The 72,089-nt window shown below is 34.8% G+C and overlaps 2 protein-coding genes across 3 annotated transcripts; both read left to right on the top strand.

Moving 5' to 3' along the window:
• Nucleotides 1-11,078: 11,078 nt before the first annotated feature.
• On the top strand, nucleotides 11,079-44,143 carry Smp_014780.1 (putative alpha-actinin; the record flags this gene model as incomplete). Of its 2 annotated transcripts, none has more annotated exons than XM_018795730.1 (19): nucleotides 11,079-11,432; nucleotides 11,479-11,515; nucleotides 11,548-11,634; nucleotides 11,672-11,759; nucleotides 11,797-11,875; nucleotides 11,911-11,992; nucleotides 12,028-12,113; nucleotides 12,290-12,421; nucleotides 13,060-13,302; nucleotides 13,996-14,243; nucleotides 18,329-18,437; nucleotides 18,798-18,860; nucleotides 21,827-21,904; nucleotides 22,156-22,314; nucleotides 23,499-23,783; nucleotides 25,508-25,792; nucleotides 27,447-27,488; nucleotides 41,322-41,480; nucleotides 43,432-44,143. In XM_018795730.1, the coding sequence occupies exons 3-19, from the start codon at nucleotides 11,571-11,573 to the stop codon at nucleotides 43,588-43,590; spliced, it is 2,361 nt and encodes a 786-aa protein (XP_018650013.1). In that variant the 5' UTR covers nucleotides 11,079-11,432; nucleotides 11,479-11,515; nucleotides 11,548-11,570. The 2 variants fall into 2 exon arrangements, with proteins under 2 accessions (XP_018650013.1, XP_018650012.1); XM_018795729.1 differs by having other exon boundaries at nucleotides 11,079-11,240; nucleotides 11,281-11,515; nucleotides 43,432-43,590.
• An 8,743-nt stretch (nucleotides 44,144-52,886) lies between these two features.
• Smp_130210 (putative chl1 helicase homolog) lies at nucleotides 52,887-71,312 on the top strand (the record flags this gene model as incomplete). Its single annotated transcript, XM_018795731.1, has 4 exons — nucleotides 52,887-54,802; nucleotides 56,129-56,396; nucleotides 59,416-59,642; nucleotides 71,220-71,312. The coding sequence occupies exons 1-4, from the start codon at nucleotides 52,898-52,900 to the stop codon at nucleotides 71,310-71,312; spliced, it is 2,493 nt and encodes an 830-aa protein (XP_018650014.1). The 5' UTR covers nucleotides 52,887-52,897.
• Nucleotides 71,313-72,089: the final 777 nt, after the last annotated feature.

The following is a 72,089-nucleotide window of genomic DNA, read 5'->3' on the forward strand; positions in this document are numbered from 1 at the left end:
GCGTACAACCAGTACATAATGAGTGTACTTTCGACTAGGGTGGTTGTGTTTTAAACTAATAATCTTTATTTGTACCAGTCTTGACATCCTTACTTTGTGTTGCATGAATCGCAGTTGCTCCTCGTTTTTTGAATTTTTAATAATAAATGACACGAACGTAAAAAAGTGCCTTTCCGGCTACTTTGAATTAGTTTCAGTAGCGTTGTTTCTATCTTCCCTTGCAGTGGTATAATGGGTATATTTCCTACATCAAATCTTAAAAACACAATGACATCAGAGTCGGATTATTCTCTAGTAAGGTTATCCAAAGTATGAGCAAAACTTCCCTACTGCATGCGCGTCGTGGATGAAAACAATTATATAGGCGACTATAAACTATAGTTGTGCATATTATCCTTTTTGCTGAGTCTATGATATATTTATTTTAATAAGACTTAAACTCGATTTATTTATAACCATTTCTTTTTATCTGGTACTATATAGCTTTTGCCCTGGAAGTCTAAAATTGAAACTGTGTCACGAAAATTGTCACTATAATTATTGTCTACACTGACAGTTTTCAAGTTGAGAATAAAGTTTGGATGTTCGGTTCTTTGCATTTTGATTTTCTCTTCATTTGTTTGAATTTTGCTAGTGTATCAGTCATTAACGTAAACCAAAAACACCGTTTCTGGTTTCATCATATACTAAACTAGACACAACATTTTCGTTAGTATTCACACAATATTCATAATATTACTTACAGGTTCTGTATAACATAAAAGGATATCAAGAGTATATCTTTTTGTAACTATCGTTTTGAAAAAGAATAGGAATAGACAGTATCATATGTACGGTACACAGAATTTAATGCAAATCACAACTGTACAGTAAATGGGCGGAAATAAGTGTTGGTCACGAAAAGGGGAAGTTACGTTTTCTTAAATCCAGAAGGTAAATAGAAAACGTTATTATTAGCGATAGTCGGACGAGCAATGACTGATCACTGTCTCATGACTAAACCATTAAAACAGCCTGGTGACAGGATGAATTTCAGTGTTCAGACGGAAAATTCAGACTATATAGCGAAGTTGGTTTAGCCAGCAAAAGTTAAAAATGAGGGTTTAAAAGATTTGGTTGAAAACAGAGAATTTAAAGTGACCGAAAAGTGTGATAGAGCAGCTTTTTTCTATCTGTTGTAGGACCAGTGAAGTGTCACTGAGCCATAGCCAAATAATCCGGCAATTGAGCCACCGAATATCGAATAGGTTATCGATCCCTGTCAAGGACAAGTACAATCAACGTGCATCAGTCAATCTCTTCAGAGCATCTATAGCCCCTTGATGTGTCGATGGGGCAATCCACGTAAGATGCTGACCGCGAAGTGTGACTTCGACGTAAGTTGGTTCATCACACCATTTCCGTCTAAATCTGGTAGGCCCTCATTCATTCGTAATAGGTCATACTCGTTGATGATCTACACTATCGTAACCTTGCTTTCTTTCACATACCGAATACATTTATAACCGACTGTTAATTGTGATGTATTAATAAAGTAGGCCATTATGTTAGAAGCGTAAAAATTATGTGAACATGGGTTTGCATATCCGGTTCATAAATTTAGCATAAACATATGTGTAGCATTTGTACTAACTGATGATTTCTAGGTACTCGATCACATGCTGGTCACGAACTCCATATATTATGAGCTGAGTTGTGTTCATTTGGTTCCACCTGCCTTAAATTACACTATTTCTAGAATACTTTGTCAGTACATTATTTCGAATACTTCTATTTATCTTATAGGCGTCGCATCGAAATCAAATCTTGGACAGTTCAAGTGACGATGACTTTGAAGACTACATGGAACAGTTCAAAATATGTTGCATGACTGGAAAAAATGGTAAAAATGATAGACTAGCAGCTTATTTCTTGATGTTCACCGGCAAAGATGCGTATAGCCTACTGAAATCTTGCTTTTCAAGAGAGACAAACTTCATTGTCATATGAAACTCTCAAAGAGTCACTACCAAGTCATGTGCAGTGTGCTGGCTTTCAATGCAGAGAGAGATCGAAGTTTCATAAAATTATCCGACAAAGTACTCAGAACGTTAAAGACTTCATGCTTGAACTACAGAAACAGGCCTCGAAGTGCAATGTTAAAGATCAATTGGAAAGTAAACTTCGTGATCGGTTGACTGTCGGTATAAATATCGTGAATTTCTAAAAAGAATTATTTCGGAAGCCCAAAAGTTCATTCTGAGAAGTTAGAACAGCATGTAATAACCGTGAGGCAGTGAACGAGTTTGATTTTCAGTCAGTGAAAATTTTCAATACCCTGTTTAGCCGTCGCGATGAACTACAATCTCAAACTCGCGTGTGTTTAATAATGACTCCCACTCTCGTGGAAATATGAAAAGTGACCCAACAAAGAATCGCGAAGCAGGTTATGGGATGAGCTTATGTCTGGTAAGTATTATCCTGTGGTTAATTTCACCTACGTAATTCACATGTCTTCCCTTATGTTAGGTGCTATAAGTGTGATAAAGTAGGACATATCAAGTTGGTCTGTAGAGCCACTGTTCACTTTGCCACTGGTGATGATAAACCCTGTAGTTCTGAATTTATTAAACTGGGTGTTTCTAGTGATTGTTTCTCTTTATCCACGATTTTGAAAGGTAATTTCAATATTCAGAAGCGATTATATACCTTCCTTGGTTCATTCCATGACTTCGTTGTTGACACAGGAAGTATTAAGTCCTTTATTTCGTTCAAGAACTTGAAATTTTTAGGTTTCGATGTTATAGTACGACTCATAGAAATCTCAGTGTCGAGGATAACTGGACGCAGTTTGCCCATACGAGAATGCTGTAAACTTATAATTAGAGATGATAGTTCTGTATGTATGCCTTGTGAGTTTTTAGTGAATGAAATAGGACCTTCAACACTGGGTTTGAAAATTTTCAAAAGGCCTAAATTGTAGTTTCCCTTATTAATTTTCAAAGAAGATTCTGATGATTCACTTAAATATTTGATAACTGCATGTTCCAAGTGCAGCCGTGGGACTAAAATTCAGCTTGTAAAACTTCGATTACAGTGTTGTCTGGTCTTTCTTGAAAGACGAATAATTCCTTATGGTCTTCAAGAAACGGTACTTCAGACATTAAGTGATTTGTGTGAGAGACAAAACTGAACCGATTCAGTCTTCAGACGGGGTTCCCCCATTGTTACGCCCTTGAAGTCTGATAGAGCGACCTCGGGCAAATGTTCACGACGGTGGAAAATGAAGATATTCATGATTGACTCCATGGTTCCAAAGTGCTCTCTAAAGTTAACTGAAAAGATGTGTACCCCCGAATCCCCTTAAACAAATCTTCATTTATTTCGACAACAATTAACATATTTCGGTCTGTCCAAATGCAACTGTCTTCTATTTGGTCTAAGTTGTTCTCCAGCCAGATTTCAGGAAGTGGTGGATAATGTAGTCAGTGATATTAGAGGTGCTGAAGATTATCAAGATAATCTTATTATTCATGGTTATGATGATGTAGCTCACGAACAGAGAATTATTGCTTTATTTTATTGTCTAATTGAGAAGAATGTCAAGGCGGAACCTAGTGAGTGTACTTTTTGTGTATCCAGCTTTGAAGCTATTGAATACCTAGTTGGTGGTAACGGTTTTAAATCAGATATGAAGTGACTAGCCCCACTAACAAATACACCATCTCCGAAAAATCTTGCGAAAGTACTTTCACCAGTGGGTGTTCTTCGTTATTATCTCCATCTTATTCCCAATTTTCTTGCCGTACTAATTTTTTTATTTCAAATCTTGACATTCAGTTCATTTAAGTGGGGTGACGAATAGGAGTTATACTTATGACATATACTAAATTTTCTTTAAAATGATTCTGCTCCTCAAAATTCTTTAATGCACATTCGGTACCGATTACTAATACATCATCTGTGGTCACCGGCGCAGTTTGGGAGCAGGAGGGTAGACCAATAATCAATGTTTCACGCAAACCTTCTGTAAATGAACAAGGTGGGACACGAACACAGAGATAAGCAATAGCTGTATGTTGGGCTGCTAAACAATATCTAGTTAGAAAGAAATTCACTATTGCTATAGATCATGAAGCTCTGAACTTCGTTTATCATCCTGGGAGATCCTTAGCACATTCCTCAGTTGCTGTGGTCCAACGACAGAGTATTCACTAAACCATTCAGCACAGAAGTGCCAAACAGATTCAACATGTTGACTACGCATATCGACAGTCATTACATGATAGACCTGTTAACGCTGAAGACTGTTTGTTAGTGCAATGTGTTGCCAGTGAGACGTCTAACTCTCATAAAAGAAACCCGTAGATATTTTGGATGTATACTCAGTGCCAAAGGAAAACGTTGGGATTCTAATCTAAAACGCAGATTTCCTGTCTACTTTTCAAAAAGATAAGTGTTATCCACTACTCCTGGTGGTATTTTGTGCCTAAGTGGCCGTGTTGTTTTTCCTCCTTCATATGTAAATTTATCCCTGAAGATATTCATAGTGGTCACTCGAGTGCAGAGAAAATGAAATCCTTGACATGGCTCACATGTTGGTGACTGGAGATGTACGCAGATATGTGTCATACATTCATCGACGATCGAAATACACAGAGCCGACTTGCTGTTCAACTACAATTCCAGGAACTAGCTGGGCTTGTTCCAACTTCCGCTGTTAATTCTGATACTAGTTTGTACATTCTAGGTCATACCGAGTCTTTACTCAAAGTATAATGGATTACAGAAATTTGTATTACTATTGAAGCTGTGGCGGTTGTGGTATTTGTGCTAACTGATGATTGCTTGGTACTCAATTACACGCTGGTCACGAACTCCATATATAATGCGCTAATTTGTGCTCTTTTGGTTCCACCTGCCTTAAATTACACCATTTCTAGAATTATTGGTCAACACATTAACTCCTGTTCTTCTTATTGTCATCATGTGGTATTTGTACAAACTGATAGCTTGATTGCATGTTTATTACGCGTACTATACATAATACACTCAGTTGTCCTCATCATCTTCCACCTGCCTTAAACGGCAGTTTTCCTGGAGTCTTTAGAAAGCAAATAAATTCAAATACTTTTAGCTATCATACTATACTTTGAAGGCAAAAATCTATTATTAGTTGAGACGAGTTAATTGTCGATATTTATATCTCATTCACATTGGTTGAGGCCCCATTCAGAGTCATCACTAGATAATTTCTGTGCAGTTTTCTGTCTTATTTGAGACATAGGCTACCTATAACGAGTTTATAGACAATCTTCTCTAGTGTTCTTCATTCCAGATACTACTAAGTACTATCCATTGTCTTGTAAAGAACGTAATGCATTTTTACAACCGCCTTGTAATGTCAGTGGAATGTCACCGAATCCTAGCCAAACCACCCGTCAATCGGGAAATTGAATATCGAACAGTTCACCGATGCTCGTCAAGTTCAAAGACAACCAGAATTCCTCAGCCAACTGCACTCAATGAACTTGCTCATGCAGCAGTGGTTGGACTCTGCATCTTTTATCTTCTCTTGCCAATGTATTTTATTATTATTATTCACAAAGATCTTATGGGTGTATAAGTGTTGTAAAGAAACCGTCTTGGGTTTCTTCAAAAACGTAATAATACACAAGTTTCAATAACGCTAGCGTTATATTTGCCATATTTGAAAAAGGGAAAAGAAGTAACAAAAAAAGAAAATAATAATAAAAAATCAGGTTCTGTGTAATTGAGAAGAATATTAAATTAGTTTTAAAGAAGAAAAGGAAGAAAATAAGGAAATAGAAATAAAGGACTCGCGAAATGCGTAAGTAGTTAAATAAGAGTGTTTGTGAACACAGGACAAGAATAAACGACTGTGTTTGTATTACCAAATGAGTAATAAAAATAAAATAAAACAAAATAAATTGATAAGTAAATGACTAGTTATTGCGGTAAGATATGACGTTAGAATAAGTGTTTGTGCAGTCACAGCTTGAAGTGATGCTATGAAAGTCTCAATTAAGTGCAAAGAATAATCAATATGTATGAGTCGTATATGCATAGTGAAGATAAAACGTCGTTCTTTAAAAGAATGGCTATCCAATCAATTTCATCAAAAAATACCAGTCGCACACACCATCAGAAACGAAATCAAGTATAAAAATCAACAAAAGGATCACCCTACCATACATAAAGGGCATATCGGAAACGACAACAAGGCTGCTGAAAACCTTCGGAATAGGTGTAGCCCACAAACCAACAAAGTCCCTTCACTCAATCTTATGCAAACCAAAAGATGAAATGGCAAAAGAGGACAAAACAAACATCATCTACAAGATAAATTGTACCAACTGCAACAAACACTATATTGGACAAAGCGGACGCCCCCTGCATCTTCACCTACATGAACACCAATTAGCAGTCAGACGCCACGACATTTCTTCACTCATATCAATACACTTGGACAACTACGGACATACATTTGACTGGGGAAATGTGCAGATTTTGGACAGAGGCAATTCCAAAAATACCAGAGAATTTTTAGAAGCTTGGCACTCAGGTCAATCAGCAATAAACAAACATTGAAATCAATCCAATCTATCAACCAATCAAGAAAATTATGCAGGAACATAGGAACAAAAATCAAACCAATAGGAGATACAACCAAAACAAAGAAATAAACAATGACAGATTTAAGGTCAATAAGAACCAATCAACATTGAGGTGCAGAGGACAAGCTGTGAATCACATGTGGAGAAATTCAAACACTTCACTTCTACACGAAGTTTGTGCTGACGATGTCGTTCAGAAGGACGATGAAAGCTCCACGACCAAACCATCCAGCTCAGAGAACAAACCAACACCAAAAACGTCGTTTGTGTTGTACAGTCATCAAAGTAGCCATAGTGACTGGATACGATGAGAAGCTAGTTTATACCAACTACCAACTGTGGAGTGTGACTTTGATGTTAGCTGGTTGGTCATTACATCTCTGTTTAACTCGATTAGGCCTCCAGTCATGCAACACCGATCATCTACGTTAGTGATTTATAACCCCTCGACCTATTTCAGTGCCCCAGCAGATATGCTGCCTAGTCATTCTGATTTACCATTCTCGACTTATCTGATAGTGTTATTAATTTCTTCCGCTTTTGGTAGGGTAATATCTGTGGACAGGTTCGTGTTCTGCTTCAAAGTCCGGCTGATTCGTTGGGGGTGATCTACCTAAGAACTCGCCGAGGAGCTCACATCCCTGTGTCTCTCTGCTGTTGAACTTTTGTTACTGGTTATTCTGTTCTGGTATATTTTTCTGCTGGCTCTTTTGCTGTTTCATGTAGCTTAATTATAGTTTTCTTTACCGAACCTATTTTTGTTGTTCTCACCAGGTCTTCCACATATATCCGCTTGTATGCTTTAATTCTTGTCTTCACTCGTTCGTTCGTTTCTGTTTATTAAACTTATGTTCTAGTTTCTTCTACTTTGGTCCGGCTAGTGTTGACTTCTGTCTTACTGATCTTCCTTTCTTGGGTCTTATACAGAGCACTTATTGTAGTCCACGCTTGCAGCCTACCATCTATGATGCTGAAGTTATTGATTCTTTGATTTTTCCAGTTATTATCCACAATGATTTCTTTTTCTGCTAGCAATTCTTGTATAGCTTCGAATTCGTTTGTGAGGGTTATCTCGAATCCATATAGTTCGTTAGGTTTTAGAAGGAAGGCTGGGTCAAACTTGTCCGTTTGTCCAATGTCTCTTGGCTTACGTTACAGCTTGGCCACTGACAACTGGTGATCTGAAGTTGCATCAGCCCTTCTTTTTATTATTATGTCTTCTGTGAACTGTTTGGGTTTTGTTTTAATGCAGATGCAATCCACCTGGTTCTTCGTGTTGTGGTCTTGTGAAACCTACGTGATTATGTGTAGCCGTTCGTGGGGGCCAATCGCACTATCTATAATTATGTTATTTTGAGCACATAGATTTTTTATTCCCCAACCATCCTCGTTTTTTCTCACAATCCATGTCGCACCATGATATTCTGTTGTCAGATGTAACGAGAAAAATACTATGAAAATCCCTCCAAAGTGTTTTATTTAATAACATTGTCATTTCTTTATTCTGTTCTACTGTCATGCATCTGAACTTACTTCAATCTCTTACGACAATGTTTATTGCTCTACAGTATTCTCTGTCTGACTTTGGTTAAAGATTTAACTTAATTACCCAATGTTACCGCTGCACGTTACCAGAAAGCAGGCAATATGGCCGTGTTCGGCTCAGCATTATGTCATGGTTCGGTTGATAATTGCTAACATTTCCCTACTTGAAGCAGTTCGTTGAATCCTTTCGTATAGATATTCCATCACATCTTGCTGAGAATACTTTTTTTGATTTTCAGGAACCGAACACAACGTGTTAACTATCCCCTCCGCTTTTTTCTGCTAGAGAAACCCTATTCTACATAGCACAGGTTGTACCGTTCGAGGTACTTTGTACTTTTTATATGATTTGTTTTTCAAAAAATTAGAACCATTAGAACGGTAACAACTCATCAACACAGTATAAGCTAATTTCTAAAGATTTTTCAGCACCATTGTACATCATCATTAGGGCTTGACAGTCGCATAATGACTGATGAGATTTATGAAACCGACATTTGTCACAACTGGCTTCTTATACGCCAAATCTACTTGATAATCCAAATTCCGAAAACATCTCACTAGATCTACTATGTCTTAGAAACTTCGTAAAATGTATATATTTTCACTTTGACTTGTCATATTAACATCACTCCTCAACCCGTTTTTCGACACGAGGTTTATTTAATAGCTGTTATTGAATTAAGTACATCTGTGATTATACCGAAAAGAAAATTATACCGATTAAAAATACCGACTATATTTGTGACTTTATAGTACGTAATCATGTTGAGATTTTACTTAAACCAGTAAATATCATAGTGAATTGGATCGGTGTCATCTTCCATTATTAATGAAAGAGAGAAGTCAGTGGCTGGAGTAATTTACAACACTAATCAAATCATATTTTTATTTTATAAGGTTAGATACACAAGAAATATTTACAACATGAAAGACCGAGGTCTTCAGGACAAGCTGTGAGTCATTTGTGGGGAAATCCGAACACCACTTCTGCCTGAATTTCGTGATGTTCAGAAGAATGATAAAAGCTACACGAATGAACCATCCAGCTCAGAGAACATAACTATACCGAAGTCTTATGAAAAGTGAATGTTAGTTTCGTCTTGCTCCCAACTGTAGTTCCATAAATCATGCCTCAACTTTTAAATTTTGTTATTTTACGTTTTACATTCCACATCAACTCACTCCTTGACCTAGCCTACAAATACGTTATATTATATTATTTTGGTGCCACAATTGCTTGAACCGCTAATAACATTGCTCTGGGGATACACGTGACGACTATTGGCTGGTATTAATCCCTTTGACTTTCGTTTAATCAAATGTCAACTAACGTCAAATAAGTATTACATGAACCCGGCCTCCAAGTAGTGCCACCGGCAGAAGGGAAATCTAAAAGTCTTTTACATTAAATCACTAGTGAAAATAGCTGAATTTATGTTTCATGTAGCCCTAGTACTTGCTCCAAGTCGCTACTATTCGATGTTGCTCAATGTTGGACGAACTCAGTTGATAGGGCGAAACAAATTCCTTCAGTACGGAAATAAAATAAAACTTGACAGTCTCCATAAATAAAATTTTCCATGATGAATATATGCAGTCTGTTAGATATTCAATGAATTCGTAAATAGACTGTAGACTAACTTGCAAAGAATATTTTTGTAAATCACTGGTGTGAGTAAACTATTTAGATATTCGGGATTTAATCGGGTAGAACGTGAATGGTATGACTTCTTAGCTTACATCAAATGTACACCTCATACCTAATACTTAGTATATATCGTCCTATTTGATAACCAGACGGATCGACTGCCTTAATGCCTGGATAGAAAAACTCGTATTACCTCTAAAACGGGATGCACTAGTAAGAACAAGTTAGTGGAATACAGGGAAAGACCACTTTCGCATGTGCCTGTCCATGAGATTCGACCGATTGATCCACCTCAGTCATCTTTGGCATTGATTATGTCCGATAAGCCATCCAACGTTCAATTATATATCATGTAATTCTAAAGAGACTGAGTTTGATGACCGTTTGGTAGCGCTTCAGTGGCATTTCACTGACACTATATCTTCTTACTGCCTTGAAATAGTGATCAAAAGCAGACGAATATCCTGGTTCCAGAGTTCTAACGTTGTTCAAATCTTACGAAGGGGTTAAATGAAGTTAATCAATCTCCACCCTTAGCAGTGGTACGTTAGCTCATGTTGCTGAGGGTTGCTTTCTTCAGAAATCCATACTGCTCGTTGATCGATAGCAAATTAGTGTTGAAGATATTCTCTTCGTGATCGGCAGTTGTTCCACCTCAAAGTGATTCACCTCCCTGAAATGTATTCTCACTTGTGGCCATAGTGGGCTCGTATTGACCCAGACTTTATTACTTGAGGCCATTCGGAGGTCGTTGCAAATAGTCAGCTTTATTCCTATCATTCCTTATATTCGTCAAGGAAAGTTTCCTACCCTGTGTGCTCACGCATTTTAGGACATTTGGTGACGACCACAATCTATTCATCAAACCAATCTGCCACTGGTTTGTTAGATTCGAGGTTTGAAAAGAAGCTGTTGAAGTTTCGAGAAACAGCCACTTCTTATGTGTCTAGGTCGAAGTCACTTGATAGAGCCGGTAGCCATATCTAGTGTCATTTGGTTGGAAAAACTGTACTGGACATAGATTCGTTAATAATAAACTTATGTTGGATGAACCGAAAAATACTTCCGCTGCATTGTTTCTGTGCAACGATGCTTACCACTATACGTTTTACTAAAACATTCCTCTCAGTGTTAGTAACTACTGAAAATCGCTTTATGATATGATATACTTCCGGTAATTTAAAAGAAGTTATCTCAACTGCTTAAGCATATAAGATTCATGTCAACTTTTTAAATAAGGTAAAATAACATTTTCACTATTCACACTACTCAGTTCTCTGGGTCACGCACGTTTTTGATTTGTGTACCAGGGCTCTCTGTTTAACATGGCTATATATGATTACGAGGGGCCCGTAGATGATGATGATGATGTCGAATCAAATAAAGATGTCCCCATAGATCCAGCATGGGAGCTGCAACAAAAGAAGGTACAGTAACATTTTTATTTTATGATAAATTTGACTGTAGACTTTTACCGCATGGTGCAATTCTCACTTAAGAAATGTTAATAAACAAATCAACGTAATAGAAAATGACTTTCGCGACGGAGTAATGTTAATCAAACTACTCGAAGTTATTTCTGGTGAATCATTACCGAGTCCTGAGAGGGGCATGATGAGGTTTCACAAAATTGCTAATGTAAACAAAGCTCTCGATTTTATCCAGAGCAAGGGCGTCAAACTGGTATCTATCGGCGCTGAGGGTAATATTTTTGAGTCGTCTATCAGTTTCTAGAAATTGTCGACGGTAATCCAAAAATGACTCTTGGCATGATATGGACAATCATTCTTCGCTTCGCTATCCAGGATATCCAGATTGAAGGTAATACGTCATAATCCCTCACATTGTTCTGGTTTAGATTCATCTGCAAAAGAGGGTTTGCTGCTTTGGTGTCAAAGGCAGACTGCACCGTACAAAAATGTGTGCGTCGAGAATTTCCACACTAGGTTTGTTAATGTACATAAAACTAAAGATTTTCCAAAGTTTTAAGGATGGACTGGCGTTTTGTGCCATAATACATAGAAATCGACCTCACCTAATTGATTACTCTCAACTCAAGAAGGTGTGCAATATCTTTATCTCTTACCACTTTTTTAGGGTGATCACGTCAAAAATCTAAATCTTGCTTTTGAAATAGCTGAAAAACACCTTGACATTCCAAAAATGCTCGATCCAGAAGGTAAAGTAAATGTGTCTAATGTTTGTGATTCTAAGATATGGCAAGCCGCAAGAACTGTGATGAGCAATCTGTGATGGCTTACCTGTCTTCATATTATCATGTGTTCTCAGGATCTCACAAGGTAGTTTTCTTAGATTTATATATGTAAACTTGCCTTTTTCTTTGTATGCAACTAGTTAGTTTTGGGGGTTTCAGTTTTTTAGTTTATCATAATTAAGTGTATTCGCCTTTAGTATTCTGTATTTCTTGTCTAGTTTGTGCTACTTAGTTTACCTACTGTATTAATCATTTTTTCAGACTGACATCGCAGCTACTCGTATCGCTAATAATCTTCGAATGATTCGGGAAAATCAAAATCTAGAGGAATGCTACGAAACAAATTCCACAACACTTTTGAGCTGGATAAATATGAAGCTACGGGAATTCGGAGTAAGTCACATTAACTTATTTTCTGACCCTGACTTGTGGTTCAGGCTACTTTAATTTTTCGTATTCGACAATATAGTCAAATTTCTTTACCATAAAGCTCTTCAATCAGCAGACAAACTGGGTTTCGATCAGCACTTTAACCGTAACTTAATGTTGAGGTAGTTTTATAACTACTACTCACCCATCCATATAGATTTGCCATGTAATTGTTTTGAAATCATTCCACATTTCCACTGAGTTGGATGTGGGTTGTATAGAGTTGCAATGTTCTTATTTCAGTGTATTCATTCCTCTCAACTGTCCAGTCGATATTTTCAGACTTACCATATATTTCGTTTTGCTACTTCACAGGAAAACGCAAAATTTGTGTCCGATGGTGGTCTGTTAGTGTAGGTGTGAAAGAAACCTCACTGACCTGCTGTCTAAACGTTTAAAGGTTGTATCTTCCCCAAGTCTTCGAAATCCTTGAATTTGTTTGCTCCATTGTAATCTGCAGTGGTCAGTTGTCACTTTCTAAAAATCCTCCTTTATTACACTATTCATGATTCATAAAGAAATTCCAGTTTGTAATTCGGTTGACTATATGTTTATTACTATTTCATGCTCTAATTTTCTTCCACTTGTTTATCGTTTTTCAGCAACGTGATCCCCAAACGTCCGTTTCTGCTGTTGAAGGATTACAGCAGAAGTTTAGATTATATTACCGCCAAGAAAAACCATCTAAGTTACAGGAGAAAGCTCGCTTAGAGACAACCTACAATACGCTCCAGACTCGTCTGCGATTAAACAATAAGTCTCCTTATGTACCAGCCAATGGACACTTGATAACGGATGTTGCTAAGAATTGGAGTTCTTTAGAACAGGCCGATAAAATCTATGAGGTTAGTCTTTGGGGTTCCTCTCAAGTTTTTCTATGTAGAATCATTTGTCATTGGATAACATCTCTCAATATACATCACATCTTGATCATTGCTACTCCATGATTTATGAAATCGTGTTATGCTTCTGGCCAATTGTTACACGTAAAGTAGTGGTAATTAACTAGGCGAACTGTGGTGCCGTTGTAAGACTTGGCTTAACATAGTTAAGATAAGTACGTTTCTTTGTATTTATCCATAATTATGGTCACTAACACATTAGTTGTATTTCTCTGTTTGAATGGCATTGTGCTACGGGCATTCTTGTATCCACAGCGAGTTACTTGATAAACATAGTACCTCATTTTCTTAAATTTTATTCCGAATCTCTTTGGATGCTAGTCTTGGGTATTTATCACTGAAAAGGCTTCGAGAGTCAAGTCGTTCATATCCTAACAAATAAATTTAACTGACGATTCTGTCTGAGTTGTCCATCTACTTCTCGATATTTTAAGTGGAGTAATATGCCCTACTGCTCACCTGTCCTTTTTAAATGATATTTGTTATGCCTAGTGTCCCAATGCCACTAATATTATCTTCAGTCCCTTAAATTTTGTTTTGTTAATTTCCTCTTTATGTGGGCAAGCACACATTTGTCATTCTACGTTGTTTGTTTCTACTGTTCAAAACAACCTATATATTTCTTCCTAACTCTAGGAATGGCTGTTGGAAGAACTACAAAGGTTAGAGCGTCTTGAGTATCTGGCTAAGAAATTCGAGGTGAAATGCTCCACTCATGAGGCATGGACCAATGGGAAACCAGAAGCGCTTGCTTCAAATGACTTCCGCTCAGCAATGCTATCGGAGATGAGGGCATTCCAAAAGAAACACGAGGCTTTCCAATCGGATATGACTGCTCATCATGCTCGCATAGAGCATATTCAGGCGCTTACCGAAGAACTTAAGTAAGCGTTTCTTTACTATTGTTTCTTGGACGAAAATACTAAATTCCTCATTAAAATTTATTTATGGCGCTTTGAAATTTCGCTCCCAGGAATATATCGCACAAATGAAGCGATATTGTAAGGAGAAAGGAGTGTCGTGCAACCAATAAATAGGAGCTAGTAAAAATAAAGTTCAATCAAAAATATAGTCAGGAAAGACTTTTCAGTTAAGGGAGTTCGACATGCTGTGAGCTTAACGTTCTATAGATTTCTTTCTGAGTTTTACTCGAGTTAATAGTTAATTGTGGTTTTGTCTCACCTTACTATTCGGTCTTAATAATTCTCCACTTCGAGGCTAGTTTCAGCATGTCCTAACTTTTCGTACCACCAGTTTTATCCGTTTCACCCGTTTCAAGTGTATCACTTTTCGTTTCACTGTCGTAAAGGTTTGCCAGGATCTATCTAACTCACACTTCATCATGGTCATGAAGAATCCATGTAAGCAATCTGGATTCCATTTTACTATCATCTGTGATATGAATACAGGGATCTTGAGTTCTGTTGGAGGTATGAGGGCGGTTATCACTTCCCGAGTGCCCACACCGTGGAAAGGTTCTTCTAGAGGTGACAGAAAAGGAAATCGGGCTAGAGATGGTCTTAGTGACCTAAGAGCATAGCCGCAGTTTCCAAGAGATAACTGCTTGAGGTCGGTCACACACGACGTTTTTATGAGTAGTTTTCGTGCTAGCTCTGTACTTGTTGAGACGTTATCGCCGGAGACGGAAATCCGTGGGATAAGGCGAGGTGTTCATTTTCAGGGTAGACCTTTTCTAACCCCATCCTTCGTTGTGGGAAGGCAGCATCACTGTTATGCTGGTTGTCTGAAGGAAACATCTTACTGCCGTCACACCTCTGTACAGTCAGTAGTACGACTTTGCCCTCGGACTTTGGGTTTGCTGCTTTTAATCTCACCGCTCTTCAGCCGACCTGTCTGGCATGGTAGGACCTTGAGGAACGATTGTTCCAGCCAGTATAGCTCAATTGGTTCATCACTGTAAGCAAGACCGACCACCGCGCCAAGGTAGCAGTAACCGTCGGGAAAATAGGGACAATAACGGGGCTGATGTGTATGCATATAGCATACAATTCTCCTTGAACTCGGCGGTACCGTTATGCACTGTCCTATAGCCCTTGGGAGGTCAGGCAACCCGCAAGTCACAAGAACACCGTCAGGGAATATGACAGGCTAGGCACCCTCTTTTGGTAGCACTGAGCAACAATGCCAGGATGTTTTGGATGAGTTTATCCCCTTCTAAATACAAATTGTTGCTTCAGGATTGGCCTGTGTCAACACCTGACTTAAAGATAGGGAGTGAAGTAGTCGACAACTTCACTTTTCTTGGAAGTCTGATCAGACCTAATAGGTTGGTGTCTGACGAAATCTCTTAACGGATTCAGAAGTCCGGTTTAGCTTTTGCCAACTCATGTCACCTATGGCGAAGACGAGATATCCGTCTATCAATTAACGGACGAGTATACTGTGCAGCAGTTCGTTCTGTCCTACTTTACGGCTGCAAAACGTGGCCATTAAGAGTAGAATATACTCGTAAGTTACCAGTATTTGATCACAGATGTCTCAGGAATATTGCTCGCATCTGCTGGGATCACCGGGTAATTAATAATGAAGCCAAAAGCAGGGTATTCGGGAATCATGATAAGTCAGTTGATGAGGTCGTAAATCTTCATCGACTGAGATAGTTGCGTCACGTGTTACGTATGCCTGAACACCGAATACCACGCCTCGCAATGCTGACTAGTGTTGGGGATAGTTGGAAGAAAGTAAGGTGAGGCCAAACCAAAAAGAGGCATCAGTCTTCGAAGTCTCTAACTTCTAGTTTGAGCTATGTTGGCAGATGCACACTACTTGGTTGGGGTCAGTGCGACTATAGTAACCAATGGTTGGAGACTCTGGGTGACATGTCTCAGAATCGATCACAATGGCCTGGGTGTATACACTCTTTTTCTGCTCTCAAACTATGAGATTAAAATAGCTTTATACCTTTGTTTCTACGAACTCATTGTTTCTTCCTGTATCATATCCTTATACACAATTTTTCTTTCATATTTTACCATTGACGTAACTGCTTCTATGAATTTGGTGTTCATCTTATTGTGCTAATGAGATGTAACAACTTGGACCGATGCATATATGTGCCTGGTCCTATGTTGTAGCTGAGTGATATCTGTGGTATGCAGTGTGACAAATGCAAAGGTTGGTTTCAAGAAGTATGTACTGATCTTACAGTAACTGCTTACAACAAACTTAGTAAGTCAGATCGCAGGTGAGTATGTAGCACGTGCAACATGAATGCGAAAACTTCAGCAACCCTGAAAAAAGGCAGTCCTGAAACGAATAAACAAAGACGCTCAGTAAAGTAAAGAAGAGGGTCTTCGACAATATTAGTATCGATGGGATACGGATCGACACTAATGAGGATATGCCAGATCTCAGCACCTCCATAATATCGACTGTGTTAAACTCCATCAGTAAGCTTGTATCCCCAGCACAGGCCCATAATGCAACTGTTGTCTCCGAAAATTCTGTAGACCACTAAACCCCGTCAACAGAGTTAAAAAGGATCGAGTATCACCGTCAAAAATGCTGAACAGCCCAAGTCTTGCCGGAACATCAGCTTGTGAATTGGCTGTGCAATCTACCCCTAAGATTGTCTAATCAATCAGCAGAGAGCACTAGAATCCGAAATTCAATTTCCAAACAAAAGGACCCCAACCTCATCATGCCCGAGAACCTGGGGAAACGATCACGGTTCAAGATGATTTTCTCATAATCATGAACCCTAAAGACAGCTCTGACCTTCCCCTCAGTCTGCAGAACAAAAATGACATGATTCTCTGGGATGAGTTAAACAGGAAGCCCGAATTCCCGAAATCGGAATATAAACGAACTAGTGACAGCAGCATATATAAGCAATCCAAACAAGCAAGAAACCAGTACACAAAAGCAATAAGAGAATACAGGCTTCAGTATCAGATAAAGCTAATCAACAAATCTGTCTCCACTCTGAAAACCTTATTCCGTCGTGCAGCCTCTCTTCGACAAACCAAAACCGGAGTTTTCCAATTTCTATGTCCGTATGGTCAAACCAACACCGACAGTGACGCCGCCAACCTTCTAGTAAAACAGTACTTTCAGACCTTCCAACCGTCCCATACTAACTATATAGACAAGTTTCACGCGCGACTCAAAAGGACTCTCAGAAGCGGACCTAGGCGAAGACTTGGTGTAACAGGAACTACAGCACCTAAACAACGACACTTCACCTAGCCGGGATATGCTCCATTTTTAACTACTCGTTATCTTAGAATATTGCTCATGTGTACTGAACTTTTTCCCTGCTATAGCTTTTAAACTCATTAAAGTACAATTAAATTTTTTCTACATTCACAATAGTATACAAAGTAAAGACAGCTAATAGACCGTCAGTTTTTCAACGAATATCACTTAACAGTACACAATATTACATTGTTGTGATATCAAATCTATAATAAGTCTCTTAATCGGTAACTTGCAAATTATTTCAAATAAAAGTCATCTAATTTCACTTTAAAGTTACCAGAGAAATAATTATATATATTTTAGCCACCTTATTCATATCTAGTACAATCCATTCACACCTGTTCATGATTGTTTGTGTTCACACACTAGTCTATTCTCAACTATCAGGGTACGCTTTCGTCAGATCCGAAATATTTGATTCGTTAATTACAAAGAGTGTTAGATATTCTATCATCTTTAGATCCATTGATTCGTCTTTTATTGAATGCTCTGTCTTAATCTACTATGTAGTTTATTTTTTTGGCCTTTTGAGAACATTTGTTCCCATTGTTTTATCGGTTCAGATAGCTATAAAATTAACTATTAATTGTAATCATTCATTTTCTACAATGCTTTACCAAACATCTACTGATTGCTCAAATTTGGTTTATAGCATGTTATATGTTATTGTCACTAGTTTCACCAAGTTGTTCATCATTTATATGTTGAAAGTTTTTACGTTTTGTGCTAATAATATTTTACCTTTCAGTAAACTGAATCATTTTAACATAAATGCTTTTAATCAACGTTGCGATACCATTATAACCACATGGGATGAAATGAGAAAGTTGTCCTCTCAAAGAGAACGAGAAATATCTGTGAGTTAGATGTATATTGCTTTGATATTTTAAAGATATCATTTCAAATGATTCTTTCATATTTCTCTCTATCGAATACACCTGTCATTCTTATACTGAGACAGTTGTAATTTTTAAACTTGAATGTTTATTAGTTAGTTTACTGTGTAAGGGATCCAAATCAGATCACATAGTTGTTTCATTCAATAGAGAAAGTGCTTTTACGAATTGATTGTAAACTCATTTTGCTTTTAAAACTCACAATCTAGATGGCCATTTACTAACCTCGTATTCCATTTATAATCAATTGTATAAATCAACTGTTTTTAGTTTTACATGTCACTTCCGATCATATTTGTGTTTGTCATTTTTGTTTAACAGAAAGCTTTGACAGCTCTGGAAGAAATTGACCAGCTTCACCTCGATTTCGCGAAACGAGCTGCAGTAAGTAAAAATTTCACTTTGAAATTAGTTGACAGTTATTTTGAGTTCCATATGTTCTTCAATTGTAGAAATGCTGCCCTTGCTTTGCCAATCCTCGCCTTTACATCTGCGTCGGATCCTCCTTGTTCATCAATGATGCTTCTCAGATACGTGAATGTTTCCACCTGTTCCAGAGTTTCGCCATCAAATGTGATTGGCTTGGCGTTCTCCGTGTTGTATTTGAGGATCTTGCTTTTTCCTTTGTGTATGTTGAGACCTATTGATGCAGAGGCTGTTGCTACATTGTTTGTCTTGATCTGCATTTGTTTGTGTGCATGAGATAAAAGCGCAGGTTATCTGCGCAGTCCAATTCGCCTAGTTAATTCTGAGATGTCCATTATATTCCGTGCATCCCCTCAGATGTCGAAGTTTTCATAATCTAGTTAATCACCAGAAGAAAAAGGAAGGAAGGGAGTAGACAGCTTTGTCTGACTCCGGTCCCTACTTTTCCTGGAACTGACAACAGTGTGATGCCTCTGTAATTTTCACATATGCTCAGATCTCCTGTCTTTGGTATTTTGATGAGGTATCCTTCTTTCCAGTCCGTTGGCATTTGTTCTTCCTCCCAAATCTTCTTGAATAGAAGGTGAAGCATGTTTGCAGTTACTTCAATGTTTGACCTCAGTGCTTCAGCTGGTATATTGCCAGGTTACGCTGCCTTACCACTCTTGATTTGTCTGATGGTCATCTTGATTTTACTCGGTCGTTGGTGGAGTGACAGATATAGGAAGGCTTGTGTGTGCTGTTTCGATATCCGGTGGATTCAATGGGGCTAGTCTATTCAGCAGTTCGTCGAAGTATTCTATCCATCTGTTCCTCTGTTCCTCAATCTCCGTGATTGTCTTTCCTTCTTCGTCCTTGACTGGTCTTTCCGGTTTATTATATCTCCATGCTAGTTTCTTCGTTGTATCATACAGTTGTTTCATATTCCCTTCTCTTGCAGCTTTTTCCGCCCTTGTTGCTAGTTCTCCCATGTATTTCTACTTGTCGGCTCTAATGCTCTTCTTCACTTTCCTGTTTGCTTCTGCGTAGTCTGCTTGTGCCTTGACTTTCTCTGCTCATGTTCGACTGTTGTCAATTGCTATTTTCCTGTTATTCCTTTCTTGAATCTTGTCCAGGGTCCCCATAGAGATCCATTCCTTATGATGATTCTTCTTGCGACCCAGAACCTCCTGACACGTTGAAGTTAGTGCTTCTTTTATCCCTTTCCAGTTGTCCTCTATCGTAGTTTCTTCTTTCAGTAGATCCTGTAGAGCTTGGAACCTGTTGTTGAAAGTTATCTTAAATTGGTTGAGTTTGTTAGTATCGCAAAGGAAGGCTGTATTAAACCTTTGTAATGCTGTTTCCCTAGTTGTCCAATGTTTCTTTAGCTTCAGTTTCATTTTGGCCACAACCAGGTGGTGATTTGAAGTTATGTCAGTTCTTCTTCTGGTTCTCACATCTTCCATTGTCCTTCGGAATTTTTCGTTGATACAAATATGATCTATCTGGTCCTCCGGTGAGATCCATGTAGCTTTGTGTATGCGTTTGTGTGGAAATATTGTGCCGCCTATAACCAATTTATTGAATGCACATATATTTGCAAATCTCTCCCCATTTTCATTTCTCTCTCCCAGTCCATGTCGTCCCATTATATCTTCATATTCGGTGTTGTCCACTCCGACTTTCGCGTTTAGATCTCCCATTAGGATGGTGAGGTCCTTTCTTGTGCACATAGCTATGATTGATTGCAGCTTCGAGTAGAACTGACCTTTATTGTCGTTGTTGCTATCATTGGTGGGTGCATAACATTGGATAACATACATTGTGATCCTCTCCTTCTTTGTTCTGAATGATGCTTTGATAATTCTGGATCCATGGGATTCCCATCCTACAAGTGCATTTCGTGCTTCTCTGGACAGCACTAGAGCAATTTTCTGAGTGTCTGGAGCATTTTCCTTTTCGTGACCGGAGTAAACAGCATCTCTCCCTTATCTAGCCTTTGCTATCCAGCTTGGATCCAATGGGTTTCGCTGATTCCAAGTACTGCCAATTTGTATCTCCCCATTTCCATTGCTATTTGACTGGTCTTCTCGGTCTCCCACATTATCCGGACGTTCCATATACCCATAAAAATTGTTGTTCTGGTTGTTAGTAGGGCTATCATCCTCATGACTTCTGAAAAATCTCGGCTTTCATCTTGAGGCGTCATAATTTTTCCTTCAATTTCCAGGGCAGAGTCTAAATGGTTTGAATTACGTTTTCTGGTTAGAGTTTTTTTAACGGGTTAGTTTTCTACGGGATGTGTTCGCTAACCCCATGCCCAACCCTCCCCCTTTACCCGAGCTTGGGACCTGCAGTAACTCTAGAAGAGCTACAGGTGGAGTTAATTATAACACTACTTGTAGCAATAAAGCATAAACGTTGATTTCTCACAAATAGTGAGTTGGATTGAAAAAAAGAGTTAGCTGATATAATTCCAATGTGGGATACCAACAGCAATAAGAGTAGTAAGATTGATAGCTAAAATGGTAATAAGGTAAATGCAGGTTTTGAACTTCTAAATTGGGTCATTACACATCTGTAGCTGTGTATCACTTATATGTTTAAAGGTAAAGTGCTTACTTTACAAACTGTTGGTGTTTAAAACGATGTATGTTTATCAACTAGCATTTTGGAAAGTAGGAATTTAGTTTGGCAATCTCGGAAACAAAGTTGGTCTACAAAATTATATAAATTCCTGTTTTATACCTATGATCTCAATGTGTTTTTATAGTTAAGTTCTTCCATACACTACTCAAAGATTACGTAAACTAAAATATTTATTAATCGATCTAGTAACTCAGTTTACTGAATTGTTGCTCATATTTGTAACATTTTACGGACAAATCCTCTACAATTCCTAAAATTTCTTATTGGCTGCTACAATTGTTTATCGTTTATTTTAGCCATTTAACAATTGGATGGAACAAACAGAAGAGGATTTACGAGATACATTCATTGTTCATACGATGCCTGAAGTTGAGGTAAAATTATTGTAACTTATTCACATTGAGGAGGAAGAATGTAAAAAGTTTTTCCATGTAACCATAATTACCAATCTTGTGTGTAATATTAATTCAGTAAAGTTTTAATCAATTGGTTTAGGCATTCAAATTCTAATCAAATTCACTTGACTGTCATTGATCAATAGCATTTACTACAAGTTTTATCGCGTGCTTACTTGTTGTTTTGTTACTCTCAACACTTTTTACTGTTTTTTTCTGAAATCCTGCAGAGATTAATTACAGCTCATCAAGCGTTTGAAAATACTTTAGATGAAGCTGAGAACGAAAGTCGTCAACTCCAGTTGTGTGCACAAAAGGTTGAAGAAATAGCTAGTGAATATAAGCTGGTGAATGCAACTCAAAATCCTTATACAAATATTAAGCCTCATGTGAGTTTCTTAATTTGAAATTTATTGTAAGTTGCAAATAGATTTAAATTGTCGAGCTAAACGACTGGAAAACGCGGGGTTTCTTTTCATCGGAATTCGAAACTTCCTTTTGAGATACAGCCGTTATATTTTTAGTTACAGCTGGAAATTTCTTTTCTTAAGAATCCCATAGCTTGTACAACCATAGTTTTTTTTATATGCTTATCATTCCCCCACAATTTAAATGCTAATCACAATTGTCGAGTATCTTAACAACACAGTAGAAGGGAAATGATTAACGGGTTGGAATGTCGTATAAATAAAAGCATAAAAATCTATAAAATTAGGGCAACCATATGGATTATGTGGACCGAAATAAAAAGTGACTAAGCCCTCCTGTTGGCTGCTACCGTGTTTTCAATCCGGTTACAGTATGAGTTCAGACCTTTGCTTGAAAAAATTGGTCTCCCCTTCTGAGGATAGTCGACAACTGTATATACGATCATTATTATCATAGCTGATACTAATGTACTGGTACTGATATTGAAGGTCATTATCCGACATTTCGGTGACTTACACGAGTTTCACGAAAATAATTCCCGTGGTTTCCATATTGAGCATTACTTCCTTGTATATATTACTTCACAACAGTCATTTTTTGATTGGTGTATATCTTTATCAATAAATACACTAATCGTCAAGCATAACGCATTTTGTAGTTTCATCTCATACTGACAATTCTTCGAAAATAGCTGTTATTTTATTTCTGTATTTTCATGACTTTAATTTCATTGACCGAATGTAAACACTGTAAATTAAATGCTAAAGTCCTAAAATTTCGAAGTGAAATATTCATAGTTATTTCATGTTCTCTTATTCTCAATTATGATGAGAACCAGTTAAAAATGATTTAGCTTAAAATCTAAGTTTTGCTAAAGCTGTTTAGTGTATTATTGAATACGGTTCTGTTTACCTAATCTTGGTAAAGTGTTATTTAGTTTGACTTGTCAAATAATAACGTTAAAATAAAGCTCCTTAACTAATCTATTTCACCACATCACCATTACATTTCGTGATCAGTATAAGAAATAAGTCTGATTTTGTATAAATCATCAACAACTATGTTTATTATAATTTGTGTTGAAAGATCTACTAACTTTTAAAGAGGTTAATTCAGTTTACTTACTTTTTTCTCCAATTTGTAGGAGCTTCCACAGCGTTGGAATATGATTCGCGAATTAACAAAGAAAAGAAGTACATTATTAAATAGGGAACGTGAACGTCAACTAGCAAATGAGAAATTACGGCGCGAATTTGCACAGAAAGCCGAAGCATTCAATTCATCTATTGAAACTCATCGTGCGGAAATTGTTAAAGTTAGTATGGAATCACACAGTTCATTAGAGGATCAACGAAATCATTTACAGAAATTGGAAGAAGAATTAAATAGGCATCAGGATAAGTTGAATGAATTAGAACACGTTAATCAGGTCAGTTAACCCAAAGATTATTTCTCTCGTTTATCTATTTATTTACTTATCTAGAAAGGAGACTAGATTAGTGATGACCTTGTAGGTTGACTGGATTATGAAGACCTCCACATCTCAGGGAAAGCATAGAATACAATAGACAGCTTGGGTGCGCAGGACAGGGTTAGATGGAGAATGCTGGTGGGCGGCCTATGCTCCTCCACGAGAGGTAACAGGCGTAAGTTGAATATTTGAGGACCTGAACACAGGCTTAAAGTAACAACTATTTAAGTTTGGTCGCAAACGGCTTTTTTGTAGCAAGTTTTTGATGTATTAGCTGCACACTTCAAAAGGACCAACTGCTGGAGATGTCAATCTATGGGATAAGGCAAGGTGTGATATTTTCAGGGTTTACCTTTTCTCACCTATTCCTTCCGTTGTGAAAAAACAAGATTGCTGTAGATGCCTGCTATCTAAGGAGAACGCCTTACTGCCGTTACAGTTGTACACGGTCAGCGGTTCAATACTACCGTTGGAACTTCAGTTGCTGACTTCCGTCTTACCGTTATTCATCTGACCTCTGTGACATAGTTGGATCTAAAGAGATGTGTCCCATCCAATATATTTCGATTTGATTATTATAATATGCCAGTTGTTATATTTGACTCTTAGTTTTACCTTCGAGTTTCTCGTTTTTTTTTAAATTCGCCGTGAGATAAATGCATTGTAGTTATTAAGTTGGACGTTAAACTTTACTTTCTGTTAGTTATAGGGAAACCTTTAAGAATTAGGTTAAGGTCTTATTCTGTTTAAGACACTAACCACTTGATAGTTCTAGTTGATTATGCATCCTTCACTTGATAACTAGTGAAGTTTTAAATAATAAATTAACCTATGTATTTTTTCTATTGGCCTAATTCAAAATAACCAACCTTGTACACTTTAATGAGGAAAACGCAGCGTTTTCAAAATTCTCCATTTGGCTAACGATCCACAATAGTATCATTTTCTCACACAAACGATCCGTTAACTGGGGAATCACAGTGCAAGTTCGTTTCCTACTTATCTTTGACTAAATTGTGAACAACTCAGTATTGAAGATCTGTGTTGAGTTAGAAAAAGAATGTGATAACTTGGACGCACATAATTTTCTTCAAAATCATCTATGTTAACATGTCTGTTCTTTTTAGAGAATGTTTTTTTTGTTGTTGAAAAAGTAAGGTGAATTTACTTTACTTTTTAGCTATAGTTAGAAGTTGATCTCCTGTTTTTGTCCTTCTCTCTCTATGTATATAACAGGATATGAATGACTAGCGTTAATTTTAAATACTCAATAGTAATTTCAGTGTAGCAATATTTGCAGAGTGTATTTTCCAGTTATTTGATGTTAAAGATTACAATTCATCAAATATCAGTGTGAACATCAATATTTAGTTTCGGGTACCTACACTCAACTGTGACAAATCCCAAAAATGAAAAACACATGCGTTCTCGATCCCCATTGCTAATTACTTTATTTATTCATTTTATTTAAACACATAAATATTGGTACAAGGAAGCACCAGATACATATGCGCCGCACAAATCTCATTTGATTTGTGTGAGGGCTGGGATACTGCCCAGGTGCCCAAACTGAAACAGGACTGTCAATCAATAGCCAAACCCCAATGATGTGACAATAGTTAATATCATCATTGATTTAAATAATACTTTGATTTCGTTTGCTTTTTTTATTTATTACTTAGGCATTAGAAGATGCATATGTATTTGAAAATCCATATACTGTTTACTCAATGCCAACATTACGCGTTGCATGGGAACAACTATTTACTTTATTACACTACTCTGTCAATGAAATAGACAATCAGATATTAACAAGAGATTCCAGAGGATTAACAGCTGAACAAATGAATGATTTGCGTACTTGTTTCAAACATTTTGATAAAAATAATACTGGTCGTTTAGAGCCAAATGAATTTAAGGCTTGTCTTGTGTCATTAGGTTATAATTTTAGAGATGACATAAAAAATGTAAGTTATAACAATCATAACCATTATTGCCATCACTCACTATTTTACTGAATAATGTTCATTATTGTCATGTTTGATAAATGCAGCTCAATAAACTGAAAATCAACCCCCGTATTAGACCAACATGGGAATTTATTGTTGAGTTCTACTAACTGTCAAATAAGTGTTTGGTAGCATAACCCTAAAAAAATAAATATGCTGTGACCAAAATTTCTGATTTATTAAGTCTAATCAAATCAGTTGTAACAGTTACTCTAGGTACGCTGTAATGTTTTGAGAAAGTTGGCTTCAGTATTGGGACAAATGTTTTACTGACAAGTTACCACAAGTTAGAACTGTGGTCCAATAATCTAGACCTTCAAATTTAAAACCGGAATACAATCAACTCCTTGAGGTCTACATAAAATTCGTTTCATAGTTGAGCACGAAAACTTAACATGGTTTCCTAGTGACTTACTTAAAATGCTACAAGGTTCAGATCCTCTTAATATCGTACTTTAGTGTTCAATCAAATACCTTATCTGTCAATTTTATACACTTAATTAAGGTTGGAGGACTGTATATATTAATATAGGGTTTAATGGTTATGCAGTAAAGTCTCCACTTCCATTTCTGAGTTACTTGTTTTACTGTACTCTTCAACTGTTACTTTTCCTATGAACTCAGTTTGGTTTTTAACTACTTAGGTCAGAACAACCACACAGGAGTGTACATAACACAAAATAGCCTTCGACCGAATTCGCTCCATGTTCAAATTACTCTCGACTTAGCCCCTAAAGATTTGGAAAACAAAAGAAAACAGAGGTTTTATTAGCACTAATGATGATAAACTGGAAAAGTGTAGGCATTTATAAGAGTTTTTCGGCACGTCCTTCAGAATCAGACATTGGAAATGCAACTTTCATGTAGTCAAATTCAGCTTTATGCGCAAACTTTAAAAACTTAAATTTGGAATTTAAAACATTTATTTTTCTGCGGATTTAGATCCAATTTTTGAGAAATAGTGCATTCTCCAGCATAACTCCTTTTCCGTAAGCTGTAGTCTAATAGAGAAATGTTCTGTTTAGACTCATAAATAAAACACGGAACTTCAGTTAATGATTACTCGTTTGTTACCATCGAAAAGCTGCTATTCTATAGCGCCTTAATGACAATTTCCAGTAAAATATACTTTTTAACCGAACTATCATCTCTGGAAATTATTATTATTTTTAAACATCGAATAACCTATTTGCGTGGACCACTGCACACATCATTGGCGTTGAATCGTATTAGTTTTACATGATGCAGATTAAATTATAATAAATCTAAAGAGTTCGTGTGGATTGGAGGGCATTTTTAAAAATTTTTCAAAAAATAATAATTACATCATTCACTAGGTACTTGGTCATGAGCCATACTCTAAGTGTGAAGGCTAGTGGTATTATCCGATCGTCCAGCCTGAAGTGGAGCAAAGCTCGAATCTGTTCTGTCTGAGTGTCTTCACGATTAAGCCACCTCTCCACTTATTGGAGAGCTTTAACCTACTTAGGAATTAAGAAATGAATACGTTACGTAGTTAAAGGTAATTGACAAAAAGCTCTAGTCAACTTAACATTTTCTGTATTACAAAGTTTCTGACATTTTAAAAAATTTTCTACTTGCTTTCTAACAGTCATTGCCAAATCTGTCATCTGGTTCTCGTGGATCTGTATGCGTAAGTTCCGAGAATTTCACTTTCACGTCTGAAGTTAACGTTTTGTATTTGTAATATATATAATATGTATGATAGTAATAATCCTAAAATGATTATAGTTTTGAACCTTTAAGGAGGTTTACTTAATTCATGTTACCTAAAATATGCTAGAATGGGTATTCTTCATATTGTAATAAATCTTAAATCAGCGATTATATAACTTAACTTCCGATCGTTAGATTCAATATTCGAATTTCACTCCATCTATCTTGGTAACGTTGATTATTATGATGAGACAACAACCACGAAGTATGTGGCTCATGAAATTGGTCTTGGCTGCCAAATAGATTTCTTGTATTGGATATTTTTTCTGTTGTTGTAATAATGTAACGAACTTAAACTTTAAATTCATCAGAAATCCTGGTGATTTCATCCATAACACTCGTTTATGCTTGCATCCTGATAAAATATAGCTTATTATGAGTGCAAAATATGTAAAGTGCAAGCATAAATCACTATTTTTTTAATGCATAAAAAGATTTTTTTAATAATATCGGTTCATGAGGTTATTGTCCATTGGTTTGAGAGTCGTTGTTATGAGCAGATTACCTAATAGGAATCTGCTCGATAATTGAGATCAATGGTTGAAGTTGTTGCGTGACATGGCTCGAAATCAGTCACACTAACAGATACTTATTCTTTGTTGCTCTTAGATTCTTTCTCAAATCATAATCTCTGTTTCTTATTCTTATTTTTCTATCACTAATTTTTTCATCAACTCATTTGTCAGGTACTGATTCGTGTACTCGACTTTGAGCTACACTCTAAGTGTTAGAGCTAGTGATACTATTCGGTTACACATGCAGAAGTGAAGTAGGTTTTAAAATTCAGACCTAGTAGCTGAAAGTCAGACGTCTTGACCATTGAACCATTGCCTCGCTGATACTACTGCTATTATATATATTGCTAATCCATTTATCTTCAACAGATTTGCTATGATGACTTGAACAACAAGTTTTGTACAGATTTACTTAAATGATCATATCTATTCACAACGATATTACTAGACATATCCTCATATTAAGTACATAAACAAATAAATAAATATTGTTTACTGACGTATGAAAGTAAACTAAACAATGAATCATTAGGTTAAATTTAATTGATACTATTTGCTGCTGTCGCTCGTTAGGATATAATTCTAATGAAATTACCATATGATTTAGATTTATTTTGGAACAAAGTAAATTATTACCATCATCATTTTTGTTTTTGTTAGTGTTTTCCACATTTTCTATAGTAGATGAATAATCTGTCGTCTATCGTAATTTTATGTATTGTGTTTACATTTAATTAAAATTTGGCTGCTTTCTGATCTTTCAATGGGCACCTTGGTTTTCATTACTTTTCAATAGATTATCATTGAGACTTTTTTGTTCGTATTATTCCAAACTCTGTAATTGTTTTGTAACATAGTTTATCGTAAGCAGGATGGTCACAGATCAAGATGTACATTGTTTTTAATCAAATGTTCTAGTGACAAACGGTGACTCACTTCATCACTATCCTTATCTGTTGTCAATGTTTTGTTTGTTGCATAACCTAACAAGTTTGGCAGTGTGGGGATGAGCATCAATCCATGGTGACTGTGATGTCTGTGATCTAGGTTGTGCAGATAAGGCAACTGAATTTCTTCTGGTTCGTGTCAGTATCTACAGTTGGAGATTTTAGTTGATATTGTAGAGCGTTATGCGATAAGTGTTTTAAACGAATCGGGATTCTAGACACTGTTGAGAAAATACCTTCTTTGCGAAAAATCCGTTCACACTTGCCAAAAATTGGGTTTATTCAAATTATCGATTCGAATTTCTTAAACCACATACTACAGTTCATTTTTAGCTTTATGAAACTCATTTTGTCAGATATTCATCTTTAAGATCACGCAACAGAATATTACGAATACCCAATGTATTTATCGTCGATGATAATAATAATTGACGAAGCCTTTCAGTGTTCACTTTTGATTTATACTCTATTGGTGATGGATGTTGGAGTATTTGATATATCGTAGCGTGGCTGGTAAATACTTCAGTGGAATTTATGTTTCATTTGTTCTCATCTGTTCTGTGGTAGACTTCACTATTTATAAAATTCTTCTTAGATCTCATAAAGGCTTTTAATCGATATGTTATGGATAGGTTTATTAACAATAATTAAGTGAGAATAAAACAGATTAATTGGTATTTCACTTTAATTTAGTGTGTTCCAACTTTATTGTAATGGAGTTGCTCATCTTTTAGAACAATTGACTTTTAACCGTTAGCTTACAGGTTTGAACCATACTTCCTCTCTTTCACGGTGAACATATAATTGGTATTACTGTCTTGATAAGAGTGCAATTTAAAGCTAAGGAAGTAAAATTACGCTTAATAAATTAGTCATATCTTCATTCAAGTTGTGTGTTACATTCTATATTTGTTTTATCAAAACTTAGAGCTACGAAAATTTCTCCTATGTTTAACTGCTTTCATTGATAAATTTCTTAGAGGATTATTTCATGAACACGTTAGGGTAAATTCAAGGTGCTGCCCTGATTACGATTAGAGTATGTATATACACAGTTTTCTGAATGGTGACATGCCTAGTATCATACGTTTGCAGTTATTGTCAAAAAGTCACTATATTCTTAGTTTAACTCATTATCAATGCAGTCTGTTTGCTTGTCTTAAACAAATATTGTCTACATATTTACATATATTTAGTTATCCATTGTATTTTACATAACAAAGTACCTTAGTATTGGTTATTCCTTAGTTCTGATATGTAAATATTCGCCTTTTTTGGTTTTAATGTACTAGGGCCTTGTTTGACATAGATGAGCAGTTAGTAAGTAAATTGATCACCATATAGTAACTGGTGTCGTGATTTCAACCTAATATTACTGTACTTAAAAGAAGGTACATCTTCAGCGTTTCACGCTTAATCTTTTTGGTGACTTTGTGATCAGCTACCTCTATTTCAATATATATATTAATTGGTTGACCATAGAATACCTTTGATTACCATATTTTTAAACGGTTTAGATTTTAGGTTTTATCTTGTTCTTGTCTTTAGTTGATTAGTTTCAAATCATATTTCTACCAGTGACTTCTTAAATGCTTACCCCTCTACCACTAGGTTTTAAACTACAGGCTTATCTTACTTAATTTCGTTTGGACAACTGGAAAATGTCTCCATCTTTTAAATAATTGGAAGTGTAACTCAAAGCCGAGTACATGAACGTGTATTTGATGAGTTGATTATATTGAATATTTTGTAGATTTATATCACTTATGTGTATTCGGAACAAATTTCTTTTTCAATAATATAATTTTCTATAGTAATACTATCTCATTTTACAATTATATACATATATTATATATTAGCTTGGTCTAAATACAATGTGTATTTGCTTGGTAATAATAACATTCTTATTGATTTCATACAGAGTAGAAGTATGCACGATATAGAGTACTTATAATTAAAAGTCCACCCTGATTGTATTTTTGAAAGAACTTAGCTTTTACTCTCTTTTTTGTTACTTGTTTTTTTCTTAATATGGACATATAGACAAATGTTAATAAAGGGATGTGTTATTATGGCATAACTTTCAAATTCTGTTTTTCATCACTATATAGCTACCACAAGTTGACGTCAGTCAAAAAGTCATAGGAAATTCAATAGTACTCAGTGTTTTACTTCATTACATTTCTATTTGGGTAAATCGCCATACACTTCTGTTTCTTCTTTGAGTTATTTAGACAAAACAAAATAAGCTCGGTTGTAGAAACTTTTTTTTTATAAATCACAGTTTTGTTGTTGTGTATGTCTGTGTAATATTGCCATCATGAAGTAATCGCTTGGTATAAGAAGGAGGTTCGAAATTCCCCAATAGTTGGTAACTCGTCTTCTATTTTTATTAATGATTACATTACGGTAACAATCTGTTTTTAAAATCACTAGAAGCTGTTCAGATTAAAAATCAATGCGAAACAAAATAATATTTCACAAAATGTTACAATTGTTTTTGAAATTACAATTTACTCTTTAATTGTATGCTCTCAATCTGTTTTGATTAAACATTTTGACATAGAATAATAATAATAATATCTAATAAGTATGAGTAACGATACTGTGTCTAATCCTATCCAATATTTATTTATGACCAATTGTGTTTTAATCATTCAACATATTTCAACATAATTTTTCTGAATGAATTTCTAATTGTTGATTGACATCTGACGGTTTACTACTATTAGCACAGTATCAGGGGTATATTTACCACAACGTTACCAATTTACAATATTGCACTTTCTGTGTGAAATTTTTATGTTCGATAGAGTATATAATGTTATAGTACTGTTTACTGAATAGTAAAGTATGATATACTGTACCAGTCTATTGTAATCTGTTCTAAGTAATTACCCTACTGTTCTAATTTAGTCAGTCAGCTACAACGCAGGACCAGGCACATATATGCATCGGTCCAAGTTGCCAAATCTCATTAGCACCATTAGATGAACACCAAATTCATAGAAGCAGTTACGTCAATAGTAGTAATATATAAAAGATTGTGTATAAGGATATGATTCAGGAAGAAACAATGAGTTCGTAGAAAGAAAAGTGTAAAGTAATTTTAATCTCATAGTTTGAGAGCAGAAAAAGAATGTATACACCTACGCCATTGTGATCCACTCTGAGCCATGTCACCCAGAGTCTCCAACCATTGGTTACGGTAGTCACGCGGACCCCAACCAAGTAGTCTGCATCTACCAATATGGCTAAGACTGGGGGTTAGTGACTTGAAGGACTGATACCACGTTTTGGTTTGGCCGCCCTTAACTTTCTTCCAACCGTTTATGTTTCCTCAGCTATTTGTATATCTTTCCAAGCAACATCTGGGTCAACCTCGTTCCCAGAACTGTATAATTGTGACCTCAGTTGTTCCTTGAATCTACTTTTGGCTTACTCATCCCTCAGTTCAATGCTAATGGGTCTTCTTAGTGTTATTTTTCTACGTTCAGTGGGGCGCAAACAGATGCGTTCTCGTAAAGGAGCATAATCACAGTCTAAACATGTATTACAGAACGAGCGACAATCTTCTATCAAGCCTCTCTCACGATGACTGATGGCAATATAGTCTATCTGAGCCCATCGTTGGTTTGGTTCAGGTGGTCGCCATGTTAGACAATGTCTCTCCTTAAAATTAGTGTTTGCTAAAAATAAATGATTGTCTGAGCACAGTTGCAACAGACGATCACCATTATCAGTTCGCCGAGCCGGAATACTAAAATACCTACCTAAATGTTTTTCTGTTTGGTTTAAGCTACCCACTCGAGCATTAAACTCACCTGCTACGAGTACTATGTCTGAGCGTTTGGCTTTATGAAGAATTTCAGAGAGGTTTCTGTAAAAGTCATTTTTCACTTCATCCGGGCTGCATTCAGTGGGAGCGTAGGCAGAAAGGAAGAAAAGGCAACGACGTGTGTCCCCATCCTTCCGAGTTCTTACGGAGCCGTTTGGCCGAACAGCACATAGGCGACTGTTAACGAGGATCCATTCTAATAGTGCATGTTCTTCTCTTGTACTTGGTGTTATGCCAACACCTGCCAGTCCACAAGAACTAGCCATCGGGTCGCCAGACACATGGAGGGTGTATCTCGTCGGCTCTCCGTTTTAGTGAGGTAAGGTCAAGTGAATGACCACACTAGGATCCTGTATGCATGTTTCAAAGACATATCGTGTACCTCTGTACAGTCAGTAGTACGACTTTGCCCTCGAACCTTGGGTTTGCTGCTTTTAATCTCATCACTAATGGTCGGAACTGTTCTAATTGATGTAGTTAGAGTGGGATTCAAACCTGCAACCTAATATTATAGGCTAAGAATTATATGTGCTAGGTCACTGGATGGATGTTACTCGGCATACAGTTTGTAATCTTTATTCATGTTAGATCCTAGGGACCATGTGACAATAAATCTACTGGTGAGTTATCTATCACTAATATTGATGCATCTGTTTTTGTCCTGTCCGATTGAAAATATCATGTAGACATGAATATAACGTAACGGGATGGAGAACAGGCCTTGAATAAAGTTTTCCATGTCTATTTTACGTATTACAACCCACTTTCAAAACCAACGTTTGATTCTAGGTAGAATAGGAGAATGTGGGTAATAAGAATGACTTTTGACTAGTCGTAGGTCTAACCAGCATCAGTTAGTGAAGGTTTTTACTGTTTTAGGCTCACAGGTATAAATTGACTGTTGATCGTAGACATTCAATAGTTTTGAGTGGGGTATTGTTTCATTTACTGTCTCATCTCGACTAGATGTTATCGAAATATGCGATTCCATCCTTAATTTTTATCTGAATTCCTTGTTTCAAAGGTTGGCGTTCTGGAGTAGCACAACACTATATGATATCGGTTAGAAGAAAAATTAAAGAGAGATTGTTGCGTAGTACTTTGTGCTATTGAATCACGCGTTCTCCAATAGCCTCATATATTTCAATTTAAATATTCAGTATTTATACCTCTCTGTGTAGGTAGTTAAACACTTCCTGCAAGACTTGAAGGCCATGAGTCCGATCCGTTCTTGGGATTTATAGGTGCACACTGTTGAGGAATGCTATACTGGAATAAAATAGTTGTCAATGCCCGCCCTCCATATTTCTTATGTCTCCCGACTGAGTTCAGCGTGTGACAAATACCACTTTTAAACTAAGGCGATCTCCACGAGTACAAGTATTTATAAACAGTTGTCTACGCAAAATACTCAACATCCATTGGCCGGATACTATCAGCAACAGCGTTTTATGGGAGAGGACAAACCAGCTTCCAGTTAAAGAGGAAATTAGGAAAAGACGTTGGAAGTGGGTCGGATATACATTAAGGAAATAACCAATGTGCATTACAAGGCAATCCCTAACTTGGAATCCGGAAGGGAATCGGAAAAGAGGAAGGCCAAAGAACACATTACGCGGGGAAATAGAAGCAGATATGAAAAGGATGAATAACAACTGGAAAGAACTGGAAAAGATGGCTCAGGACAGAGTTGGATGGAAAATGCTGGTGTGCGGCCTATGCTCCTCGACGAGGGTTAACAGGCGTAAGTAAGTAAGTAATCTCCACGACACCCCTCACTAATACTTCGTATTTCTTTATTGTAATTGAATATTATCGAAACGTATGCTTTAAAAATTAGCAACTATTCATGCCATTTTTATGGTTTAATCAAATAATATTCACCATTGACCATAGATCGCTTTTAAAGTTGAAGATAATAAATTTTCACTGAAATTCTTTCGCTTATAAAACAAAACAATTTTAATCGTCACATGTACGTGCAGTTTAATATCTCTATGAGTAAACAGGTTGGTTTGTTAAATAAACCCTTTCACTCTATTAAATGGTTTTTGATAATATATATATATATATATAACCAATAATATTTGTACATGTGTATGTGCATAGGCATATCCTTTTCATTTATATTAATTAACTCATTGAAAAGCTATAACACAAATGTAGAACTCAAATGTTGGTTTTTCAACCATGTGACCTAGTTTCTGAAAAATTAAAACGTTAGACCATCATATAACGTGCTAATATTTTGTTACTTAAAAGTGGTATGTAATCTTGTTTAGCTACGTGCAATAAAGAATTATGGAAATGAAAAACAAATTATTCATACGCTACCCAGTGCTTCCATTCATTACTATAGATTCATTTGTTAACATTTTATCAAAGCGATCATCTATTTTTTTCATGTGAGGATGATAGTTATGATTCTTGTAAATATATATATGTATTATATATACCTTTTCATAAGGTAATGCTATTCAATTGATGGAATTAAACTACTAGTTTCTCCAACTTCATATCGGTGAAGTAGTGATTCTGTGATCTAGTTCACAGTGATTTTGCCAGTGTGTTTGTAATTAGCGTAGTTTTGATATGAAGTACTCATTTCAACGTTTTTGCATTGTTTTGCTCAATGTTACTGGTTTTCAAAGAAAAGAAAAAGTATTAGCAATCGACAACTGTATTGCATGCAGTTATCCAATCTTTGTCTCAGGTACCTGTATCCGAATAATAATTGAATTGACTATAAGAAATTTCCAGTTTTGCATTTCCGTCTTCATCCATCTCAGCCTATTATGCTGATGTTCTAATTGGGTGATGGCTTAATTGGTCGGACATTCGACTTTTAGCCACTAAGTCTCAGGTTTGCATACCAGTCCACCAACTTCACTTTTGGACGAACAGTTAGTATCATTATCCTTCTCACAACCCATACCCAAGTATCTATTGAGTGAGTTAATTCCAATTTAGGTTAATCCTTGAATAAACGAAAATATGCTAATAAAATGAGTAGTTGAAGATTAGTTCGTTAAACAGAACTATCTATTAACGATAGGTCTTCTTTAAATATATGCTTCAATTAGACAGAATTTATTATAACCGTCGTAAATTTTATGTTCATTATGTTACATTAAATATTTACTTGGTACATAATTTTGTGGAGATCGTAAAATTGTGATAGTTTAAATCACAAACTGATCTTGTCTAGACCTGGATGCACTAGACGGCCTTTCCATCCCTACACAGAACTCCTTGGTAGTGCGCATCCACGGCCCAGGATCCGAGGATCAGACCCATGGTTCCTGACCATGCGCCCGAGCGCCTAATCTCTATCCCACTGAGTTGGTATCCACCGGTGTTAATGTCTAATTTCTATCGATTCGCGATATTATGGAGCCCTCATTTATTGCTCGTACTCGATGTGGTCGAATTTCACTTGTCATGGCCTCCCACTATAACTCCGTTTAATGATTTTAGTTTTCAGTGGTGGTCTTGACTTTAGTTAACAAGTCTTTTTTAGGTTACTTTCGTCTCACTCAGTGGATTCAGCTTTCGTGTTGAGGTCATCTCCGTTTTTTTCAAATGCCAATTGATATGGCTCGTAGTTTGGACGCTTTATTCGGATCCTAGCTATTCGGATAACCCCGGCCTAGCACTACTCAGCGACTTGTAAGACCAGTAAGAAGACACGAGTATCAGAGAAGCACTTTACTACAAGGTTCAATTATGTACAGAAAAACAGGGGTTTTACAGTAACTAAAAGACCTTGAGATCCCATAGTAACAGTATGTTAACAGCCAATCAGGACCTTGTTATTTTAGTAGCATTTTAGTAGCATAGCTTTTAACTAATCGCTGATTGGTTGGGCTCTTTATGAGCCTCTCTGGAGGCTCTGATAGAGTTTATTGTAAGCCGACCTAACACTTCCCTTTTTTTTGAAGATTCGAAGATTAGATTCTGATTTTAAAAAAATTATCTGTAGGTTGAAATTCTCCAACATTTCCTCCCCCACGAAATAATGTTGGATCTTCATATCTCCAATTTACAATTAATATGACTTTATTTAGAACACATTTCTCGTATTGAATGCAGAATCCACTAGAAATGAATAGATGATGATGAACGATATTTGATTTTAGGTCATCGGAATTTGGCTTTTCTGAAACATCTCCATCAAATTCATTAAGATTTTCACTGGAGGATATTTGATAGCTAGGGGAATCATCATCTAATGAAATTGCCTTAGGTTTTTGATCAGCATTTGATTCAACCGACTTAGTTTCCTCATCTTCATAAGAATTTTCATCAAAATCATGTGCACCATTCCAGCTTTCTTGGCCGATATCATGTAACCCGTAGTTTAATTCTGACTGAAGTTTGTCTTCAGAAATCGGCGGATTGAGTGGTGCTTCATTAGACTCTGGGCTCAGGGCTTTGTCTACGGAACCTTGTTTTTCTTTGACATCTGATACTGTCACAGTTTCATGTGCATTTAGCAAGATATTGTCTTGCTCTGAACCGGCCAACTTACCCATTTTGCATTTTCCATCAGATATAAAGGGAATTGAACCCTCAACTTGGCGTTCTTCTGGGACGGCCATTTTAGCACCATTATTGAAAAACTTGTCCAAGACTGTTTCAATTAGTTGCTGCTGGAAGGCTAGCATCTGTTGTTGCCGGTGCTCTAAGATTATCAGCGCCTGTTCTAAAGAAATCGTCATTTTTTTCTGCTGATAATAATAATAACTCCGAAAATTCACCGGCAATTATTACAGCTTGTTTGATTACCAAATCACGTCTCGGTTGCTGTATTTCTTTTTGCCAGAATCCTCGACGACAATTGTTGTATTTTTTTTTGTGTACCAAAAACCTCGACAACAATTGTTTGTTTTTTTTGCCGAAATCCCCGTCGCCACTGTTATGTCTCGTAGTTTGGACGCTTTATTCGGATCCTAGCTATTCGGATAACCCCGGCCTAGCACTACTCAGCGACTTGTAAGACCAGTAAGAAGACACGAGTATCAGAGAAGCACTTTACTACAAGGTTCAATTATGTACAGAAAAACAGGGGTTTTACAGTAACTAAAAGACCTTGAGATCCCATAGTAACAGTATGTTAACAGCCAATCAGGACCTTGTTATTTTAGTAGCATTTTAGTAGCATAGCTTTTAACTAATCGCTGATTGGTTGGGCTCTTTATGAGCCTCTCTGGAGGCTCTGATAGAGTTTATTGTAAGCCGACCTAACACCAATCATTGGCTTTTGGATGTTCATGTTTGTATTTCAAGTTTCACCAACATCTAAAATATAAATTGTAGGGTTCCTCATTGTGATTTATCTCTTTGTGTGTATGTATTTCTTATTGTATACATACATAGAAACAATCAGTTTTGATAAGAATAGGTCAGGTTTTATTCGATATATGTCAATTTTATTTTATTCCGATTAAGGTAGTATATATTTCACTGATTTCTTATTGTGGCGAATTATAGTTTGTAGATAGTTTCTGTCACAGACCGACAGTTATTGGGAGATTTACTTAAAACTAGTTGTCTCATCCTTGTTTAGAAATTTTCAACTGTGCATAGCTATAATCTCATTTACTGTCGAACCCAAGAGTTTATTAACCCACTGTCCATTACCCAGTTAGAATACAATTAATGTACCGTACATCATGCATCTATACATCTGATGAAGCATACAAACTGGGACGAAACAACTATCTAGTGCTTCGCCTGATTTTCATTGGCTTCCTATCTAATGTTAGTCTTGTTTGACGAAAAATACGTTCAAATTGAATTATTCCACACAAAACCTATCCTTACCATAATTTACAATTTCTTATATAATACACATCAGCATTCCATTTATATTTTCTATCCTGTTGTTGTTGTTGTCGTTGCTATTTATATTTACATTTATAGGTCCCTTTTTAAAAATCCCAACTCTTATCCGAGTCTAAATGATTTATCATTCACATCCTTTGTACGTGTTCTAATCATGTTAGTCTGCAAGATTTACGATTTTTTTTCCTGTCAGCATTATGTTTGACCGTATATAGTTCATTTTGTAATATTTTTTGTAAGAGGTTAAATGTTTAGTTAAATTTGATAACCGGATGCATTATAATCAATTAGTTGATGATAGTTTTCACAAATGTTACATGGGTTATTAGTAGTTTGGAAAAAGTTGTGTAGATTTACTTGACAAATCCCATCTTTTTATTTGTATATTTTTTTTTAAAAGTTCAAGTTCATTGTCTGTCAGATAATACTCGTAACTGCTACAGAAAAAGAAGACTTCATTAAGTCAAACTTGAAGCAAGTTTAAATGACTGACCGATTTTTTTCTTAAATCTTCGTTCCCTGAATGTATAAATTTGACCTTTTATTAGTCATTATCTTTTTGTTTTGTTTAAATGTATTGTTTTCTTTTAAAAAAAATTTCCCTCAAGTTTTATCATCATGTATTTTTTAAACTTGTACCCTACATTATCTTAACTGTGATTTATGTACAATGTCTGTTTAATAATTTTGAATAAATTGAGCATTGGGTAGGTTGTTATAAAAATTAATATATATGTAATACCCCAATGAGAGAGAATAAATCTGTGAAGAGGTGGCCTACACTGAGTCACGAAACGTCAGAAAATCTCATTTTTCTACTCATTGGGATATTACAAATAATTAATGTCTGTTTAAGTTTAATTTTGTATTTATAATAAGCATAGATAATAAAGTTTGTAGTTTATTGTCTATTTCATCTAGTATAGTTTATTACCTATTATCAATCAAGATAATTTCAAATGAGTTAATTAACTATTAATCAGTTTTATTTGTCTCTATGTACTTATCAACTATAATTTCAAAGAAAAAAAGACCAAAAAACAGACAATTAGTAATTTTAATCAACTACCTACTACTTGTATATACTTCTAGCTCTATTCAATTAGATTTTGATTGAGAAAGGCAAAAAAAAATTAGTCGATTAAACATTGAGTGTAATGAATGACGATCGACAGTTGTTTTGATGATTATTGAAATCATCATAACTAAAAGAAGTATTCAGTGCTTACAGTGATATAATGGAATATCAACAGTTAGATATTTTTGTAGTCAGTTAATTGAGCGATTGAGTCAACAACTCATAAGAGCTTTTTGAAATCTTGTCTTGACACAATTTGTCTGAAATTCTATTATCGTTATGATCATCTTATATGTTTAATTGTCAAATAAGGAAAGAAAAGAACGTCTTGTATAATAATTTGTCTATCGTAATAAAACAATAAAGGTTCAGTACATGGTGAATGCTAACAGTTTTATTATTTATATTGATGCAGTAAATTACAGAAGAAGGTCGATATTATGTTGATTTCATATCTTATCAAAAATGTGTGCTTTTCAAAAAAAGAAAAGGTTTTACTACTCAGCTTTAAGTGTTATTCAAGTTGGCTTTAGTTGATAATAATCGTTAATTCATCATTGGAAAAATCAGGTATTTATTCTTCTTAAAATTATAATACCAAGATATATATTCATCACTGAATTTAGCCATTTTGAAATATGGGCTTTTAAAAAATGAACTTGTTAGCTTTACGGACTAATCAGTCTTGTACAATAAGTGTAGATATTTTTAATATCTATATTAAATATTTATAATACCATAAAAAAGCTAATGAGGTTCTGGTCCATTTCATGAATTTGATCTTGCTTGTCCAAGTTGGAATAAAAGTAAGACAACAAATAGAATAAAATTGTTTCATCATACAATATCAGTTTTCCTTAGTTACGTACAAGAAATTAAGTTTAACTAATGGTTAATTGTATTTTTTCTTCAATCCTCATATATATTTTTTCATGTTATTTAGAATAAAGTTGACTCGGTATATAAAACTGTACTTGCTAAACGAATCGCACTTAATCATTTCCCAATCAATATCCGCAGGTAATACGTGTACTTTGCATCTTTTAAATACAAAGTAACTTAAGAAGACTGATAAAATCCTTTGTATGGATTTACTGTTGACTGTAAGCCATTGGAGTTGGTCGAAATGTCTGTTTATCTGGCTATTCATGTGAGCACTAGTGGTGTGAGTGATGAGACTAATTTATGCATAGCGTAAGCCGGAAAGAAACTTATTCTGATGTGGTGCATTTTAGTCCCATCATTCGTTTGTTTATTTTTCCATTTAATAATTTCAGTTATACTCTCTCTACGGCTTCACAATATCACTTTCTTATTCATATGGCGTATACTTTTCTTGGTGTCTATTTTATATCAGTAGTTGTTTTCACTAAGTCAGTAAAAAATGATTTGTATTATTTAACTACGGAAAGCCAAATGATGAAACAGTTTATTTGTTATCATCTATAAATACTAATCTAGTCCTCCTTTTTTGTTTCCTGCTCATCCTTTCATTGTTTTTTGTTTATTTATTTTAAATTGTCAGGCGGAAACGGACTTCTCACGTATTGTTAATGAAGTTGATCCCGGTCATACAGGTTACATATCATTCGATGCATTCTTGAACTTTATGACACGAGATAATGTTGACGAGGCAACTGAAGAACAACTTATTCAATCATTTAAAACACTTGGAGGTGACAAAGTAAGCTTAGTCTCCACAGAGTATATTATATAGTTCTGTTTTTATAATCCTTATTCTACAGTAACTGACATAATTTAAAATTCATTCAGAAGTATTTAGGATATCGTCATTAGGCGCTTTAGTTTAGATGTACAACTAGTTATGTATGCAGTTGTTTACATAATTTTATCAAGAGTATGAAATTCACTGTATATCCATTTTAATTGAACCATTTAGGATAGTGAGGTCAAACCCAAAAACTGCCACTATATCATGAAATCACTCACTATTCAGCTGAGCTGTGCAATATGGTACAGATGTTCAGATTAATGTCCACGATGTAATCGTAATATTTGACTGGTTGATATAGTTAAAAATTATTTCAAATGCCATATATAGATTTTCAAATTTTTTATCTCTCGATGTTCATTCTTCCCATTTTGAACAGTATTAATTAGTTATGCTTAATCCGCTATTTAGATTGATACGCTTCTTTTTGTTTTGACTTTTTAACATTTCACCATGCCAATTTTCCTCCTTCCTATCTGTAAATGTATAATACACCGACTTTTTTCGATCCATATCTATTCCAGATTCTACGTTGTTGTTTATAATTGATGAATTAAATTCGCTTTGTACTATTAGTATTCATTTACTGGTCGCTTACTGAACTGCACACGTAGAATTTTCATTTTGTAATTCACAGTGTTATATTGAAAGTGAAAGCTAGATGATTTCTTCTTTCCATAATCAGGGTACTCGTTTTAGTTATGTAATTCTTTATAACCATTTGTCGATAAGTAAGATCAGTAATAACGTAGAAATAATTCCATTTGTTTCGATTATTCAATTACGAACTGAATGGTCAAGTTTGGAACTTTTAGTCTAAGTGTTCAATGAAAACCCGAATATCGGAACCCTTTCCATTTCAGTATACAGTAAGTTATATGATCTTCGTCTCCATCAGTGATTTAGAGAGACTGAACAATATATTAAAATTAGATTGGTGTTTGAAGTATAGCGACGTGAACAATTGATTTTCTGACATAATCAGCCTCTGTTGGTCATCGGTGTTTTATTAGGGACAATCCTATAACTCTGGACGACTTTATATTTAAGTTTTGCTCTTTTGAACTATTAGTTATTTTGCTCTAAGTTTTTGTTTTTACGTAGTTTTGTACATAGGGTTCGCGTACTTTAATCTTTTCCTGTTTTTCCCTTTGTTGTTACACGTTCAGCGTTTTTGCCAACTAACTGCAACAGGCATATCAACTTATTGTTTTTCTACTACCGCTGTTTGTGTCACATAAGTTTTACTTGCATATTAGTCTATTTAAAGTCTGAATAAAAACACAATATCATAGTGGGGTCTCAAACATGGAAGTACTAGGGCTACTACTCTTCGTAATATATATATATATATATATATATATATATATATAAAGCCTGCCCAATCATATTCAGTCAGCAAAACCATAAAGCCAGCTATATGGAAAATATGTTTTATTGCATACATAAAATTTGTCCCCATGTTTTACCCTATATTCAACTTGTTTAGTATCATTGATGTTCGGAACCAAGTTTTGTTGACAGTCATATGCCTTACGAGATTCCTTTTTTTGCCGACGATATAAAATACATAAGGCATTTCATCCACAACATAATGTGAGTAACTTATGTATTCTTCGAATCATCCAAGCTATAGCTTGAATAATTCGGTTAGTAGCGTTGTTAGTAATAAAGGATTTAGTATTTTAGCTTCTTATGGTCTGAACTGAATTGGATTATGAATCAACTTTCAAGAATCTAATGAATACAATGGATATCTACCCTTCATGATATCGAGATCAATATTTGATCGCTTTATCAGTTGTTAGTTTGAATTGTATTTTTTCACTTCTAACTAAATTATGATTTCACTGAAGAACAAGAATTAAATTGTTTTTAAAATCTCTTGTTTATATTGTTTTAGGGGTATATCACTGCTCAGGATATCAAAGAACGTCTTTCTGCCGGTGATGCTGAATATTGTTTACAGAATATGCCTGTATTAAATGGACCAAGGGGAGATTCTGGTGCATTAGACTATGAACGTTTTGCCTACAGTATATGTGGTCGTAAACCAACATGATGATGATGATATAATTGTGTTTAAGTTTTGTGCTTCTTTGTTAGCTTGTTTAACATCATTCCATTTTGTATTCGTTTGTTTAATTATTAGTATTTTTATTTATATAGTATTACATTTATACCTTGTATCATCCATTCCCTTATACCGACGAAAATGGCAGTTTGCCATATTTTTGTTTTTTTTTCTTTATAAAAAAGTAATTTTGTGAGACAACACAGTATTATTGTTTTTCGGTATTTTTCTTCCGTCCATCTTATTCCTGACTTTTTAATATAACTAAATTTCCCAAGATATCCATTTTTGTATGTACCAAATATATACGAATGTGTTTTTTTTCTCATAAAATGATGATGATTGGTTAGTTCGAGATAAAACGACATCATTTGAAATGGTTCCTATGATCAACAGAACATTGTTATCGAAAGTGGTTCTTGTCTCAGTATTAAACAGTTAGATTCTGTTGTTTCATAATTGATCAATTGATTTTTTTTTAGCACTCATCGATTTTTTTTTACAACAGGTTGTTTACCATTTTGATTCATTTCAACTTATTACTCAATAATTCCACCATTTTAGTTTTTCATATACACACACATACACACGTTAATGTGTTGTTTTTCTCCACAAAAATATATTACTCTAAGAATTGTTGAAGGAATATTTAAATTTTAATTCAAAAGAGGAGTTTACATTATCTGACAGTATTATAATTAATTTATTGTTTCTTGTCTGAGTTCCCCAAATTAAAACGGAACACACTTGTGTGTGTGTGTGTGTGTACGTTATTCATACATTAAATTATATTTCAATTTGTTTTCTCTCCATAAAATACAAACTTTAGTGTTCACATTTTTTGTTCTTCTCTATTAACCTTTTTTTGATTTTGTCAGTTTCTTCTCTTTGTTCCTCCCCCTTTATATACCTCCCACTTAATGTAGTTGAAAATATATACTCTTCCAAATAAATTGCACTAATTCTTTTTTTCTTTTTATATTTAAACTCACGTTCTACGTACTAAGATATCCTTATGCTTACATATATTTATAAACTCCTCTAAAATTGAAGTCTTCGTTAGTCTCCTTGTTCATGTTTTATCTGTGTGTGTGTGTGTTTTCAAATTTGATTATTGTTGCATCAATTTTCGTAATAAAATGAAATAAATTTTAATAAATTCTTTTTAACAATAAATATTTTTTTCATTTATCACATTTTTTTCATAACACGATTTTTGTTGATATGACTAGGGAATGAATGTATAAGTATGATCATTAGTTGTTGATGTGTGAATTAGTAGACTTGTATGGGTCTGCCTATATGTGATGTTCAACAACTACATACATATATACTTACATAATTGAAAGTTAATTTGTATAATAAAATCATGTTTATGCTAGTTTGTTTGATACACGTTCTGACTAACCATAAATGTAAAGAGTGTGATAAAGTCTAATTTCAATATATTTATATACGTTTGCATAATGAACAGTGAAATAGGTTATGACATCTAGTCTTAAATTAGATGAATACTAATGATATTGAGAGAATTTCTTACAGCTTCATCTACATATCATAGATTAATAAATTCATAATTTTGTCTTCTGACTGACTTGATATCTTCATTTAATACTTAGTCGATTATCTGCTGCCTGGTTAGAAGGTAACTGTTTAATCATATTGTTTGGTAAAAAAGCTTACAAGTATTATAAATAAATCAAATCACCATTAGTCGATTTATTCAATCTGTTGAATTTTACCAGCCTGACTCCTCCACTTTTCGTTGCACAGACGCATATTAAGTTGGAGTATATTCGTATAGGGGAGATCTTGAAATAATTTCATAGTTCTCAGTAGAACCGTTGGTTCACACCATGTAAGCCATTGGTAACACTCTCTGCAGCTTTCGAGATGTGTGTTTATCTTGTAAGATTTTTGATTTATTCGTTCTGATACATGTTGCTTAAATGAAAAGTTATATTTATTGGTTCTCATATGGTGGTATGCCTAACTTTCCAGCTCCATCCTACTCCACTACTGAGTTCGCGCCTATCTGTAGAATGTTAAGTCATCTAAAAAATTTACATTAGTACTTATTTATTCTTATATGGTTTTGCAATTTCCAAATTTCATTAGTCTACATAATACTGTGAAGCTTAGATGGTTAACTATTTGACACTTCTTACTGGCGTTTGTATTTATAGGTTAGTTTGTCGGTTAATATTATTGTTGTACGAGGTTGTAGAGATTGTTAGAATTCATCGAAATCACAAACCAACCTAAGTTAGGCAACCATGGAAAACCTGAAAGCACTGGGTGGGAGTTTTGTCCCAGTGCAGGACTCTTCGGAAGTGTGTATCCACAACCTCGTAACCAAGAGCCAAATCCAAGACCTTCAGTTTTATCAGTGTAGGGTTGTGGAGATTATTAAGTTTTTAGTTGACCACCATTGAAAACTTGGAAGCACTGGACGGCCGTTTCGTTCTAGTATGAACAAGTGAGCAGGATCAAGAAGTTAAATCAAAACACAAGACTGATACTTAATAACTCTACAGAGAAAAAACTAATTAAAAGATAGTTATGGTGCTTAATTTAGTAAATGGGTTACATACTATTCAATTATAGCATTCATCTTGTTTTTGAGACCTATAAGTTGAACATAGTCTACCAGTATATACCACATAACTAGTTTAATGTTGATCATACGAAATTGTGCAACCATCTACGTGGATTGGTTCAGGTTAGAGATCAACACCGCTGGATGCCGGCTCAGTGGTCTAGAGGTTAAGCGTTCGCGCGTTAAAGCGAAGGTCTTGGGTTCGAGTCCCACGAGCGGGATCGTGGATGCTCACTGTTTAGGAGTCCTATACTAGAACGAAACGGCCTTCCAGTGCTTCCAGGTTCTCAATGGTCTAACATCGATTGATTCATGATATCAATCAAAGCCTTCAGTTTTACGTAAAACTTCCCGTTTTTGTTTTTCTAAACGTCTAAATACTTATTGCACATCTAGTGCGTAAGAATTATGAATCTTTCTTTTGTTCATTAATGGAAACTGCAATGTCTGACATGTTAGCAATAGCATTCACTTTGAAATATTTACATTTACCAAATCAGTATGACCAACATCAAACTAGTTATGTGGTATATACTGGTTAACTGTGTTCAACTTAAAGGTCTCAAAAACAAGATGAATGCTGTAATTGAATAGTATGTAACCCATTTACTAAATTCAGCACCATAATTATGTTATAATTAGTTTTTTTTCTGTAGAGTTACTAAGTATCAGTCTTGCATTTTGATTGAACTAATTGATCCTGAGCTATATACGTGTGTTACAAATTGCACTAATCAATTGTTTTTCGACTTATAATTCCAAAAAATTTTGTTTGATAAATTATTTTCATTGTAACAAACATAGAATGTGAATTAGTATTGTGATTTTATAATTTTAGGAAGGACTGCTAAAAATAGATTTTTTCTTTGAACCGTTCTATCTTATTCTATATATCTGGGGCTATTTTCTGCTTATTCGAGGTCAAATTTACTGTTTTATAAACGTCTCATTTACCAAAGGTTTGTTTTTTATCGCTACTTACGATTTCTCCATCAACCTTGTTTCAATTCGTGTTTTAGTTGCTTTTGTTCGTATTTAAATTCCATAAAGATTACGTTTTAATTATTCATTTAATTTGAAAGATATTGCCTAAACCATCTGACTTGTTTAACCTCTTGTTAGATGATTGACATAGATGTTTTTATTGTTTACTTTTCTACATTTAAGGATGAATATCACACCGCTCTGTCTGTAGACTTCACCTACATACCTCACTAACTGACCAGCTAATTGTTCTTCAATTATATCTTTTAACTTTTTCTATGCATGAGTTGTATTTTATTGAGTTTCATTCTTTTCCTTTGGTTAAAAACTTCTGCTTTGATGATGACATATAACGGTTGCCAAGACAAAGCCACTAATCCGAATATTGACTTAACATGAAACATATTAAAACAGTGCTTGGATCATTTCATTTCTGTTTTGAACTATAAGGAACTTTGTATACATAATTTTAGTTATTATGCCATTTCCAAAAAGTCGAACATTCATGCTGAATTGTTATATTCTTCTTTGAACGTAACGCTTCAAATTGTATTTGGTTTTGATGAAATGGTTGGTAATTGATTAAACTATCTACTAATGGTGTCACGGAATAAATTAATAACACTCGATTGTTTCGTTGATTTTCTGTTATCTGAACAAATAATTATGTATAAGGCATCCCAGTATTCAAGTATAACTACACTATTGAATCCTTGAGAAGCAACAGTATCAATGGTTTATATCCCATATGTAAGTAACTAGTTTAAACTAACAATTGATGCTTGTTTATACTTGTATATGCATAGACAAAGCGAATTAAATTATTCATGATCAGTCGATCAAGTTTATGGATATGATCATTGAATTGCATTTTCATAGTTTAAATGATCTTAGAGGAGAGATCAACTTCGAAATAGTAATTTTTAACATGCTAATCAAGTTTTCTGTACATTAAGTTACAAGATGCATTTGTTGACCATATCTGCCTTCCTCAGTAAATACCATGTGTTGTTCAGTGATTACCTTGTGGTTTCTAGTCCCAATAGGTCCGAAATTGATGTTTTTTTATCAGTGTTTTTCTCAATATGAACCTTTTAAACAGTCCAGTTAATAATCAAACATTTTTTTAGCGAATATTTAATTATTTAAATCGGAATTGAAATTTCCATCCAGTTAGATTGTCATATCTTTAAACATTTCCAAAGTATCTCCGCCTAAATCATATGATATTTGGGTGTGGCAGTAGAAGGAAAATCAAAACCTAATTCACCGTCAGTACGTTTAATCCAATTTCCAAAAAGCTATCCATTCCAACTCATATACTATTTTTTAGTTCAATATCACTAATCACTTTTGTATATACACCCTAGCTATTGAACTAAGTTTATCTTAAGAGGTTTAATTACTAACTGTTAATGTATGTAGGGTGGTAACGTTGAGAATACATGCACTTTCAAACATATTTTTATTTATTTTAGATCAGTTAGAAATGCTCTTTATAACCAAATTGCTAATTCATCTAATAAATAGAAAACATTTTTAATATGAACTATTCAGACGTTTCTATTTTTAAAAAGTACTTTCATCTTCCAGTCAATACTTACATTACCACTGTGTTGAAAGATTCTTTGTAGAGACAACAATGTTTATGCGATTTCTATCACGGATGTTTGTACTTATTGTTTGTGTTTCAAGATGACATGTGCTACTGATTAACAGAAATGGCTAAACAATGTATTTACATCGGTAAGTTAGCGAATTACTTATACTCATACTAAAGAGAATAAACATTCCATAATGTTTTCCACTTAATATTTGCTAATCTGAAGTGGTTGCCAGGATACCCTAGACTTAGATTTTGTACTAGTTGGCACCCATCAGTTGGAAGTGTACCTACAGTTGCTCACTTGTGAATTTCGAATCCTGGTCAATCAGTCTCACAGTCAGATGTTACCACTGAGTCTTCCTGCCGTGATCAACCTTACTTAGGACTCGGATATTCATCTTGCCACTAGTAAATTATTGGTCAATGTCTTTCCCATATTCATCACAAAACTTAGTGATGTTTTGTTAGATTCTGAATCGTTAAAAGTGTTTGAATCTAAACAGCTCATGACGTTATATCTCGAATAGGCTTGACAATTTCCTAGAGTTTAATACTATCAGTGAATCTTCGCATATTCTATTGATAAATCTCATTACTGAATTGGTTATGAGTTGTTCATATACTTATTTTATTCAATATTATTCTTAGTGATACAACGTTTTTCTTTCAAATCACCAGTTGTGATACCTGTGGTGAATTAATAGATAAGGTTCTCAACTTTCAGTCACCAAGTCCCAGGCTTGAACCCGCGTCTCCATCTATTTCTGTTTGGGCAATCGGCTTATCTCATTATCCCCCATAATCAGAGTGTGGCTCATGCCTGTATACCTGATAAATGATTTAGTCACAGTGAAAAATAACATCTTAAGAGAAGTAAAATATCATGAAATACAGATATTGCATAATAATATTTGATCTCATCAGTGTAAAATGAAGCATCAGAATCATATTAGGCTAACAACTACTTTTACTCATCTACCTTAATTATGCATTCGTTGATCATTTTTATTAACTTCTCTTTTTGAAATTTTGATCAATTATGACTACTTATGTTCATAAGGTTTTTATGTTCGGTATGAATAATTGCATTTGAATCACAAATTTCTTCATCCTTCCACTTGATATAAAGAGCGAGAATTGAACTGAGTAGTTCAGACTTGATCACTCATAATGAGCTACTTGCAGCATCGATTTTGAAAAAGTTTACAGTTTTTAATCATGTTATTTTTCTGTTAATTTTTATATAAGCCTGCTATTAATTTAATAAGAAAAAATCTTTTATTCTGGTTAGCAGTCTTGTCTTTGATTTCTTCGGTGTAGGCACCAGGGCAGTACCACAGCCTACACACAAATCAAGTGACTTATTTGGCACATTTGTATTTGGTGCCCCCTTGTACCAATATATATGTGTTCAAATCAATAAGTAAAAATGACTTTGAGTTATTTCAGATCTTAAGTCAATTATTCGATCACGTGATCTCCTCTTTCATAGTCTCTTTTATTTTAACGATCGAAAATGTATTATCAAATAAGAAAACACTTCTCCATCGCGCAACTCCATGTGATTTCAATGATTCCATTTCTGTTGATAAAAATAAATCGATCTCTTTCTAAATGTTTTTTTGGTGTACCCGTTCATTACTTTGCTCATAAATATAGTTCCGTTTTTTAAATATCACTTTTCGATCAATATTTACCTTTCTGCTGATGAAAATACAGTTGATGTTCGAAAAATGCAACTGCACTGCTTACTTTATTCCATATGATAACGGTACCTAATTTGTGTATTAAAAACATAAATCGAGATATTTTTTGTTGTTGATTAAATTGAGAAACTTGTAATTTTGCCTTGAGTGCATATGATAATTTCCAAGATTTCATACGATGTAAAAACAATGGTATTTCCTAAATTAGCTATTACGTTTAATAGGAAATTACAGATTTCATGTAGTGACTAAATTTTATAAAATCTACGTATCGTGCAGTTTATTGTGTATCTGAAAATGGTTTGATTATTTATAGGCTAGTAGAAGCTTCAGTGTGTATGATACCTCGATTGACTACAGGACAGTTTCTTTCCTAAAAACATCGGAATATTCAATTTGTCAATAAATTTTTAAGTGGTTTGAGACAATTAGTAGTAAAATTTGCTCTTAGGTTTCGTGTTGATTAGAACTCTTTAGCTAGACATATCATTATTCTTATGGATTATGGTGCTTCTGGTGCTATTCAAACCATCTATACAGTATCGGAGTCAAATTTTGACCAGACTTTTCAGTACGCCACTGAATTGTGAAGATTTGATATTTACACTAACTTATCAAAACTCATGAGGGATCACCAGTTTCTTCAATTTGATGGTAAGCTTAACTAAGGATTGGCGACTGCTACTAATGTATGAATTTCCTCTGAAAACTCAAATTTTCGATGCTTGAACTTATGTTCTTGGTGATGTCCTCTTCTCTGTGTTTGATCATTGCCATCTTTGAAGAATTGATGATATCCAGTGGTAACATTATGTTAGTTGCGCAGAGGTTTTGTTACATGTATGTTGGTACAGTGGCTAAAATTGAGTTGCTGTTACCATCTTGAAATACAGACTTCAGTGGCTTGGACATGTCTTACGAACTTCGTCTCAGCGAATTCCACATCGTGCATTTTTTTCTGCTCTGGGACTTGTTTGAAAAAGCGTGAGGTGGTCACTGTATACTATGGTGCCGTAGTATGAAAGAAAACTGCACAGGACTCATCTGTCGATCCTTCATAACTTCCTGGTTGGTGTCCTAGATATGATGCAACACAGGGACTTGAAACGTTCTGAGATATGGCTCGGAATCGAAGCCAGTGATGGCCCTGCTATAATTTTCTTTTATCTACTTCATATAAGTCAGACGGAGTTTTCTTATTGGAGAGATGCTTTCTGGTTGTATTTTTCTAACTGAACCTTTCCCATTATTATTGTTATAATGACTATTATTATATTCTCACACACTAATTTCTTTTCGGCTTTGTTCTTTTTTATTATGGTCACCTTCCTTTCTCTACCCCTTCACAATCTCATATTCTTATTGTATGGTACGTATGTATTTTAGTGTCTCTGTGCTAACATTCATTTGTTTAAATAAATAAAAACTTTGAGTCCATTCAATCGTTTTCTGAGTACACAACTGCAACAAATTAATCTTTCTGAGCTGAAAATCTTTTCCACCACCTCGAGACTAGTTTTTACAATACAGCTTGATAGACAAAACTGTATTAGGATCAAGTAATTATTGTGGCATAGCATTTACTCACGACTCATTGGTCAAGTAGTATACTAATAAATTGCTCAGAAATCTTGAATTATAACCCTCATGTTTATTATTGCTTAAATTAAAAGCGATTATTTTACTAACTGTTCAGATCTGGCGTCAATCTCTTTTTGTAATATTTGGTAAACTGGGTTCCTTGAGTTTTGCTGATGTTTTAAAATCTTATTTGATTGACGCATATACTGGTACAACTGGGATTTAAAATAATTTATGACACAAATCCTCGATTTCGTACATTATTTGCCTACGCTGAGACTTGGTGGGAAAAGCGGAGAATTATGGTCAGTTTATGAAATGGCGCTGTGATACGTAAGGAAGGTGTATGGGACTTGCATCTATTAGTCCATCACGACTCCTCTGTTTGAGTCCCAGAAATTGCGCAAAGCAGTGCCTCGTCAGCCCGTCATCATCAACGTAGTACCTGGTTCAAACATACGTTGCTCAAGCTGCTGTGCCATATTAACACGATGGCTTAAAATTAACAAAACGAATAGCATAACAGATCAGAATAATCTAGTGACAATGAAAATTAGGATGAGTAACTGTTAGGAATATGGCTCGGAAAGTCAAAGAGAAGGGATTTTTGAAGGAATACTGAAATTCAAGATTGATAAGCAAACAAGAGTGCATGTATCTGCACCATTGTGAACGATTCTAAGTAATGTCACCCAGTTGGCAGCTGCAAATCAATGGTTTGAGACGTTGACCTGTGCAAACGCTAACAAAATTACGCTGTATCCCCGTAATATAAGTTCTATTGTTGTTTGTTCGTTTTGTCTTCATAGATATATTCATATGATGGATGATGATTTCTATAATGATTCAATCGGAGATCAAATTCTCTTGGAATTAAATATCACCAATTTTACACCAACGGTAACTGACAAAAACAAAGAAATTACGGGATCGACTGAAAATGAAATTAATAGTGTAAATGATAAATTACATTCATTAATAACTACACCAGATCAATTTATCGATTTCCCCTATCCGAAACCATATTCACAACAATTAGAATTGATGCAAACAGTCTATAAGACATTAGAATCTAACTGTTGTGGTATATTTGAAAGTCCAACTGGTACTGGCAAATCATTGAGTCTATTAACAGCAACATTACGTTGGCTTTTAGATTATAACGAAAAACAGATTATATTATTAAATAGTCTTCAATCTCAATTAAAATTAATGAATCATGAAAATAAAGAGAATAATTCTAAAGAATACGATTGGATAATGGAATATGATAAAAATCGTTTATTAAAACAACAAATCGAACCACAAATTGAAGATCTTTTGATCTATCAATCTAATTTACAATTAATTGAGAAAATAAAATCATCTTCCACATCCTCCTCCTCATTACCGTTCAAACATCAAACTGACTTTTCAAATGTTGATGAAATGACCCTAACTGAAGCGAATTCTGAAAATATTGATATTGACCAACTGAAAAATATAATAGACATTTCCAATGATCAGTATGACTGTGATGATGAATTATTTTTATGTAAACCTGATGAAAACTTATTCGATAAACATAAAATTAGCGAATTAGATGAAATTGAATTGGATCAACAATTTGAAAGTCAACAGCAATCTGATAATGGATTATTACGTATTATTTATTGTAGTCGTACTCATTCACAACTCGGACAAGTAGCCAAAGAATTTGCAAAATGTAAAACATTATTTAATAAAGTCACAATAATTCAATTATCATCAAGACATTTGTTATGCACTAATGAAACAATTTTTCAATTAAAACACCCAGATTTAATTAATATTGCCTGTCTTGAATTGAATCGATCGCGTAATCGTGAGCAAGGTGAATCGAAAAGTTTCAGATGTCCAATGCGTAATTCAACAGCTGTTAATAATTTATCCAAACACCTATTAATTGGTAATTCAGCCTTGAATATAACTAGTACTATTAGAGATAGAAAGTCAAGTAAGTCATCCAAATCGACCAGTGTTTTGAGTAATTCTTCGAAAGAATGCCAAAAAGATGAGAAAAATTTAAACGATACCCAATTATCGTCTCATATTGGATGTCCATACTACGCTAATCGTAAGGGTTTACCATTAGCTCAATTAGTTTTAGTACCATATTCATCATTGCTACAACCATCAAATCGTTTGACATCTGGTTTAAAACTCAAAAATTCGATTGTCATAATTGATGAAGCGCATAATTTATTAGAAGCAACAGCGTCGTCAATGTCAGTCAGTTTGTCATTAGTAAATGATTTATATAAATTGGAAGAGTTATTTTCTGGTTATTTACAATATTATCGTTCACGTTTATCATCAGTTCTTGCATTAAGACTACGTCAGATAAAACATTTTATACAACAATTGAAAGTTTATTTAAATACTACACTTAAGCATATTCAATTATCAATATCTTCCATGTCGGATAATGTTATCATCAAGACAGTGAATAAATTGTTTTCGGAATCGAATTTGGACAATATAAATTTAGGTGAATTTATTGATTGTTTAGAATATCAACATTTTATTATGAAATTAATTGGTTTCTCTAAATGGTATAATAATAACAATAATACACAACAGAATTCAAAACAATTAGATAATGTTTCAATTAGTCAAACAACCTGTTCACAAATGACAAATTTACTAAACAGTATGAAAAGAAAATATTCTAATGCGAATAGTCAGTGTGGAGATATCAGTCAAGTAAGTTAACACATGGTTACATAATTCGGTTAGTTGAAGTTACAATTTTTTCTCATAGTGTAATAGGTTTCTCTACTTAAAAGGGAAAATTCATTTTTGCAAAGTGTTCTGAATCTTCACAAGTTAACGCGGTATTTTTCATCTGAATAGCTTATTTTTTCTTACTGACTATGATATTAGTAAAGCAGCTGTTGGAATGTTTGCACTCGAAGTATCTGTTATGAGTTTTAATCTAAACCTCTTTCCTATAGGCATAGTTAGTTTTGGAATTACCAAACTTCTTTAGTTTGGACGGACAAATACTATCTGTATGCCGCATTTCGAGTAGAACTCGGAACTAGGCACATGAATCTGTACTTCAGTAAATGATTTATGTTATTATTTGGTAGATTGCGCAAATAGTATCTGTATGTTTAATGAGCTATTGATTAGTAAACAATGTCACGTTTTCCTAATCCGTTAGTACTAACCGAATTCCATCAATCAAGTTCTATTATGGCCACTGCACTGAGTGGCTGGAAATTTTGAGGTTTCAATTCTCTTGATACATGGTAAATCTATTGATGAAGTAGTGAAACTTCATCAGTTGAAATGGCTGAGACACGTGGTACGTATGCACAACCACCGACTGCCCCGACGTGCAATGTTTTATGGTGTAGGAGTAGGTTAGAAGAAAGCTAAAAGCAGCCAGAGCAAAACGTGGTACAAATCCATGAAGTCACTGGCAAGTGAACTGAGCCATTTTGGTAGGTGTAGATTACCTGGTTGAGATCCGCGAGATGATAATAACCGATGGTTAGAAACCTTGAATGACATGACTCGAAATCGTTTGCAATGGTGCAGGTGCATTCACTCTTTGTGTTCTCCCAAATTCTAATCTGAATTCTTCATGTCCCTTTCTTTTTTCTCTTCCCAAATTTATTTCACTGGATTATACTCCTTGAATGACATCTTCAAACCCTAATCTTTCGGATTACTGCTTATACTTTTACTACCTCTACCACTATGGGGTTTGAATCGACAATTGTTTCTCTGTGCTAATGTGGTATGACAACTTGAACTGATGTACGTACGAAGTTCTACGTCTTCGGTGACTGACTGACTTGTACGAAACGTTGGTACATAATACCCTGCTGACTAACTCCAGCTACTGAAGTTTGGATCACCTGTAGAATCTGAAATACTGAACCATGAGATTCATCTAGGATGTAAACATATCTGGATAAACAGAATTTTTTAAACATGTATTGAGACTATCAGAAAGATACCAGATGTTTTAAAAGGTATTTCTTGAATTCCACTTTCAAATTTTCAATTCAATTTCAGGTTTGTATTTCGAATAAAAAGTCTAAAATAGATATAGAAAAGTCTGAAGGAATCGGCTCCAGTTTATTTAAATTTCATAGCTTTCTTCAAGCTTTAGAATTTTGTGAAGAAGATGCACGTATAATTATTGAACCTGTTAAGAACTCAACAAAATTAAATCTATCAACCTCCTCGTCTGATCTATCGTCTTCTTCAAGTAATCTGGCAGATGATTCTCAAGATTTGTGTTTACGTGTGGTATTTTTAAATCCTGGAAGGTATTTAAAAGGTTAGAAAATTGACTGATTTTCATTATTTGTAATAACATTAAGTTTTTTTTTATGCAATCATTATGTTGGGAGATGCTTTAGTTCTAAAAAAAATTCACTGGAATCAGCCAAAAAATGAATTTCTGAATAAGTGCTATTTGGAATCTTCAGTTGTAGGTTTTTCATTTTCAGCTAAGTTTACCATATATCTAGTTGATCATCGTCCGTAAGATATAGACTAATTAAACTCACGAAAATCATTGTTAATCTGTTATAACACATAGCAGTTTAGGTGCTCTTATAATTGTATTTCAAATTATGTGACAAATTTTCAGCCTATAGAGAATAGAGAGTATATAATTAAAAATGTATACTCAATTAATTATCATTAAATGATGAAGGATAATCTTAAATTTAAATTAAGGTTTTGTTGTTGGAATCAGTGTCTGTACCTCAGAAGTACATAAACCTTGTGCAAGCTCTTTACTCAAACACTACCAGTCGAGTCAGAGCTTATGGCAAACTGTCATCTGATTTTACAACCTCAAGTGGTGTCCGACAAGGCCGTTCACTATATCCATTTTTGATTAATTTTATCATAAACCTACTGCTGGAAATAAGGCTCTTGTCGATTGAATTTTCAGGAATTGATCTCCTACCAGGAGGTCCACCTATTAACTTAGGTTACGCAGATGACATAGTCCTGTTTGGTGAAGATAAAACGTAAAGTCTTTTGGTGGCACTGAGCAACAATACCAGGATGTTTAGGATGCCTTCCTCCCCTTCTAAATACAAACTGTTGCTTCAGGATTGGCATGCTTCAACACCTGACGTAAAGACAGGGAGTGAAGTAATCGAGAACTTCACTTTTCTTGGAAGTCTGATCAGACCTAATGGGTTGGTGTCTGACGAAATCTCCCAACGGATTCAGAAGTCTGGTTTGGCTTTTGCCAACTCACGTCACCTATGGCGAAGACGAGATATCCGTCTATCAATTAAAGGACGAGTATACTGTGCAGCAGTTCGTTCTGTTCTACTTTACGGCTGCGAAACGTGGCCATTAAGAGTAGAATATACTCGTAAGTTACCAGTATTTGATCACAGATGTCTCAGGAATATTGCTCGCATCTGCTGGGATCACCGGGTAATTAATAATGAAGCCAAAAGCAGGGTATTCGGGAATCATGATAAGTCAGTTGATGAGGTCGTAAATCTTCATCGACTGAGATAGTTGGGTCACGTGTTACGTATGCCTGAACACCGATTACCACGGCGCGCTATGCTGACTGATGTTAGAGACGGATAGAAGAAAGTTAAGGGCGGCCAAACCAAAACGTGGCATCAGTCCTCCAAGTCACTAACCTTTAATCTGAGCCATGTTGGTAGATGCAGACTGCTTGGTTGGGGTCCGCGTGACTACCGTAACCAATGGTTGGAGACTCTATGTGACATGGCTCAGAGTGGATCACAATGGCGTGGGTGTATACATTCTTTTTCTGCTCTCAAACTATGAGATTAAAATAGCTTTATACCTTAGTTTCTACGAACTCATGTATCATATCCTTATACACAATCTTTCTTTTATATATTACTACCATTGACGTAACTGCTTCTATGGATTTGGTGTTCATCTTATTGTGCTAATGAGGTGTGGAAATTTGGATCGATGCATATATGTGCCCGGTCCTAGGTTTTAGCTGATTGACTGACTGATTGTTTGCCATAAATGTATGAAGTTCCCAGAAGTTAAAACCACAATAAAGGAAGCCTGTGTTTGGATGTTTTTGGTTATCTATAGTTTTATTAGCTGAATTACGCAGAAGTGTATCTAGGTTAGCCATAGGATTGTATGTGAAGATGACAGATCAATTGGTTGATGCAGACTATTGTGATTGGGGTCCGAAAATTATCAGAACTAGCAGTTGGATGACGTTTCTCAGAATCGATCACAACGGCGGATATGGATTCACTGTTTTTCTTCTTTTCGATCTTAAATCCTGAAATCTTCGTATACTCATTTTTATTCTTTAATATACCTAGTCACTTCTTCCATCACTGATACTGTTACTAATTCTACCACTCCAGGATTTGGTTTCATAGTTTTATCTCTCTGTTTTTTCACAAATTGAACCAATGTATTTTAGGTATCAGGTTTTACGTTGCACGTGACTGACTGAATGAATGAAGCGTATCTATGGGATTCAAACCAAGATGACTTTCTCGTGCTTTTGAAGTTGAATGAGGAAGACGAAAACCCTAAAAACTAAACCTGTCAATCTCGCAATGTAATCTAGATAGAATTGTTGTAAAAACTATTTAATTTCCTTATTATTAAATCCTCATGGGAATATATAGAAATCCACTCATAAATTTAATCGTTAAGTCTTAGGCACATACGTATGTTTAAAATAATGCTTTTGTTTATATGAAATTATGTTTCAACTCTGTTCACTTTTTCCACCGGTGCATATGGGAATTCATCTGTATCTAACAGTTCCCAGACAAATGTACGGTAGCCTCTCTGAATTTTTCAAACAAGATCTCAGTACAACCTCTTCATTTTCTATTAGTGGCGTTGTGTTCTCTAAGACAAAATGTTTAATCGCAGAGTTTTCATTGACGTTCTGGAAAACAACATGATCATCTACCCTTTGTAGTAGTGAGCATTTCAATTATTCTATAAGTGTTATGTCTGGTCGTTCTGACAGTCTCGTTTGTGTTAGTTGTCTCGTTGTGTCAGTTGAATTCTGACTAAAATATAACTCAATACCAGATAGGTTTGTGTTTAGATCTAGTTTAGTTTTGAGAAAAATAGAAACGATTTTTTTACTTGTAATGAGTTTAGTTGAATTATGATTAAAATATTTTCCTTTTAAAGATGACCTCTCATCCATCTTCAAAACTAAACTTCGATTTGCAGTTCACCCATAATTAATATTAGGCGACAGTCCTCGTCTATTACGGGGTAATATTCACTGTTTTCTTTTTAAATACAATAAACATTATTTTTACCATCAATGTATCAAAATTCTTAATTAGATCTAGTACAAGAAGCTAGAAGTGTCCTTTTGGTTGGTGGTACAATGCAGCCGTTCAACGAAGCGATTGAACAAATATTTATACCGTCTGGTAAATTATCCAATCAAATCGTCACATTTACATGTGATCATGTGATTAATGCGAAAAAACAATTAGCCGTTTATCCTCTAGGTGTACATAGCCATCAATCAAATGGGGAAGTATTTTCATTAGATTTCACATACCAGGTTAGTGGAATAGTTTGTGAAAGCGTTTACTGATTAGTGTTGAAAGTTTGAATAAGTTATTTATAGGATTCGTTTTCATTTACCATTAATAATTATAAATATCATTATTCGTCATCAAATAATATGGCCTTATGATATTGAGAATTGAATGAAGGTAGAATGTGTATGTGTGCGTGTGGATCGTTAGATTCGAGACTCATACGATGAATTAGAATGCTGCATTTATGTCATGAAATTCTTTTGCATGTAGATCTCAGTAATTCATCTGTTGTTTTTATATCTAAAACAGTATAAATGTTCGACTGATAGGTACGTGATATCTTTATGAAAATCTTTTTGTTCGAAGGATACTGTTAAGATCTACTGACATTTGCTAACGTTTTTCTGAAGATGGCCAACAAATATTACTGTTATTTTTACAGAAAAGTAGAAATCATGAGTAATACATGCTTCACTATATACCTAGCTGGTTCTTTCTTGCACATATCTTTGACGTTCATACCTTCGACTTGAACTCATTCAATGGTTCTTGTAACTTCTTCGCACTCATTCAAACACAGATGTATACAAATGGTTCCACTAAACCGTGATTGAATTTCATACGTGTGCTCAAAAAGAGGTAGTATTCTTCTCCAACGAATACTCATCGTAATATGTGCTATTTGTCTTCACCATTGGGTTGATATTGGATTCCATCAAGTCATAGATAGTTTATTTGTATGACTAAAATTGAAGCTTGCCGAAATATGCAGTTGGAAAATCATAACTGGTATAAGAAGTTATTGTCATATCTTCACTAGATATTATCTAAGTACATTTCTTCATAACTAAGTATACAACCCTGAGATTTATTGTTACTCTCAACAATAAGTACGTCCGACAACATAGCCTTTAGCAGAAGGCTAAAATTCTTTCAATTAAACAGATCTTTCATCTAACCTAACCCGGAGTTAGTGGACGTATGGGCTAAAATTTAAGACCAGAGGACCATAAGATTAACGAATTCGAAGTTATTTCTCATTTGTATTGCCGTTAACAATACTACTACTTATACTAAAAATAGTAATTCAGCTTATTAATCACTTGTCTGCTTGTGTATCAAACTTCATGACTCGTCACTTAGTTTCTTAAATCTAGTGTTTATGGTAAAATTAGTATGTTTACTGCAATAAATCATTGTCTACTTATTTAATGCCAATCGTAATACAGATTGGTACTTTCTATAATAGAAATCTTTACTAATCACCTGTGTATATGTGCGTGTCTACCATTTGCACATATATCAAAAAATTATCACAGAAAAGTCCTAACGACTTATTTGTAAATCTATATCTCAGTATTGTGTGTGTTTCGGCAACTATACATTACTTTTCACGATAATATTCTGAATTCTAATGAGTGTAATGAGTGTAATAAATTTCTCTAATTTGGTGTCTCCATCTACCTTATTCATTCATTTCTCTCTTTACCGCTTGGGCTCTCAGTTTATTGTGTGATATTTATTTTGATACTGATTTTATGAGATTAAGATCTAACGAGTGCGTTAATAATAGTGATCTAAACCAAGGTCTTACGTTAATCTTTCGCTAAGTATGAGCACGGATGTTGTGGCGTAATTCTTTACATAAGTCAAAGAGTTTGTATCCTTTTCTGTACATGTCATGCAGTTCTAGCTTATATGATGTGGGATTCAATCTAAATTAACAATATGCGAAATAACATCAAAATAATTGAAAAGAAATATTTCATCATCTCACTAGGTCTCCAGCCTAATTAAACGAATACTGGAACTCACAGTATGACTACTGAATTGATTCAAATTAAGGATAATCGATAATCGTACTTTAACAATCATTTCAGTTAGGCTAGAGTTGGTGAAGTAGTTAAACAACTAAGAAAAGAGTCAAGCCTAGTTGAGTAGAAATTCCAAATTAGTAAGACATTAGCAATTTTATTGCCTAATAGATTGTCCTGTGGAGTCCTATTCAGAATTGTAAGTATCAACAATAGTAATAATTAGAAATCAACCGATCGAAATTTCAAAGTGATGTGTGGGCGAGCATGATAATGATTGGTTGTTTGCTTAGTCAGATTAGGAGATAGTCTGACAGCTACTAAATTAGTTATATTCCCTTACCCTTAATAATACTGTGACTGTTGTTGGATTGTGTCGGGTTGTTGTTGGTTTGGGATGTGGAAATATACTTACGTTCTCTAGTCAGGCTAATCACATGCTCTTTATCTGAGTTGTGTTGAAGTCCTGTAGAGTAGACACTGGGAGGGAATCTTGTGTAGATATTCGTCTAAAGTAAATTAACGTCCCATTTGTGTAAACGTGGAAAACTGAGCGTTATATCACAAAGCTACTGTGATTCACCGAAATTCTGCATAGAAAATGTGCTATAAAATAAAGAGTGATATTTAAGTTCGTCAACCTATTTAGAGCAAAAAAGACTGGTTAACTAAAAGGCTCTGTAAACCTAATATCTTACAATAATCGGAAGGTCAAGAATGTGTGTGAATTAGTAAGTAACCAATCAGGTTTCATAGAGCAATAATGATATAAGTATCTTAACTGGACCAGTAAAGCATAATAAAATACGTAGTTTGAAAAGATGCTCAAATATTGCAATATATGTATACCGTGTAAATACATATAATTGGACTATGAAATAACTTTTAATATAACTATGTAACAAATTAAGAGAACAGATTGATAATTGCGTTAACATGAAACACATACTTTGGAGGTGTTGTGGTCTCTGAGCTAGATGGTTTGGTTGAAAAACTTTGATCGTTCTTCAGAACATCCGAATGTACCTCTCGTTTTTAACAATGATTAGTTGAATTAATTTCAAGCTTCATTAAAAGTTTCACATTATCGCCTTTGTCTTAAAATAGAACCTTTTATTAAATTCGTAATATCACAAGTGATGAGCTTTTGATAGTTACTATTTTTGGGGAATTCCATTTATAGTGTATCTAGAAGATGTAAAACTGCATTAGTTCATAAGAAATAGAAGTTTTATTTCATGTCATAATGTGTTAACGAATGACGATCATTACATTGATTAATTAATTTGAATAACTTTCAGCTAATAAGTTTCAGGTTCGAACTCTATCTATTTCAGTTTTGGCAAGCAAGTACCATATAAACTTCTCAGTCATTCAGAAACAACGTAAAATTTGTACGTACGTACATCAGTTCAAGTTGTCATACCACATTAGCACAGAGAAACAATTGTCGATTCAAACCCCATAGTGGTAGAGGTAGTAAAAGTATAAGCAGTAATCCGAAAGATTAGGGTTTGAAGATGTCATTCAAGGAGTATAATCCAGTGAAATAAATTTGGGAAGAGAAAAAAGAAAGGGACATGAAGAATTCAGATTAGAATTTGGGAGAACACAAAGAGTGAATGCACCTGCACCATTGCAAACGATTTCGAGTCATGTCATTCAAGGTTTCTAACCATCGGTTATTATCATCTCGCGGATCTCAACCAGGTAATCTACACCTACCAAAATGGCTCAGTTCACTTGCCAGTGACTTCATGGATTTGTACCACGTTTTGCTCTGGCTGCTTTTAGCTTTCTTCTAACCTACTCCTACACCATAAAACATTGCACGTCGGGGAAGTCGGTGGTTGTGCATACGTACCACGTGTCTCAGCCATTTCAACTGATGAAGTTTCACTACTTCATCAATCGATTTGCCATCCTTACCTATTACCCGTTTCCTAACAACTGCATTACTTACTCGGTGGTCGCATGATATACGAGCAATGCCTCGAAGATACCTATGATCGAATACCAGTAGCCTTTGAATATCCTCCACTCTTACAGGCCATGTTTCACTATCATATAGTAGAACGGAACGAACAGCTGCGCAGTAAACCCGTTATTTATTTCATCCCAACACTAATAGAAACTCATTTTAGATTTTATCCTTTTACACTACTTCAGACTTCTTTTAGACGTCCAACTTGGTATAAAACATAATATAAAATGTGTATCATATATGTACAACCGTCATCTGCTTCAGCACACTTTGTTAGATGGTTTAGAACTGAAACTACAATTCTTACTCATCATATTGTACGGTTTATCTTATAATGTTTCTTATTATTACTATTATTTTTACTTCAATATGTTTCGTATAACTGACAGTGAAAATTTAACAAAAAAATACTATTTAGTAACTGAAATGAACCATTTGTTAATATCAACTAGAATATATCACCAGTTATCTTACAGATGATTGAGTGAATAAATGGCTTACATACTGAATCGTTTGTTTGTTTGTTTCCTTACTCGACTATGTGCTCATCTAATAATTTGTGAATCTGTTAAAATGTATTCCTCTCTCTCTCTCTCACTCTCTTCTGTCATTCAACTTACTCAAGCAATCACTTCACTTTTTATGGGTCATAAAAAATAGGATTTATTTCATACGCGAAATCAAATTAGATAGATATAGAACATGTTAGATAATTGATTCCAATGGTGGACAGTAAACAGCTAAACAATGTTCTATGCTCTACCATTATAACTTTCATTTATTCTTCATTTCTATCAGTTTGGATAATTTAATGTATGTATGATCAATGCATGTGAGTTATTGAAGAGCAAAAAGGTAGAATGGTCTACCTGTAGAACATATTAACGGACTAATTTGTATTTACATTACCATAGGTCATTTTCTGTTTACTGGTATAAAATGTCCTTCAAGGTCAGTCAATTATGCAAATTAAGAAGTAGAATATGATGATGGAATAAAATTAAAATGAAACAAAATGCAAAATGTACATTATCATATCTAAGTTAGTAGTATAGTAGTATATGATAAATTGCTATGATTTTTATTATAGTAAGCCGGTTTTTTTAAATACTTGCTTGGCAAGTAGTGTAGATGTTCTTCATTTGTTACTTTATCTTATATAGTTAAGATCATGGGTCTGATAATGATCATATGCTCACTAGTGACTGGCTCCATGAGGTAATTCCTGGAGTTCTAGTGAGAAGTCGTAGCCAGTGGAGCTAATCCATGTCAGGTAGAGACAGGTATCTACCTCAGTACAATGGAAGTTGGTCGAGCGATTTTGTGGATTGGTTGAGGTTAGACATTAACACCGTTGGATGCCGCCTCAATGGTCTATCGGTTAAGTGGTCTGGCGCGAGACTGGTAGGCCCTGGGTTAGAGTCCCGCGTGGCGGGGTCGTGGATGCGCACTGCTGAGGAGTCCCAAAATAGGACGAAACGGCCATCCAGTTCTTCCAGGTCTTCCATGGTGGTCTAGCTTCAATTGACTCATGATCTTAACTATATAAAGTTACTAAAATCGTTTACCTGCTTAATTAACTCCATAAATATTCCTTGTCATCTTTTTATTTACTCAGCTTTTGAAATTATTTTCATTTATTTCTTTTCCATCTGTTGGATAAGACAAATAAAAACCACCACCACCATCTTGACTTAAAAGAACCAATGATAACACAGTGTAGAAACGTCTTTAATTCATATATGGTTAAATTAATCGACTGTCAACCAGTCGGTTATTAATTTGAACCCGATTCCATTTGACTTGATTTAAATACATAAACTCTTGCGTGCTGAACGAGCTATATATGTATTAAGTTATTAGTTTTTTCGTTAAAATCAGTCGTCTACAGTGTTTATATACCCATGAATAACTAATTAATCTTTACGATGTGCGTTTAGTACGGTTAATATGAAGATTTCAGTGTTTGGATAGTGCTGAATATAATCAACATGATATTACATTGCCATTTATTTCTGGTTGATCACTAATTCAATGAATCATCAGTAATTTTCTTTGCTTCAAATTAAATTGATATCTAACAATAAGTATTTCACTTATGATTAGTTTTCCACCTTAAATGAACTAATAATCTTGTGGATTTACAAGTGAATCTTCTTTTTCTTTGAAAATAGCAGTCGCTGTAACAACTGTGCAATTGTTACATCCTTAATCTGTCTATCCATTAGTCCGTGCGTAATATGCAAGGAGTGAGAGAGAGAGTTGTCTCAATCTAGTTTTCGCCCTTGACGCTTATTTAGTACAAATTTGAGACGTCTTTTGAGTTCGATTAGTGATTAAACGTCCATAACGGCAGAGAGAAAGAAAATTGTCATATTACTGACCTATAACCTAATACGTTGGTAATCTGAAAGAGGGAAGACGATTTTATTGGGACTGTTATCCGATCTATTTCAGACTCAAATGTAATTAATAACGCAAATTAGTGCATATGTAACTAACATGACCACAAAGCGTGAAAAATGAGGTAAATACAACCATGTCCTAAGACATTAGAGTACAAAAATGGAATACAATGCATATTTTTAGTGCCATAATTTTTAAATCGAAAAAAATATAACCATAATTTATATATTGAACGAAAGCTTATTATTCTAGAATAGAATGGTAATCAGGTAATAACTAGGAACTATGATTGATTGATTGGTTTCTTAAACTTATAACGAGATTGATATTTGCGGCTCACTTTACATCCATTCGCTTATGGATAGTGCCAACGTAGTTTTCCATATATTTCCCAGAATTCCACTTTCTTTTAGTTATTTCTATCTATAACCGTATATTTCAAGGTTTTTATTGCGTCAATGTTCAGAATCAGATTAAAGGTTTGGTTATTGTATTCTGACGAGAGAAAGCCCTAGGATATTGTTTCATTTTAGGTAATAATCACCAGGTTCACTTGGATTTTAAAAGAAGTTAGTTTCGTCTGACAACTCGTATCGCCACCACCCAATGTTCCAGTCGAATTATGACTGATTTACTGTAGAACTGGTTCAAATACAAAAATTGATCACTTGATAGTACTTAATTATACAGTTCTGTCCATCTATCTTGAAATTTATTCATCAAGCTAAATAAATTAACGTTGTAATTTTATAATCGAGATATTAATAGTCATTTCAAATTGTAGATGAAATTTTTTGCAAATATTTTTGAAAAGCAGAGGCGAATTTCCTTATCGCTTCCGAATTAAAAGGGTTTTCATGTTTACCAAGCACGTACTTGATAAAACAATGAGTATTAGACTGACCTCGTCCCATTTCGATTTTGACTTGACGAACGTTTAAATTGTGGCGATAGATGATTGTTTTTTTAGGAGCTCATTTCAATTATCAACAATTAGTGACTCTTAAAACAACTACATTGTGGCTAGCAATAGGATTCTATACATCCGTTTCATATTGCTTGTGGCTCATCATTTGGGTTTACTTGCACTCCAGTAACTCAGTAAATAACGTATTGAGCGTTTGAAGTAAATATTACTGGGTTCGAGTCCAGGATACAAACACATCCAGTTAACGAGTCTGAGATAGGACTAAACACATGTTATGAATTACACTTCTAACCACTTCCCGTGTATTTCCTATGTTTAGATTTACATTACAGTCAAAATCAATTTTCTCTCCATTCGCTGCTAGTCTGGTTAATTTTTTCTCTCTCCTTCATTATGTTAGTCTAATGTGTATGGTAACTCAGAACAATGCATATTTGTACCAAGTCTCTTTAATTAATGGTAATTGACTGATAAACAGACTATCGCGAAGATTATCTATCTCTTTGTAGCTATTTTCTTACCTTGATATTCTGTTTGCATACAAAAATGTGACTTCTTTACGAAATTACTGGAATATTTCAGATTCTCTTGATCTTCGACAAATTATGCTTGTTATAGTTTCATTTCAACTGACTTCATAGTTTCAGATTTCGTTTTACAAATCATTTTCATTTTTTAGCTATCCATATTTAATAATAATATGACTTTTTGTCTATTGTGTCATTGATTATTCATTTTCTTTTCAAGTAAACATGACCCTCAGACATCCTGTGTCGTTTGTCGACAATAAATATAGATTTATATAAAAGAAAAGACCACTATTGTCTAGTCATGAAGATGAATACTTTGGAATCAATATGTCTTTAAAAAATTAACCGTTAATAAATAAATGCTTAGTTTATAAGCTGTTATATAGAATTATCTCAGGAAACGAAGATTTATGTATTCAGTCCTATTTCAAGCTCCTTTAAATTAATTTAGAATCTAAAACGCAAATCTCATCCTATTTATAGCTCATCAGGAGGTCCTATCAGTGTTGATGTTCGTATTAAGACTCGAATCTAGCACTGATTTCTTTAAACACCGTGTTGTCCACTGAGATACTGATTCCAGATAGTTACTTACTCGTGAAACGAGTATGAATTTATTCCTTGTTTTTATATTCAGGACTACAATTGATCGGTTACAAACTAATTATCCTAAAGCTTGTAGCAACATGTCTATATTAATGGCATTCTGGTCAGGATATACATGTGACAAAACAAACTGGTCAAAATTCAGTCCAGACCATCAATCGTGAGAAATTACGAACCCTTTAAGTTTAGAAACACTCATCTATTTCATGTCAATACCATTTTTGAATAAGCGTAAGGCGTGATCCTTAGAGATTGTATGAATCAAACCTAAGAATCTTCGTTTTCAAACTGCAAATAGAAAACCGCGTTTTAGAACGTCTACCTTTGTTGAAATAACCGAACGGTATCATTATACTTCATATGGTGAATGTAGTTTATGCTTGTAAATAAATTTGTTCACGTTTACTCAAATTTATTCATTCATTAATCTTAGAAATTATTTCTACCTGCAACCTTATATATGTATAACATAACACTGAGGATTACCAATATATACGCCGTAGAAAGTAAACTGGCAATGTTTCTGAATAAGTATGTAATGCAAAATCATAAAATAACAGAACAGTAATGAACTTCAATTAAACACTGTAACCAAGCTAGATTTCATCCGATTAAAAGGTAGATCTTACTATTAATATAGAAAATAGGTGGATAATATTGCGCATTCATCACTAAAATCACCTACTTTGAACTGTGAGTGATATAATCTCAAGCTGGTGAGTTATGCGATCTCATACAGCGAGTTTTATTAAACCTTCATTCCACTGAACTATAATTTCGTAAACTGTTCATTTCTTCATTTTATACTTCACTCAGTCTCATCACCAACAAATAATGTTGAATTTTAATAGTTGAGCTCATGAGTCAGTTGAAACTAGACCACCATGGAAAACCTGAGAGCACTGGACGGCCGTTTCGTCCTATTTTGGGACTCCTCAGCAGTGAGCATCCACGATCCCGCCTCATGAGATTCGAACCCGTGATCTCATGATCTCAACTATTAAAATTACTATAATATCCACAAAAACCCCTTCTGATAATTATTAATACTGATTACAAAAGCAGGTATTTCATTTCACTGCTAACCAGTATCCTTAATTACAACGTACATTACTCATTAAGAGGACGAGTAGTATTATTTAGTTAAGTTTTGTAAGCTTAACTATTTAAGAAATTTACTTAAGTAATAATTTTAAATAACATAAAATTACCAAGAAACGTTCATATACAATGGATATATGTAGCCATACGATTTCCCATCAATACTTTACCTGTAAGTTGTGCTTTTAGATATCGATTTCATCAGTAAAATTATTAGTCCAATCACTAAAATGATTACAGTGCACGTACCTATCATTAAAACTATTATAACACACTTGATTCTTGGTTTAAAAACTACTCTCCACTCATTATCAGTTTTGTTGTGATCGTCTCTGAGAGTTTCTTTTGAACTTCTTCAAAAGCCAGGAAAATGGTGGAAACCATTTTATTCAGTCAGCATCAATCAAAAACTAGGAGCGTCTAGAAAAACGAAGGATGTTTTTTGCGTTCTGATTGGATAACTGCATATTTTGTTGCAAAATTTAATATCTTTTGAGAAGTTCCTAGAATATTGGGATGATCTATAAACCTATCAATACCCTTAATGTTTGTACAGGAACTAATCTTGAAAGTAAAGATTCTGTCCTTGATTTATGCTCTTTCTCTGTTGTTCGGGGTTCAACTGTATGAGAATTCCGAAGATTTAGGAAACAGGAAATTATTATCAATATTTTAAGTACATGATGTATCAGCTTATTTATATCTAAAAAATGTATAATCATTCTCTTCTGTTCTTTCGAAACTGATATAAAAGTGTATATTGTAATATTTACTAAAAGCATGAACCGTGTTTACCATTATACTATTCAGGTACTCTAGAACTCGTTTCACACCAAAAGTTAATTAAATTTTGAACAATGGCTAGCATTAAAATGCAGGATGCGTGTGTTTGCCTTGTTAGGATACATATTGTAACGAACGTGAACTTAGGGGTAGTTGATGTGTGGGCGAGGAAAATAATGATTGGTTGTTTGCTTAGTCGGACTAGTTACGTGTTCTTGGTTTGAGTTGTGTCAAAGTCTTGTAGAATAGAAACTGGGAGGGTGTCTAGTGTAGATATTCGTCGGAGTTAGATTAACATCTCATTCGTATAAACAGGAAAACAGTATTTTAACAGTAGTAAACAAACTTAATGTTTTATACAAAATTTCAGAGAGCCTTCGTAAAGTACGAAAACCATAGATTGAATTCATTATTTACACATCTTCCTTCAGTTGCCCTGTACGTGCTTCATAATTCTTCCAATCTTGTTAATGCAATCGCTCTCCATTTCGCTACCTGCTCTCCTCAGTTCAGTCTTCTGTTGGCAAGCATTCTACTCCGGATTAGTGTTACATACTACTTATATCTGTCAGCACAAGTAGCATACACCACATTACTAGCTGGATATACTTGTATCTCAGTTTTAAAGTTCACATCGAAGCTCAGATCTACTTTTTTTTACCAATTCTAATCCCCGTGTGTGCTTACTCTTACAATATAGGTCATCGAATGTAGCTAGACTAATATCATCGTATTTTACTGCCATTAAAATCTAAGTTTTTTTATTTTTTATTTAAACACATAAATATTGGTACAAGGAAGCACCAGATACATATGCGCCTCACAAATCTCATTTGATTTTTGTGAGGGCTGTGATACTGCCCAGGTGCCCAGACTGAAGCAGGTGGTTTTCTTAGGGGGCCACACCCGGAGCCTTTGACCTGAAGGTCTAGTCCACAAGGCAGTGGAGCATCGTGAGGAGATGCAGTCCCATGGTAGCCGGTGATCAATGATTGATTCGTACGCCATTTGTTCCCTCAGGATACTAGAGCCGGCCCATGTACACCATTGGTTTGGAATGAGGGTTTTCCAACTCCCCTAGGTGGACTTTCCGTGTCCACCAACCCGGTTAGAGCGCTGGACATTCGCTTTTCGTCCTCTCAATTTCGTAAACAACACCCCAGTGGCGAGAAGGCAGTGAGTAGGACTTCCCTGGCAGAGACTATATATTCGCGTGGCTATGTGAGAGCATTTGGAGAGGGAGAGCGGACTCTCCCCACTCTCGGCCGTACCAGGGCAACAAAGTACTAAGGCTGAAGCAAAGAATACAGTTATTTTATTGTTTATTGCCTGTTAACTTGTCATATCCCCATCAATTATGTTCTTGACTTCGTATATTTATGCTAATCATTTTTCTTTGTACATAAAAACTAGATTTAATTTTATATTTACTACCTATCTTTTAGAACCGTTCTAATCCACATATGATAGATGCATGCGGTGAAGTAATTTTACAAATATGTCAACAACTACCTGGTACGTTAAACAGTATTTTTTGAGTAACGAAAAACCTAACTTTATTTCACATGATGAATTGACAGTAACCGAGTAGACACTGTAAACTAAGAGGGTATAGTTGGATTGCTATTCGGTCCCAGTTTAAAACTCGACAACGCATAAGATTATATCTTTAATCTTCTAATCTCGGACATCAAATGGAAGCACTCTTTCAAAAACAACTACTATCGTAGTATGGAGTGTGTGAAATTTTCTCTGTTGCCCCCAAATGCTCTGGATTCAGCTCTCACATGGTCACGCGTATGCAGCCAGTCAGGGAAGTCTTGCTGATTGCCTTCTCGGGGCAGGAGTGTTGTTTACGAAATTGAGAGGAGAAAAATGGAATGTCCAGTGCTTTAACCGGGTAAGTGGATATGGAGGATTCACCTAAGAGAGTTGGGAAACCCTGATTCCAAACGAATGGTGCATATGAGTCCAAGGATACCGAGAGAACAAACGGCGTATGAGCCCATTCTTTATCATCTGATATCATGGGACTTCATCTCCTAACGTTGCCCCACTGCCTTGTGGATTATACCTCTAGGTCAAAGGTTCGGGTAGTAGCTCCCTAAAAAACTCACCTGCTTCGGTACTGATGGTTTTACTTCAACTGTTACACTATCATCAGCACCCAGACTTCTCAACTATTTCCAGTGTCTAAAAACAAAGGATAGGTTTCGGCATAAATCCCTGTTATAAGTACTTGATAGATAGTTTGGTCCTAATTTGAGAAAATCCACAGAGAAATCAAACTAAGACAAGGAAATTATTCCTAAATT

Source organism: Schistosoma mansoni, chromosome 2 (genome assembly GCF_000237925.1).
Source record: "Schistosoma mansoni strain Puerto Rico chromosome 2, complete genome".
Classification (NCBI taxonomy): Eukaryota; Metazoa; Platyhelminthes; class Trematoda; order Strigeidida; family Schistosomatidae; genus Schistosoma; species Schistosoma mansoni.